This window comes from Chelonia mydas, chromosome 10 (assembly GCF_015237465.2).
Source record: "Chelonia mydas isolate rCheMyd1 chromosome 10, rCheMyd1.pri.v2, whole genome shotgun sequence".
NCBI classification, from domain to species: Eukaryota; Metazoa; Chordata; order Testudines; family Cheloniidae; genus Chelonia; species Chelonia mydas.
This window is the reverse complement of record NC_051250.2, coordinates 44,880,404-44,952,492: the sequence shown is the minus strand read 5'-3', so window position 1 is coordinate 44,952,492 and position 72,089 is coordinate 44,880,404. Positions and strand designations below refer to the sequence as shown.

Sequence of the window (72,089 nt, the reverse complement as noted above, 5' to 3'; positions counted from 1 at the left end):
CGGTATAGGGTAGTGTTTATGTGACCATCGTTTATTAGCACTGTAGTGTCCAGGAATCTCTTGTGTGATCTCTTGGATCTCTTGTGTGGACTGGACCAGGCTGAGGTTGATGGTGGGATGGAAATTGTTGAAATCATGGTGGAATTCCTCAAGGGCTTCTTTTCCATGGGTCCAGATGATGAAGATGTCATCAATATAGCGCAAGTAGAGTAGGGGTGTTAGGGGACGAGAGCTGAGGAAGCGTTGTTCTAAGTCAGCCATAAAAATGTTGGCATACTGTGGGGCCATGCAGGTACCCATAGCAGTGCCGCTGATCTGAAGGTATACATTGTCCCCAAATGTAAAATAGTTATGGGTAAGGACAAAGTCACAAAGTTCAGCCACCAGGTTAGCCGTGACATTATCGGGGATAGTGTTCTTGATGGCTTGTAGTCCATCTTTGTGTGGAATGTTGGTGTAGAGGGCTTCTACATCCATAGTGGCCAGGATGGTGTTACCAGGAAGATCACCGATGGATTGTAGTTTCCTCAGGAAGTCAGTGGTGTCTCGAAGGTAGCTGGGAGTGCTGGTAGCGTAGGGTCTGAGGAGGGAGTCTACATAGCCAGACAATCCTGCTGTCAGGGTGCCAATGTCTGAGATGATGGGGCGCCCAGGGTTTCCAGGTTTATGGATCTTGGGTAGTAGATAGAATATCCCAGGTCGGAGTTCCAGGGGTGTGTCTGTGCAGATTTGATCTTGTGCTTTTTCAGGGAGTTTCTTGAGCAAATGCTGTAGTTTCTTTTGGTAACTCTCAGTGGGATCAGAGGGTAATGGATTTGCATTAGGAAGGGCAAATTTACTGGAGATTCAACACTTGCTCCTGATATCCAGGCATCCCAATGTTTCACAATGTGGTAGGCATGTCGGGTAAATGACACGTCTGGTTTCCACCTTAGGGCTCTGAACCTCCAACGAGAATGCTCGGGTGTTATCCCCATTCTGACTCTTGCCTTGGATTTAAACAGTTCATACTTCTTCATGTGTTCTTTAGGCATTTCAGCCGCCACCTCAGCTAAGGGTCCACTGAGCTGCGGCCTCAGCTCTACCATGTATTGGTTGGTAGAGATGCTGTACCCAAGGCAGGCCCTTTCGAAGTTTTCTAAGCCCTGGTCTACACTAGGACTTTAGGTCGAATTTAGCAGCGTTAAATCGATGTAAACCTGCACCCGTCCACACGATGAAGCCCTTTATTTCGACTTAAAGGGCTCTTAAATTCGATTTCCTTACTCCACCCGACAAGTGGATTAGCGCTTAAATCGGCCTTGCCAGATCGAATTTGGGGTACTGTGGACACAATTCGACGGTATTGGCCTCCGGGAGCTATACCAGAGTGCTCCATTGTGACCGCTCTGGACAGCACTCTCAATTCAGATGCACTGGCCAGGTAGACAGGAAAAGAACTGCGAACTTTTGAATCTCATTTCCTGTTTGGCCAGCGTGGCAAGCTGCAGGTGACCATGCAGAGCTCATCAGCAGAGGTGACCATGATGGAGTCCCAGAATCGCAAAAGAACTCCAGCATGGACTGAATGGGAGGTATGGGATCTGATCGCTGTATGGGGAGAGGAATCCGTGCCATCAGAACTCCGTTCCAGTTTTCGAAATGCCAAAATCTTTGTCAAAATTTCCCAGGGCATGAAGGACAGAGGCCATAACAGGGACCCGAAGCAGTGCCGCGTGAAACTTAAGGAGCTGAGGCAAGCCTACCAGAAAACCAGAGAGGCAAACGGCCGCTCTGGGTCAGAGCCCCAAACATGCCACTTCTATGATGAGCTGCATGCCATTTTAGGGGGTTCAGCCACCACTACCCCAGCCGTGTTGTTTGACTCCTTCAATGGAGATGGAGGCAACATGGAAGCAGGTTTTGGGGACGAAGAAGATGATGATGATGATGAGGTTGTAGATAGCTCATAGCAAGCAAGCGGAGAAACCGGTTTTCCTGACAGCCAGGAACTGTTTCTCACCCTGGACCTGGAACCAGTACCCCCCGAACCCACCCAAGGCTGCCTCCTGGACCCGGCAGGCGGAGAAGGGACCTCCGCTGAGTGTACCTTTTAAAATACTATACATGGTTTAAAAGCAAGCATGTGAAAGGATTAATTTGCCCTGGCATTTGCGGCTCTCCTGGATGTACTCCCAAAGCCTTTGCAAAAGGTTTCTGGGGAGGGCAGCCTTATTGCGTCCTCCATGGTAGGACACTTTACAACTCCAGGCCAGTAATACGTACTTGGGAATCATTGTACAACAAAGCATTGCAGTGTATGTTTGCTGGCGTTCAAACAACATCCGTTCTTTATCTCTCTGTGTTATCCTCAGGAGAGTGAGATATCATTCATGGTCACCTGGTTGAAATAGGGTGCTTTTCTTCAGGGGACACTCAGAGGTGCCCGTTCCTGCTGGGCTGTTTGCCTGTGGCTGAACAGAAATGTTCCCCACTGTTAGCCACGGGGAGGGGGGAGGGGGTAGCCACGCAGTGGGGGGAGGCAAAATGCGACCTTGTAACGAAAGCATATGTGCTATGTATGTAATGTTAACAGCAAGGTTTACCCTGAAAGAGTGTAGCCATTGTTTATAAAATGTGTCTTTTTAAATACTGCTGTCCCTTTTTTTTTCTCCACCAGCTGCATGTGTTTCAATCATCACAGGCTCTTCTCCTTCCCAGAGGCTAGTGAAGATTAGAAAGAAAAAAAAAAGCACTCGTGATGAAATGTTCTCTGAGCTCATGCTGTCCTCCCACACTGACAGAGCACAGACAAATGAGTGGAGGCAAATAACGTCAGAGTGCAGGAAAGCACAAAATGACCGGGAGGAGAGGTGGCGGGCTGAAGAGAGTAAGTGGCGGGCTGAAGAGAGGGCTGAAGCTCAAATGTGGTGGCAGCGTGATGAGAGGAGGCAGGATTCAATGCTGAGGCTGCTGGAGGATCAAACCAGAATGCTCCAGTGTATGGTTGAGCTGCAGCAAAGGCAGCTGGAGCACAGACTGCCACTACAGCCCCTGTGTAACCAACCGCCCTCCTCCCCAAGTTCCATAGCCTCCACACCTAGACACCCAAGAATGCGGTGGGGGGGCCTCCGGCCAACCAGCCACTCCACCACAGAGGATTGCCCAAAAAACAGAAGGCTGGCATTCAATAAATTTTAAAGTTGTAAACTTTTAAAGTGCTGTGTGGCATTTTCCTTCCCTCCTCCACCACCCCTCCTGGGCTACCTTGGTAGTCATCCCCCTATTTGTGTGATGAATGAATAAAGAATGATGAATGTGAAGCAACAATGACTTTATTGCCTCTGCAAGCGGTGATCGAAGGGAGGAGGGGAGCATGGTTAGCTTACAGGGAAGTAGAGTGAACCAAGGGGTGGGGGGTTTCATCAAGGAGAAACAAACAGAACTTTCACACCATAGCCTGGCCAGTCATGATACTGGTTTTCAAAGCTTCTCTGATGCGTACCGCGCTCTCCTGTGCTCTTCTAACCGCTCTGGTGTCTGGCTGCGCGTAACCAGCAGCCAGGCGATTTGCCTCAACCTCCCACCCCGCCATAAACGTCTCCCCCTTACTCTCACAGATATTGTGGAGCGCACAGCAAGCAGTAATAACAGTGGGAATATTGGTTTCGCTGAGGTCTAAGCGAGTCAGTAAACTGCGCCAGCGCGCCTTTAAACGTCCAAATGCACATTCTACCACCATTCTGCACTTGCTCAGCCTGTAGTTGAACAGCTCCTGACTACTGTCCAGGCTGCCTGTGTACAGCTTCATGAGCCATGGCATTAAGGGGTAGGCTGGGTCCCCAAGGATAACTATAGGCATTTCAACATCCCCAACAGTTATTTTCTGGTCTGGGAATAAAGTCCCTTCCTGCAGCTTTTGAAACAGACCAGAGTTCCTGAAGATGCAAGCGTCATGTACCTTTCCCGGCCATCCCACGTTGATGTTGGTGAAACGTCCCTTGTGATCCACCAGAGCTTGCAGCACTATTGAAAAGCACCCCTTGCGGTTTATGTACTCGCCGGCTTGGTGCTCCGGTGCCAAGATAGGGATATGGGTTCCATCTATGGCCCCACCACAGTTAGGGAATCCCATTGCAGCAAAGCCATCCACTATTACCTGCACATTTCCCAGGGTCACTACCCTTGATATCAGCAGATCTTTGATTGCGTGGGCTACTTGCATCACAGCAGCCCCCACAGTAGATTTGCCCACTCTAAATTGATTCTCAACTGACCAGTAGCTGTCTGGCGTTGCAAGCTCCCACAGGGCTATCACCACTCGCTTCTCAACTGTGAGGGCTGCTCTCATCTTGGTATTCATGCGCTTCAGGGCAGGGGAAAGCAAGTCACAAAGTTCCATGAAAGTGCCCTTACGCATGCGAAACTTTCGCAGCCACTGGGAATCGTCCCAGACCTGCAACACTATGCGGTCCCACCAGTCTGTGCTTGTTTCCCGAGCCCAGAATTGGCATTCCACAGCATGAACCTGCCCCATTAGCACCATGATGCATGCATTGGCAGGGCCCATGCTTTGAGAGAAATCTGTGTCCATGTCCTGATCACTCACGTGACCGCGCTGATGTCACCTCCTCGCCCAGGATCACTCTGCCAGGTTCTGGTGCTGCATATACTGCTGGATAATGCGTGTGGTGTTTAATGTGCTCCTAATTGCCAAAGTGAGCTGAGTAGCCTCCATGCTTGCCTTGCTATGGCGTCCGCACAGAAAAAAGGCGCGGAACGATTGTCTGCCATTGCTCTGACGGAGGGAGGGGCGACTGACGACATGGCTTACAGGGTTGGCTTACAGGGAATTAAAATCAACAAAGGGAGTGGCTTTACATCAAGGAGTATTTCAGGCAGGACTTCACGGGGGGTTCCAATAAGAAATGGTGCACCTAAGTTATTGTTCTTATTGGAACAAGCAGGTTGGTCTGGCCTCTGATCGATACATGGCTAGATTTACCTCGCTGCACCTTCTCTGTGAGTGACTGCAGTGTGACCTAGAGGAAGGAGTCCCCTAGATGGGAGGGGGGGAAGCAAATGAGTACAAAACAAAGCTGGTCTATTTCTTGTTTTGATCCACTCCATCTATCTTTTACATCTTTGGCTGGCAGCAGACGGTGCAGAAGGACTGCAAGCCATCCACATCTCATGGCTGCTCAGCAGAAGATGGTACAATAGGACTCCTAGCCATCCTCATCTCTTGCCTGCCAGGCAGAAGATGGTACAGAAGGACTGCTAGCAATCCGTATCGCCTGCCTGCTCACCTTAAGATGGTTCAATAGGACTGACTGCAGGACTAAAGAGAATGACCTGGTCAAGTCACTTCTAATGTAGTCCCTGCACCCATGTCTGCCCAGGCGCTCCTGGCCGACGTGGCCAGGAGCACCTCGGACACGATGATGACGGCTACCAGTCCTATTGTACCGTCTGCTGCCACAAGGCAATGGGTTGCTGCTGCTGTGTAGCAATGCAGTACCACATCTGCCAGCACCCAGGAGACATACGGTGACAGTTACCTGAGCGGGCTCCATGCTTGCCGTGGTATGGCGTCTGCACAGGTAACTCAAGAAAAAAGGCACGAAACGATTGTCTGCTGCTGCTTTCACGGAGGGAGGGAGGGAACGGGGGCCTGATGATATGTACCCAGAACCACCCGCGACAATGTTTTAGCCCCATCAGGCATTGGGATCTCAACCCAGAATTCCAATGGGCAGCGGAGACTGCGGGAACTGTGGGATAGCTACCCACAGTGCAACACTCCGGAAGTCGACGCTTGCCTCGGTACTGTGGAAGCACTCCGCCGAGTTAATGCACTTAATGCACTTAGAGCATTTTCTGTGGGAACACACACTCGAATATATAAAACCGATTTCTAAAAAACTGACTTCTATAAATTCGACCTAATTTCGTAGTGTAGACATACCCTAAGAAGGCCTCAGTATCATCGCCTGCCTTGTAGGTGGGGAACTTTCTGGGATGGGAAGTGGTACCTGGAGAAGGATTGCTAGGGTTTGTTGGTATATTCTGCTGAGCCTTTACCTTCTCCATCTTCTCCACATGCTTCCTCTCTTTTTCCTTCTCCTCCATTTCTTTGTCCCTTGCTTCCATAGCTCTCCTGTGAGCAGCCGCTTGGTGTTGTTCTGCCTCTTTCGCTGCCTCCCTTTCTTTGTCCTTTGCCTCCATCTCTTTGTCCCTTGCCTCCATCTCCCTCCTGTGGGCAGCCTCCTGTACCTCCTTCTCCATCCGCAGGAGTTCTATCTGTCTTTCATGTTCCTTTTGTTTTTCAGCAGCCTCAAATCTGGCTAATTCCAGCTTTTGTTGAGTCATGGAGTCTGTCATCCTAACCTCTCTGTTTTTAACTAACTTTACACCAAAGGTTTAGAAATAAAACAAACAAAACTTGGCCTGTAAAATTTTGCTGTGCTGGAATAGGATACCTATTCTCTGATAGTGATTGTCAGCCTACAGAAAAATCCAAAAAAAAAACCAAAAAAAAAAAAAACACCCTAACACACCCCTATTTACTTTTAGGGGGAAAAAAAACCTCAGGTTTGTGAAGACTGTGAATTTCCCTGCAGGAGGTTAACTACTCTGCCTCCAGGCAAAGAAAACCTGCAATTCACAAAGATAATCCCCTTTTGTCTCTGCTCTGGCCCCAAAGCAGAGAAAAAACTAGCTGCTTTCAGTTGGACCTCCTTTCCAGCAGCCCCAAAGGAAAAAAAAATATTTCTTTTAAAATCTGTATTTCTGGTTCAAAAAATCTCAAATTGATCTCAAAATGATTTCAGGTTAATCCCACCATGTCAAGGTTCCTTCCCCACTCTGAACTCTAGGGTACAGATGTGGGGACCTGCATGAAAACCTCCTAAGCTTACTTTGACCAGCTTAGGTTAAAATTTCCCCAAGGTACAAATTAATTTTACCCTTTGCCCTTGGATTTCCACTGCCACCACCAAACTTTAGCTGGGTTCCTGAAAAAATGGAGTTTGGACACGTCTTTCCCCCCAAAATCCTCCCAACCCTTGCACCCCCCTTCCTGGGGAAGGTTTGGTAAAAATCCTCACCAATTTGCATAGGTGACCACAGACCCAAACCCTTGGATCTTAGAACAATGAAAAAGCATTCAGTTTCCTTACAAGAAGACTTTTAATAGAAGTAAAAAGAAAAGAATCACCTCTGTAAAATCAGGACAAAAAAGACACACAGACAGGAATATTCATTCTATTCAGCACAGCTATTTTCTCAGCCATTTAAAGAAATCATAATCTAACACATACCTAGCTAGATTACTTACTAAGCTCTAAGACTCCATTCCTGTTCTGTCTCCGGCAAAAGCATCACACAGACAGACACAGACCGTTTGTTTTTCTTCCTCCTCCCAGCTTTTGAAAGTATCTTGTCTCCTCATTGGTCATTTTGGTCAGGTGCCAGCGAGGTTACCTTTAGCTTTGTAACCCTTTACAGGTGAGAGGATTTTTTCTCTGGCCAGGAGGGATTTTAAAGGGGTTTACCCTTCCCTTTATATTTATGACAGCCCCATGGAAGCATGGCGCGGGGAAGTCAGTCTCCAGAGCAAGGGGCCAGCCAGGGGCAATGGGGCATGGCATAGCAGGGGCAGCCCTACTCCACCCAGTCCAGTGTGAGGGCACTATTTACAAACCAGCGGTTGCCAGACACATAGTGGCCCGCCTGGCCCTGTGCTGGCAGCATGCCACTTCCCCTCAGGAGGCGGGCCCATGTTGCACCACACCCCCCAGCCCAACACCCTCTGACTCCCTATGGCCAGAGCCCCCCTGGACCCACTATGCCCAGCACCCACCTCAGACCCCTCCACAAATGCCCAGCGCCCTGCACAACACCACCCCTGCCCAGTGCCCTCCTGCCAACAGCCTCACCACAACTGCCCAGAACCCCCAGTCCCTAGTGCCCCAACACACACATCTTCCCCACCCCCCCTCACAGCCCAGCACCCCCCCAGACCCCTAAGAGACCCACTCCCCCACGCCCTGCCTCTGGCCACACTCACCAGCCCTGCTGGGAGGCGACTGTCTGCCAGGCTGAGCTGGCAGTGCAGCCAGGGCTGTTCCCGGGGTGTGGAATCACTCCGTCCCCTTGGGAGTGGCGCGATCAGCCAGGCCAGGGCCTGCCCTGGATGGGCTCTCTGAGGACCTGCTTGCCTGGAGAGGCCCAGCCAAGCCCCCTGCTTCCCCCCACTGTCATCACCCCCCCCCCCCCCCAACTGAGATCTGAGACTGGCCAGGCTTCTGCATCGGCCCCAGGCGGCTCAGCGCCGGAGAGACAGGTGTGGGGAAGCAGAGACTTCCCGGAGCTGGAGGTGCACTGGGGTCCGGCCGGGGGCAAAAAGAAGCAGGGGGATGGGGACGTGGATGGAGAGGAGCCCTCAGCCAACTGGCAGGCAGGCTGGGAGCAGCAAGTGGTCAGCAGGGGAGTCAGCAGGGTGTGGGGGTGCAGTGCAAGCGGAGAAGGCCAGCTCCATAGTGCCACTGGTGCCATTGTAAACCTGGCACTGGTCATGTCTGCAACGAATAACAGAGTGAACAAAACGATCTAGCTGGTGAAGCTGGCCTGCTATCCTCCAAGTTCAAAGAAATGTAACTTTCCTCAGGGCAGGGTGGAGCAGCTCAGGGCCACCTGCGGGGCACAAGAGGTAGTTTGTCCAGACCGCCCCATTTGAGAAGAACCCCAAATGGAGTAGCTTTGCAATCTGGCAGTTGGGGTCACAGCAGCATACAGGTATGGCCTGGCTGCCCTTCCATCTATGGAAGGGTGGACAGGCCAAACTTGAGTGGCATGGCATCCCGCTTTAGCCACTTGAAACGTCGTGGCTATCTGCAGGGGATCCAGCAGCCTTGCAGGGCCTGTGAGTTCAGCCAGGCTTTTCACTGGTGTCTGTCTCCGGTGTGGGATGGGTTGCACGGAAGTTGTAGGCCAGGGGAAGGATGAGGTTTTTCACTCATTGTGAGTACTTGCCGTCCCACTATACTTAACAAATGAATCATTGTCACCATACACAGCACTAATTAAGGATGGACCTCATTTTAACCCAGAGATGGCTCCAACTCGACCACAAGCTATTGGGCTGCATGCAGAACTCTGTGGGTGGGATGATGTACCCTGGTTATGCAGGAGGCCGGACTAGATCATAACAGCCCTTCTGGCTTTAACATCTATGAATCACTGAAACGCTGTCATGAATTAAATCAAATTCTAGCAGGAAATTTAGAATTAAGATTCCATCAGCCTCTTAATTTTATCTCTTCTGCCTGCCTGTCGGCCACCTCTGGGCCAGCAACATATTACTCAGACCCAACCTTCACGGGTTACAGAGACCACTGTCCCCTCTTTGATCTACATGCTAATCACACTCCCCAGCCACAAAACCAGGTGTATCAATATCTCATGCCTTGCACTCCACATAGCGCTGGAGTCCTGATTCCTCCCCACCGTCCATGCTGCTATGACTAGAGATCACATTTCACATTATGCCCTCCACATAGGCTCCAGAGGGAACACTCTCCTCCTTGCCACCCCAGAGGTAGCTGCACTTCAGTTGTGAGTGACATACTTTGAGCAGCACTCTGCACTCCTCTGGACAATGGGGCTAAAGAGAGGTGAGCTGCAGTTGAAGTGCAGAAGCAGAGTGGAGTGTTTTTACTGGAAGGGTTTTCTGATTATTTAACTAATAAGATTTCGTGGATGCAGGCCCAGTGGGGCTTGGGCCAGAGCTACAGTTGTTGACTGATTTTTCACATGCATTCCAAGGAATTGAGGCTGGCTGATAGAGGGTATCAACCGGACATGGTGAAGATAACACCTGCCTTCTCCAGTCAGGGTTTTTTCCCACCTTCAGTGAAGCAAGTTCATTACCTCAAGCTGTTTGAGACCTTTGACTACTCCTCTTCCTCTTCCCCTGCAGGAGCCACTTCCAGGGCTGGGTCAGACCCACCTCCGGGAACCTTCCCTGGCTGCAGGAGGCTCTGTGGCTGCTGGCTGGGAGCCCAGCTCTGAAGGCAGCAGCAGCAGAGAAGTGGGGGTGGTAATACCTTGATACCCCCCCCACACACACACACAATAGCCTTGCAACCCTCCTCTGGCCCCATTTTTGGCTGGGATCCCCCCAGTTACAACACTGTGCAGTTTCAGATTTAAATATCTAAAATCATGAAATTTACGATTTTTAAAATCCCATGGCGATGAAATTGACCAAAGTGGACCCTGAATTTGGTAGGACCTACACTTAGGATATGGTTGCCTGTTCCTGCTAATCTGCAGCAACCATTTCAATGGCTTCTCTCGCAGGATCTCACAGCATGCTGGACCTTCTACCGCTGGTACTATGTGGTATCTCACTGATGAGCAGCATTGTCCCTCGGTAAAATTTATTAGGAATGGAAACCATGTTCAGAAATATGGTAACAGAACTCCCTGCTACTCTCTGGCTGCAGCCTGTGACTGCCCTGTGTTGGGCTCCTTTGTCTCTGCTCCCTAGCTGGCAGCAGGTCCCAGGAACCAAAGACTGCCTGCAGTGTGTGCAGAAGGTGTGGCATCTCTAAAGCATCCCTCCACCACAATTGATTTCCTAGGGATGGCTAACCTCCCTATCATCTGGCCAACACAAGGACAAAGGCAAAGCAGCTCTTACCTCCTCTATGCTGGAGAATGGGCAGGGCTGAGAGAAGCACCAGTCAGCAAGCAGGGCTGCCTGCTGACTTCTTCCCTGAAGTTACCAGAAATTCACTCCATGTTGCAGTACAAAAGGGCCATAAGGCCCCATCTGGGAATTCTCTTGGTACAAGAGACTCTCTATGGGAGCCACAGGCTCAATTCTGCCTACTCTGCCCTGCACTCTCTTCCTGGCAGCCAGCCCTGGGAGATGTTCCAGGATGGGCACAGGATTGGACAGGCCAAGTCCAGGATTGCCTCAGGACTTCTGTGCTGTTGTTATGGGCCATCGCAGCAAGGGCACAAGACACTGCACTCCTCAAAGCTGCTGTAGCAGGCTCCGGGGGCCCCCACCTGCTCCAGCACAGAGGAGGTAAGAGCTGCTTTGCCTTTGTCAAAGAACATCCCACAGAGATGAAATGCCAAGACTTCATTCCATGTTTGTAAAGCCCTGAGAGACAGACAGAGTATTCAAGTATTAGTATTCCACAACTGTGCTTTGCAGGGGATTGTACACAGGTCTGACAGCACCGAACACCCCAACACCGCCTTAGAACAAATCTTGGCCCAGGAGAGTACTGTCCCAGTCTTGAATAGAGGCCCAGACATGCTATTCTGCACAATTTTCATTGCCATTAACAGGAGTCAAGTGTGTGAAACTCTTATTCAGTGCTTCAGCATGTTCAAATCCAGGCTGTGACATAGGTGGTTCTTCAATACAAGTGGGCAGGGTGAAGCCCTCTATCTGATAAGCAACTTAGAGAGATCTACGGTTTTCAGAATGTATAGTCTATTAGTGAAGAGGTGAATACTAACAGGTCCTCTCCAGGAGAAAAGTTCTCCTCTCAGATCCTCAGTGAGCTGCGTTCATAGGGGAAGAAGACTGAGCCAAGATCTCATGTACAGATCTGAGGGGAGGATTTTGGCCCAAATTTGGTTCCCAAATAGTGGTTCCCCATTTAAGCAGCTATAAGGCTGTAAATGTCCTTAACCCATAATCTCTTCTCCTTCAATGCACTGTCTGCACAACAGGTGACCATAACTTTATTCCCCAAACACTACGTACTACTTATAAACTTATAATTACAGTTTCCATCTTGCTATAGAGCCCATTCTTCGTCTTTAAGACAGGCAGTATAATGGGGGAGGAGTGCAGTGCCATTCTTCAGGGATTCTGGTCACTGGGGTCACACTTCAGCATAACTTTCACCCCCAAGCCCTTCTTGGTTGTCTCAAAGGCCTCCAGCGCTTTTTCCAAAGGGAAGCGGTGTGTAACCAAAGGCTTGATGTCCACTCTCTTGGATGCAAGCATAGAAATCGCCATGGGCCACCTGGAAGGGAGCACAAACAGCGAAAGAAAAGGGTAGTCCTCTAGGTCTGGGGAATTTGTATATTGACCAGCAGATCTGCGTAATTGCACATGAACTGTCCAGATATGAGACAGCATTCTTACAATGTTCAGAAACAGGAAATGACAGGTCTGAAGGGGCCTTCCTCAGTTATTGCTAAACAGGCGAGAAGCGATTTCTTTAGAACCCAGTCCCGCATGTCATTCCCATAAAGTCATGTCATTCCCATAAAGGAGCCTCAACTGACCCCTCTGCGTGCAGCTCATTTACGTCCTAGGATTCTCTGCTTGCTATAAAACACCACCATAGTCTTTGTCCGTTTGGAAGCACTGAGCTTGCATTGGCCAAGAGTTTATGAGGTTTTGTGTATAAAGCAATGACTCTGAAGTGAGTATAGTAATACTGAGCCAATGGTTATGCATGCTGTTCGCATGGGACAGCTAGCTGTGGTCTGCTCCAGCAAAATAAGTGACAAGCATTGGGAGTTACTGTGTATTCAAGTTTCAGAGTAGCAGCCGTGTTAGTCTGTATTCGCAAAAAGAAAGACACCTTAGAGACTAACCAATTTATTTGAGCATAAGCTTTCGTGAGCTACAGCTCACTTCATCGGATGCATTCAGTGGAAAATACAGTGAGGAGATTTATATACACACAGAACATGAAAAAATGGGTGTTATCATACACACTGTAAGGAGAGTGATCACTTAAGATGAGCTATTACCAGACAGAGCCAGAAGAGTACCCAGAAGTCACCTACTACAGGACAGACCCAACAAAGATAATAACAGAAAGCCACTAGCCATCACCTTCAGCCCCCAACTAAAACCTCTCCAATGCATCATCAAGGATCTACAACCTATCCTGAAGGACGACCCATCACTCTCACAAACCTTGGGAGACAGGCCAGTCCTTGCCTACAGACAGCCCCCCAACCTGAAGCAAATACTCACCAGCAACCACACACCACACAACAGAACCACTAACCCAGGAACCTATCCTTGCAACAAAGCCCGTTGCCAACTGTGCCCACATATCTATTCAGGGGACACTACCATAGGGCCTAATCACATCAGCCACACTATCAGAGGCTCGTTCACCTGCACATCTACCAATGTGATATATGCCATCATATGCCAGCAATGCCCCTCTGCCATGTACATTGGCCAAATTGGACAGTCTCTACGTAAAAGAATAAATGGACACAAATCAGATGTCAAGAATTATAACATTCATAAACCAGTCGGAGAACACTTCAATCTCTCTGGTCACTCGATTACAGACCTAAAGGTGGCAATATTACAACAAAAAGACTTCAAAAACAGACTCCAACAAGAGACTGCTGAATTGGAATTAATTTGCAAACTGGATACAATTAACTTAGGCTTGAATAGAGACTGGGAGTGGATGGGTCATTACACAAAGTGAAACTATTTCCCCATGTTTATTCCCCCCCACCCCCCACTGTTCCTCAGACGTTCCTGTTAACTGCTGGCAATGGCCCACCTTGATTATCACTACAAAAGGTTTTCTCCCCGCGGCTCTCCTGCTGATAATAGCTCATCTTAAGTGATCACTCTCCTTACAATATGTATGATAACATCCATTTTTTCATGTTCTGTGTGTATATAAATCTCCTCACTGTATTTTCCACTGAATGCATCCAATGAAGTGAGCTGTAGCTCACGAAAGCTTATGCTCAAATAAATTGGTTAGTCTTTAAGGTGCCACTAGTACTCCTTTTCTTTTTACTGTGTATTCAAATCACAGCAAAATGAAGTCTGAAAAAAAAAAATCTGTGCTGCTCGCTGGTCCTTTATCGCTCTGCCTCCTTGGTTATGCATGTTGGTTACTAGGTAAAATCGAGACCTCTGGCATCTCTACTGTGTTTTTAGCTCAAATGGTTCACTTAGAGTTCAATGCACTTAAGGAGCCAGCGGTGCGTATCCACAGATAGCTGCTTGTGCGGGCCACTACTGACCCCTTTGGTGGTAAGAGGAGTACGGAAATTCACAGAGTAGCTTCCACAGGTTGTATTGCACTTGTATTGGCTTACAGCTCAAACTCCGCCTGGGCAAAAGCTAGAATTTGACAGAGATATGAAGGGATCTAACAAAACCAACACAGAAACAAACCTTCTCATTAAACAGATCCCCAGGCTTACCAGGGAAGCCTGGCTGTAGCTAAGAATAAAGAATAGGAAACCATCTCTGGAAATCAGTCCCTACTAAAGAAAAGGATGGACTTGGAGACCAAAGATCTACACAAACCTAAATCTAAATTAAACCCAGCTCTGCCACACCAGCAAGACCAAGGTTTTCGCCTGCTCCAGGGACAGGGTAAAGCACAGCTCAGTCCCATCTACACTGCGAGACTGACCTACATCCATCAACATGGCTGTTTCTACAGCATAGACAGCACCTAAAACTGCATAGATGAGGTCTAAATCTGTGTCTTCTTTATTCAGCCATTCTTTCAGAATTAAATTGCCATAAATCACATGACAATTCCATGAACAAACCCTCAGAGATCAGAGCTGGGAAACTATAGCCTAGACTAAGGGAAAAAACACCAAACTAGCAAGACTGGATCAAGCTTATTATAGGTAAGGGCCTACCAAATTCACAGCCATGAAAAATGCGTCATGGACCATGAAATCTGATCTCCCCCGTGAAATCTGGCTATTGTGGGGGAGATCAGATTTCACACAGTTGGGTGGCCAGAGAGCAGCAGCTGCTGACCGGGAGCTGAGCTCTGAAGGCAGTGTCACCACCAGCAGCAGCACAGAAGTGAGGGTAGCATGTTAGGGAGGTCATCAATTTTTGGTGGGGTCAGGACTGGCTTTATAGGTGGTCGAGTGGACAACCACCCAAGGCCTCGTGGTCAAAGGGGGTGCCGTGATCCACCCCCCCTCCCTTCCACACACGGTGTCAGCCCAAGGCCCCTTTAACTCCCAAGTGCTGGGTGTGGAGCCAGGAAGGGACAAGGCTGAGGGCACCCCAGCTGGGGGCTCCTACTGTGCACTGGGCTCCAGCGGCTAGTCCTGGACAGGCTGGTGATGGACAGGACTTCCTTTTCCTCTGCACGGTCCACTCCTGAGACCATGTCAGACTCATCTGTGGGAACGTCCCCTGGCTGCAGGAAGCTCCACGTCTGCTGTCTGGTAGTCCAGCTCTGAAGGCTGCACTGCTGCCAGCAGCAGTGCAGAAGTGAAGGTGGCATGTTTGATATTGCCACCCTTACTTCTGCATTGCTGCTGGCGGTGGTGCTGTCTTCAGAGCTGGGCACCTGGCCAGCAGCTGCCTCCAGCTGCCCAGCTCTGAAGGCAGTAGCACAGAAGTAAAGGTGGTAATACCATGATCTCCTGGCAGTAGCCTTGCAACCCCCCTTCCCACCACCCCTTGTTGGGTTAGGACCCCCAGGATTATAATACCGTGAAATTTCCGATTTAAATATCTGAAACCATGAAATTTATTATTTTTAAAATCCTATGACTGTGAAATTGACCAAAATGGACCATGAATTTGGTAGGGCCCTAGTTATAGGACAAAAACAACTAGGATCTTATTTTTACCCTCTGGATCTGCAGGATTGGTTGTTAAATCCAGGTTCATATCCCACTGCCACAAGAGATCAAAACACACACGACAGGATTTTCAGAGGGTTCGATAATTTTGTAGCCAATAATGAGACTTGTGTCTATCTGCGTTAAGGCAGAGCTCTCAAACTTCTTCCCAACACAGACCATATCTTATTATAGAGATTGCCTCATGGACACCTGCCACCAATCCTCCATTGCCCATCCCCCATTTCCTCACCACCACACCATCTCCCCATCTATTCACCCAACTTCTGGCCCTCATCTACCTACCCCAACATGCCCATTCATCCCCTATCTCCCAGTGCCCAGCTCCCCACCCATCCCTGTCTATCCCACATTGCCCACCTCCCCACCGATCCCTTGGCCACCACCTCCTCACTGATTCTCTATCGCCCAGCTCCCACTGCTCATGCACTGGCCACTTCCCCATACATCTCCCAACCCCGATCTCTCCACACAACCCCCTCCTCACCCATCCCTCACTGATTCCCTATCATCCAGCTCCCACCTCATCCCCCATCTGCTGGCCCCCACCTAGCCTCCAGCCCCACCTCCCTACCCATCCTCCAACTCCTTACCCACCTCCTGGCCCCCATCTTCCCATCCAACCCCCATTGCCTATTCCCCCACCTCTCCATTGCCTGGCTCCCACCTCCTCACCCATCCCCACCATTCCTGTGTTGAAGTGGGAGCAGGTTTGCATTGCACACATTTGCCAGTTTTCCTAAAATGTTGCAGCGTCACTTGGAAAGCCAGCCAGTCTCCACGATGCATGATGCAGGAGGAGTGCGGCTGATGGTCTGACAGGGACCCCGCTCTGCAACAGGGACATTTACATTGTCCTGAGGCGGAGTGATTAGAGGGGGGACATTACAGGGTCTTCCATTTCTTCCTTCCTTGTGGAGGAATTAATTCCTTCATGGACAATGGAGTAGTCTGTTGGCATGCCAGTGCACCCTGATCAATACTCACGTATTGCAATAGCGAAATATCCCCTTGATATCCACCTCCCGCACAGCAGCATTCACGATGGGGACGTGGACCATCTCTGGCCCCAGCCCCACCAGAACTAGGGTCCCGCCTGAGCGAGTGGCCTGAGGAGGAATAACAGAAACAAAATAAATGCAAATGCTGCCTGCCTGTGGAAGGTGACAAGTTCCTGTGTATATAGCAAAAATGGTCACTGCTGCCAGTCTTCTCAGCAGGCTATAAAAGGAGCTGATACCCTAAAGCAGTGGTTCTCAAACTTTTTTGATCGGGTTCCCCCTTCTGTGTGTCTGTAGTCATTTACGCCACCCCGCTCCCCCCAGTGCATATACCCAGGCAGAGTGGAGAGCAGCGGTTGCTTGCTGGGTGTCCAGCTCTGAAGCCACCGCCATGCTAGCAGCAGCACAGAAGTAAAGGTGGCAATGTGAAAAGTGGTATTTGTCAATATCCTTTTCACAGCAGACTTAGTGCCCCATTACCACCCTTACTTCTGTACTGCTTCTGCCACCCTGGGGTTGACATGCAGAACCCTGCTGCCTCCAAGTGAGGGATTGGGGAAGTGGGGGGAAGGAGAACCTGAGACTGGGCTGCCTCCCGGTGAGGGTTGGGCCAGGTGAGGAGAACCTAAACCTAAGTGGTGGGACTCTGACTGTCCCCTTTCTCCCCGCTTCCCTGGTGTGCACAGCCTTTCTGCATGAGCCCACCCACCAGGGATGACAGCCAGAGCTCTTAAAAAAAAAAGCAAACAGTTCGCACCTCCCTTGACATATTCCCGCACCTCCCTTGGAAGGCCTACCCCACAGTTTGAGAACCGCTGCCCTAAAGCATTTACAGTCTTGTCCTTGGGGCAGCTGGCCCATCCTGCAGCTCACACTGCCACAGCTACATTCTATCTTTAGCACACTAGCTTGATGATAGCTCGCACGAGTATGCCTCCTTCAGATGGGAAGCACACTCCCAGCTCCAAGTGTAGACATACCCATAGGTGCTTTTGATGTTTCAGCCAGTTTCCAGTAAAACCACCCAGATCCTCTTCCCCATCATCCTGTGCATGGAGGTGTCCCATTCTAAGTTCCTACCCTTAAGTCCCAAGGGGGAACTCCACAGCTCTCTGTCCACACACAAGAAGGGGGCAGAGAGTGGGCAGGACAGAGGGAGCAGTGAGTGGGCTGTGGAGGAGCACACTGCTCCCCCTCAAGCCCTGCAGAGCTTACCAGGAAAAGACAATACACTGTGTGGAGCTGAATTGTTTTTTCTGCTGAGCTCCATGTAGGGGTCCTGAGGACCCCTGGCAGGGGAATCTCTGCTAGTTCAGCTCTCCTGGAGCCTAACTGCCAAGGGACAGGGAGAAAGGCACTGGGGCAGAGCCTAAGGGTAAGGTGAACTGGTGCAACCTGCACTGTACTGATATAATCACCTCTACACTGGGGCTAAGCACTGGGCTGCTCCACTAGTGGCTGAAACCCTGTGTAGACAAGGCCTAAGAAACAAACAAACTGTCCCAATTACTCTTATTATTTGTGTAACAGTAGCATCTAGAGGCCCCAAGCAAGATCGGGGCTTCATTGCAAGAGGCAGTCCCTGAGTCCCTGCCCCAGAAATTACAATCAAAACAGACAAGCTGGACAGAAAGGGGAATAGGCAGGGTTCAAGGCCACATAGCACTGCAGTGTCAGGAGTGGGATTAGAACTCAGCCCTTCTGAGTCACAGTCCACACAGTCCTGCCCTGCCACAACACTATGCTGTCAAAACATTAAGGTTGATAATAAAATAATGCCACGGCAGGAGTGCTCAGAATGTCTAATAATACCTGCACATCTACTGATGTATTTATTATGCCTGAAACTGTGCTGTGTACCATCGCATTGTTTTGGATCTCTAAATAACACTGTCCGTTGCTCCAGAGCACATACAACTTACTGATGTTCTCAATGGGACTTCAATAACCCACCTGGGATATATTCCTGGCTCTTGGCACCTGACCCAAGAAGGATTGTTTCTCTGTCAAGCCTGGGATTAAGAAGTTTTCTGAAGAAAACACTACTTGGTCACAAGTGCTGTAATTTGCATAGGTGTACGTGACTGCTGACAGGTTCCACTGTGCTCCAAACTACAGTGAGTAGGAGCTGCGGAGCACAGAGATAGGTTTGTGCATGCTTATCCCAGGGACTGGCTCGTACCAGGGACCCTGCCTCACCGTAACTAAGGACATCCCAGCTCTTTGATACTGCTCTGGCGGCCAGAGATCTACAGACACCTAGAGAAAGGGCCCTAGCTCCAGGATTCTGATGATGCTGAAAATCCAGACCATAATTTTCCAATGTCTGAAGTCTTCTTAGGCCATGAGTTCAATACAGTCACAATGATGTTATAGCAATTGTATGAGAGCTGGAATGAATGGGACTAGGTCTGCACAAGGAGGAACCAATGTGAGATCTCTACCCACCTGGCAGATGATCATCCACCTCCGTGGAATCACTATGCTCCAACAACTCCCCAAAAAAGCGCTACTTGGGGCCATGAAGGAGACAGACCTGAGCCGGGAGGAGGAGGCAGAAAAGTGACATTGTTCCCAGTGGAGATTCCCAGGAAAAGATGATGTTGCCAAAGCAGAGTGGGAATCAGTGTCTAATCTCAGACATGAGACTAGGTCACACTCCCCCATGACACAAAGTGCAAGAGACGCCAAAATCCCACTGCTTGCAGATGTGGCTCAGTTGTTACTAGGCTGCAGAGTTGGAGATACTGGGGCTCTGCCAAATGACCCCTGTCATCTGCTATTCTCACAAGGCCACTGAACAGTGATGGGGAATGGGTCAAGGAGCCTGCTCCCCCTTTACAGCCCATACAAACACCAGACCGCTGCAGTGCCTGACACGACAAGCCCCCAGGGCAGGACTGGCACAGCAGCAGCTGCAGCAGGGTAATTCTGCCTCCCTGAGCTGTGGCTGGGGCACAGCTGCTCTGCAGTGCCCCAACACTGAGCTATACTACATGACACAGTTCAGCCCTGAGGTTGTTAATGATGCTGCATAGGACAGGCCTCAATATCTCCCTCACTGTGAAATTCCCCACAAGGCCACTGTGCGTCTGTTGTTTCCTGGGGGCTGGCGTTTCAGTCATGCCAGCAGAGGTTTGGCTGGGTTCTCTTGCAGCGCTCCCGATACAGGAGCTATCTGTAGTGCAGCTCGTTTCAGAATCCCAGTGCTTCTGGGCACTACCTCCTCTAAGCGTCACTCACCTCGGTTAGTCACAGAAAACATGTGCAAATAGGTCTTTATTTATCTTAGCAATTGTCGTGATCCTGATTGCAAAATCAGTAGGGTCAGTGTAAACATTGTTAATGTTTTCCGCAGTAAATATAGACTCATAGTACATTAATATTACATCAGAGGGAGAGCTCATGAGATAATCTAGTCCAGGACAGCATGGGGCAAACTTTGATTCTCACCTACAAGAAAAAAAATATTTGCAGGAGGTTTCTGTGAACCCTGAAGGCTCTCAGATAGCACAGTCCTAATGGGTTAGTTACAGGGCATGCTGTGGGTGTTGAATTGGACTTGCTCCCCTTTATCACAGCATAGACTAACATTTGATTTTCAGATGTGGCTGGGGTTTGTCTGCCCATGATGAAAGGCTCCAACACTGCACTTAGACAGCTCTGCAAGGAAGGGAAAGTGGCTGTTCTCAATCCCTTACTAGCACATTTACTTCCCATGGCACCCATTCAGCACCTCAGAAAGGGAGTTATTTTTGTGTCACGCTTGTCACCCAGCTAAACAGCGAACATTACACCCTCTGCTTCTTCTATGGACGAACACCCCTACCCCCAGTGAGAAGTGATAGCTGACACCTTTCACCTCCCTCTGCAGATTGGGTCAGAGGAAGCGGCATGGTCACAAATCATTGAATGACAGAAATGTAGGGTTGGAAGGGACCTCAAGAGGTCATCCAGTCTAGCCCCCTGCACTCAGGCAAGACCAAGTAAACCTAGACTATTCCTGACAGGTGGCTGTCCTACTGGTTCTTAAAAACTTCCAATGATGGGGATTCCACAAACTCCCTTGGAAGCCTGTTCCAGAGCTTAACTACCCTTAGAGTTAGAAAGTTTTTCCTAATATCTAACCTAAATCTCCCTTGCTGTAGACTAAGCTGATTACTTCTTGTCCTGCCCTCAACGGACATGGAGAGCAATTGATCACAGTCCTCTTTATAACAGCCCTTAACATATCTGAAGACCATTATCGGGTCCCTCCTCAGTCTTTTCTCAAGACTAAACATGTCCAGTTTTTATAAATTTTCCTCATACATTAGGCTTTCTAAATGTTTTATCATGTTTGTTGTTCTCTGGACTCTCTCCAGTTTGTCCACATCTTTCCTAAAGTGCAGCACCCAGAATTGGATACAACATTTCAGCTGAGGCCTCACCAGAGCCGAGTAGAGCAGAACAATTCCGTCCCATGTGTTACCTATGACACTCCTGTTAATACACACCAGAATGATAACCTTTTTTGCAACTTCATCACATTGCTGGCTCATGATTTATGATTCACTCCAACCCCCATCTCCTTTTCATCAGTGCTACCACCTAACCAATTATTCCCCATGTTGTAATGGTGCGTTTGATTTTTCCTTTCTAAGTTTAGTACTTTGCACTTGCCTTTACTGAATTTCATCTCGTTGATTTCAGACCAATTCTCCTATTTGTCAAGGTTGTTTTGAATTCTAAGCCTGTCCTTCAAATTACTTGCAACCCATCCCAGCTTGGAGTCATCCACAAATTTTATAAGCATGCTCTCTGCTCCATTATTCAAGTTATTAATGAAAATATTGACGAGTACCAAACCCAGGGCAAACCTCTGCAGAACCACTCTATACAGGCCTCCCAGTCTGACAGCAAACCATTGTTAACTACTTTTTGAGCACAGTCTTTCAACCATTTGTGCACCCATCTTTATAGTCATTTCATCTAGACCATATTTCTGTAGTTTGGCTCTGAGAATGTGAAGTGGGACTGTGTCTAAAGTAGGGCCGTCAAGCGATTAAAAAAATTAATTGTGATTAATTGCGCAATTAAAAACATCATCATTATTAATCGCACAATGAAAAACATCATTATTAATCGCAAGATTAAACAATAATAGAATACCATTTATTTAAATATTTTTGAATGTTTTCTACATTTTCAAAAATATTCATTTCAATTACAACACAGAATACAAAGTGTACAGTGCTCACTTTATATTTATTTTTGATTACAAGTATTTGCACTGTAAAAAAACAAAAGAAATAGTATTTTTCAATTCACCCGATACAAGTACTGTAGGGCAATCTCTTTATCATGAACGTTGAACTTGCAAATGTAGAATTAGGTACAAAAAAACCTGCATTCAAAAATAAAACAATGTAAAATTTTAGAGCCTGCAAATCCACTCAGTCCTACTTCTTGTTCAGCCAATCGCTCAGACAAACACGTTTGTTTACATTTGCAGGAGATAATGCTGCCCGGTTCTTGTTTACGTCACCCAAAAGTGAGAACAGGTGTTCTCATGGCACTGCTGTAGCTGGCGTCACAAGATATTTCCTTGCTAGATGTGCTAAAGACTCATATGTACCTTCATGCTTCAACCACCATTCCCGGAGACATGCGTCCATGCTGATGACGGGTTCCGCTCGTTAACAATCCAAAGCAGTGCAGATTGACGCATGTTCATTTTCATTATCTGAGTCAGATGCCCCCAGCAGAAGATTTTGGTGGTTCAGGTTCTGTAGTTTCTGCATCAGAGTGTTGCTCTTTTAAGACTTCTAAAAGCATGCTCCACACCTTGTCCCTCTCAGATTTTGGAAGGCACTTCAGATTCTTAAACCTTGGGTCGCGTGCAGTACCTATTTTTAGAAATCTCACTTCGGTACCTTCTTTGCGTTTTGTCAGATCTGCAAATCAACTACTACATGACCCCAGGAGGAGGGACCAAAGCTTGAGCCCACCCAAGCCCCACCACCCCAGGTGGGGGGCCAAAGCCAAAGCCTCCAGCCCCAGGCAGGGGGCCTGTAATCTGAGCCCCAGCACTCAGGGCTGAAGTCCTCGGGCTTCGGATTCAGCCCCGGGCTTCGGATTCAGCCCCGGGCCTCAGAAAGTCTAAGCCAACCCTGGTGACCCCAGTAAAATGGGGTTGCAACGCACTTTGGAGTCCCAACCAACAGTTTGAGAACCGCTGCGCTACTGCACTTGTATGTATGTGTGTATGAGGCGAATCGAAAAATACTATTTCTTTTATCGTTTTTACAGGGCAAATATTCGTAATAAAAAATAATATACACTTTGATTTCAATTACAACACAGAATACAATAGATATGAAAACGTAGAAAAACAACCAAAATATTTAGTAAATTTCAATTGATATTCTATTGTTTAACAGTGCGATTAAAAATGTGATTAATCTCAATTAATTTTTTTTAGTTAATTGCGTGAGTTAACTGCAATTAATTGACAAAACTAGTCAAAAGCATTACTAAAATCAAGATATATCAGATCTACTGCTTCCCCGTAGCATTAGGCGAGTAACCCTGTCAAAGAAGGAAATTAGGTTGGTTTGGCTTGATTAGTTCTTGTCAAATGCATGCTGACTATTCCTTATAACCAGAAGACATCTGGTCAATGATCAGTCCCATAATCATAGACACAAATACTAGCCTTGCTATGGCAATCTCATGGATAGCAATGAGAATTCTGCACAAAAACTGAGGGGAAGATGGGACCAGTGATTGAGAAGCTAGAGATGGAAAAGGCCCATCAAGTCAGAGCTGTTCCCTAGAATAAATTACCCTGTGGTCTGTCTGAACCATTCTACATCCTAGCAGAATGCACAGTAGGGGATATGGCCCTGTGATTCAGCCTGCATTTTCACTTACTTGGCTTCATTTCAGTGCTCCTAGTTCTTCCAACAGCACAGCTAGAGTACAAATCACGAAGCAAGTTGCTCAGAAAAGCTCACAAGGCAAACAATGCATACATACACAAGCCAAGGGACAGTGTACACACTGGATAGCAGGACAGTCCTGGGAAAGGTGGGTCTGAGGGTGAGATCTGGGGTAAGAGAGAAGTTGCTCAGTGGACAAAATCTGGGAGACAGTTCCAGGCCTGGGAGAAGTGGGGGCAAGTCATGAGTGGGAGGAAACACAGGAAGCAGTGAGGAGAGTATATGAAAGATGAAGAGGGGACACATGACAAATTGGGGGATGCTAACAGATAAGGGAGTGGGGAGATGAAGAGCCATTGAAGAAAATACTGTAGAAGTCAGCAAGGCAGGAGGAGGATGGGAAAACACAACATCATGCAGTTCTGCCAATCACCATTACCCACAGGAGACCACGGCCAATTAGGAGCCAACACAACACATTCCCTTGGGCTTACACAACCCTCTCTCTCTTACACGCTGTATGCTGCTGCCTCATTGCTTGCCTTCTCCAAAGGTGAGACTGCAAGGGAAGGGGAGCTGCTTGCCTCAATCAATGGCCAACATTGACATCTACAAACAGGAGAGGTGAAGGAGCAAGGAGAGGACACAATGCATAAAGAACTCAGCAGCCTCTCTACGCCACGCCTCAGAGCAGAGTACTGCACAGTAAGCCAGAGACCATCCCTGGAAATACAACTCAGGTCCTATGTAGTCAGAGAAAGTATAGTCTAGGGAAAGTATAGTTCTAAAAGGACCCAATTTGCAGAAATTATTGAGCACCTGCCCTGTGAAATTCAGGCTTCTTTAAAGTTAGGCACTCAAAAATCATAGCGGGTTTGGAATATTTAGGCCAATCTCCCCTGCACAGAGGAGAAGAACATTCCCAGTCCCTGATAGCATGGGGAGGGCATGGCTACCCCATAGCATAGAACTCATTTCTCCTGCAGGGGAGCAGAGCAATGTTATTATTTCTGCATATGCACATTCAACTAAGTTCTGCCCTGAGATACACATACACACAAGTCCCACTGAAGTTAGAGAAAAGTAAATGCACATATGCTATCTACCACTAACTCTGCTTAAGGTGGCAAAGAGGACTGACAGCTCCTTGGCAAGCCTTGGCTCTGACACAGATCCACCACAAGGTAAATTTATCCATGTGACCTCAGGGAGACTATGGTGGGTGCAGCCCGCTGTCAGCCTGAACAAGCGGCTGTGTGGCAGCAAAAGACTGAAATCTCCATTGTCATCCATTGACTCTGCCCTGCTGGTAAAGGAGTCTGGCCAGTAAAGTGGGTCTCTCACACAGTTTCACCTCTCATTTTATTTTTAGTCACTCCAATGATCAACCTGAAAGGAGAGAAGCAAATAATGGCATTGATCTTGGCAGGGTGGATTTGATTTAAATCACATCAGGAAGACTCGATTTAATCATGGATTTCTACATAAAAGTGCATTCTTGTTGGTTGTTATAACCTTAATACATATTCTTCACAACTCAGAGATAGATGCAGGTTTTGTTTTTAGAAGGTACACACTATACATTTTTAAAGTGATTTATTTTGAAAACTTTTCAGATTCGTTTTACAGCTATATCATAAGATGAATGATTGTTTGGTTATTTCATTTACCAAAGGTAATTGAAGCAGATATTTATGAAGTCATTGGGAGGTGAACTATCTCCAATTCAACAGGTTAATCATTAATATTTGGAGGATTTTCTTGCCACGCTGTATTAGGAGGAGAACGTCACCAGACAGACATTTAAATTGTTTTATTTAACTAAAACAACAACGTTGTATATTCTGGATTTTTTTCTTCAACAGCAAACATATAATATTTTAACAAAACAAGCATATGAATTTTTGAATGTAGTTAAACATTAAGTTTTTTAAAATCAGGTTCGTTTTTGTTAACTAAAATAGTTAAATGAAATATATTTTTTAAAAAAAACCCAAAATTAAATCGACTACATCAGCCAGGTCAACATGAGAAACTTAAAATATTGGCTTCTGCAGCTAACTCTGTCCTCTTCACCTTAGTTTTCCTGTTTGTTCATAATCTGGAAAAGAAAAACAAACTTTCCTGCTTTTTCAGGTCCCAAATGATTTCTCAATTTGGAATAAATTAGTCCAAAGGAAGAAAATATTCTTTCTACGCCAGCAGAAGAAGCTACTGCTGTTAAAAGTGGGATTATCACTTCAACAGTCCCTGAATCCAAGTGCTTAAGTGACTTCCACCAGTTCACTGGTGTGACTTTCTTTAAAACATCATCAGCAAACTTTCTTGAATGGTTCACCCTTAGCTCTGAAGTTTATTATAGTTGGTATTATGGAGGGATGATTGCTGGATGTCCGTGTCATAGCCAACTCCTCCTCTTCAGCAGTTAAGGTTTGACCCTGGTACTGAGTATTGAGAATATTTGCAGAAAATGAGCTGGAGACAGTGCTTGTCCGATTTGTTTTTTTAATGCTTGTAATTTAACTCTGTCATCTTTTTAAGATCTCTCTCAGTTCCATTTCAAATTTCAGCAGCATCAGCAACAAAACAGCTGTTTCCCTGCATTTTGTTCAAGGCTACAGAAATAGGCTTCAGGGTACTCAGCATGTGTTCAACATTTCTCTTAAGCCCAACGTTGAGCACTTTGGCTGTGACAGTGCCATCTATTTTTTCATGATTTTGTTCACAAACTGTCATCAGTTTAGGCCAGTTCTTGATAGAGTGCTCAAAACAGTCCACTCCTGAGTTCCATCGCACATCTTGGGGGAGAGTTAGCTTGGTTCCTCCCACTTTTTTCAGAGCAGCTGCTGGAATGTGGTTGTTACGGAAGTATTTTGCAATTTCAACAACATTAGCCTTTATTTCTGGAACAGTGAAGTCTTTGGCTAGGTGGTGCATCAAATGAGCACTGCAAACATATGTTATTAGCTTGGGACTCTCTTCACTCTCTTCTAACTAATTTCTTCTCATCTTGGATACATTTACAGCATTGTCTGTGACCAAGCTGCGTACTAGACACTTGAATTTTTTTTCACAGTTTGTTATAGCTTTTACTGCTACTTCTTGTAAGTATTCTGCTGTGTGTGCATTTCCTGATGTATTAATTGTTTCTGTAAGGAAGACATTCCCTTCTTCTGTTGTCACACAAGCACATACAACAGGATCATTGTGGACATTGCTCCACCCATCAAGACTCAGGTTAACAATTTTACCCTCTAGACCTTTTGCACACTGCTCAATTTCTCTTTCATACATTTTATCCAGCAATTTGCCTGCGGCATCTGCTCTGTTGGGTGGACTGTATCCTGGTCTTAATGAATGAACCATGTTACTGAAGTGTGGGTTCTCAATCGTACAGAAAGAAGAGTTTGTTGCATAAACAAACGGGGCAATTTTTTCATCAATTACCTCTTTTTGTAACATGCTGGTTCTTATTAGAAACTTATCTCTAGCTGTTTCTGGATGATGGAGATCTTTTTTTTTCCTTTTTTGCTACAGGTGATATACTGTGGCTATGTGACATACATGATGTGACTGAAACAAGGAACGCGGGGGACTGGATGGGGCAGGAGTCCCGGGGAGCGGGGGTGGGCAACAACCCCCTCGTGGGATGAGGAGGGAACCGTTTGTTAAGATTTTGGCAGCTCATCACTGGATATGGTAGATCTCAAATCAATGAAGGTTACACTCAAAGACCTCAAGACTTCTGGAATATGCTGCTCAAAGTGTTTCACTTTTGTTTCTACTCCCTGTCCCTCCCTTCTCACATTTATCTCCAGACTTCTTCTCCTTGTCCAGATCTATTCCACCCCCAACAATCTTCTATTCATTTAACTTTTTGAAACTTTGCACTTTTAGAGAGAGGTAAGGGATTGACTCCGTGTACACAAATTTGCAGAGCGACAACAGGGTTGAGATCTGTTATTTCACACCTCTATATATTATTTATTTATTTAAAAACATTTTTGCTGTTAACAAGCATGTTATCTCTAGAGACACAAATCCACAGTTTGAGAACTGCAAAACTAAGCATCTCTGATGGTATCTTCTAGACTGAGCACTGAGTCCTATTGAGTAGATAGAAAGATTAACCTAAATAATCTATACAGAAGCCCCTGGAGCCCCATAAGATTGGGTCTCTAATCGGTGAACTATTGGAACTCATTTACAAAAGTTTTATTAAACATTACATGAATATATTGTCTCATGTTATAGAATTAGAATTTATAATCCCTCTACCATGATGAGATATCTTTGAGCTATAATGTATCTTAATTAAAACTATCTTTAGAGAGGATTTTCCTCAAAAAGCATTTTATAAAAAAAATCCAATTTAAATTTAAAAAATCCGATTTTTTTTATTTTATTTTTTTTTAAATCATTGATTTTTATCCATCCTGGATCTTAGATAGGGGAAGGAGGAACTCACGTAAATGCCAGTTTGGATGCTGGCCTCTGCCCCGGAGCACTCCACGGTTATGTCAGGCATGCAGTTAAGCAAATCTTGCACCATGCAGGCCATGTCCTTTGGGGTCTCTTTCTTTATCTGAATGGTGAAATCTGCCCCAATCTCTTTGGCTTTTTCCAGGCGGGAGGCAGATAAATCTGGGGAAGGAAGAAATAAATCACAGAACTGCAGCTGGCTGACAAACGTCATGCAAGAAAAGATGTCACACAGAGAGGCCCTGCAGCAAGCATGCCCAGTGGGGCATGGACACATTGCACGCACGCAATGCAGGCACATTGGGTGGAAAAGTCTGGTTCAGAACTCCCCCAGCCTGATGGCGCACGGATCGGGTAGGAGATCAGCTCTCCTCTCTGGGCTGGTGGGGAAAGACGTGTGACAAGCAACTTAAAGGCACAAGAGATGCCAACGGGACTCTGACCACAGATAAAGTTGCCTCTTTCAAAGATGCTGAGGTCTTAATACTCTAAAGCCCACAGACAAGTCATTCTGACCAGGGCATGTAGCAAACGTGCAGCTGCAGGCACCTGACAACAATGGGGTTCTCTACAGATGTAACATTATCCCCATGGTTATTCGTGATTTGTACCAAATTAGCAAACTGCCTAGAAGCCCTGGCCCCTCTGTGCTGGGTGCTGTACAACTATGGATAAAAGAGGGGGTCCTTGCCCCAAAGAGCTTAAAATCAACCTATGAGACAAGAGACAGTTGGTGGAGAGGGTAAGCAGATGGGAGAGAATGTAAGAACATAAGAAAGGCCATACTGGGTAAGATCAAAGGTCCATCTAGCCCAGTATCCTGTCCTCTGACAGTGGCCAATGCCAGGTGCCCCAGAGGGAATGAACAGAACAGGTAATCATCAAGTGATCCATTCCCTGTCACCCATTCTCAGCTTCTGGCAAACAGAGGCTAGGGATACCATCTCTGCTCATCCTGGCTAATAGCCATCGATGGACCTATCCTCCATGAATTTATCTAGATTTTTTTTTAACCCCTTTATAGTCTTGGGCTTCACAACATCCTCCAGCAAGGAGTTCCACAGATTGACTGGGCGTTGTGTCATGAAATACTTCCTTTTGTTTGTTTTAAACTGGCTGCCTATTAATTTCATTTGATGACTCCTAGTTCGTGTGTTATGAGAAGGAGTAAATAACACTTCCTTATTTACATAAGGAGCACAAAGTAACAGCGAGAAAATTATGAAGAAGCGTAATACGCAGTGATCACAGTCTACCAGCTGCCTAACCATAACTTGACTTGCTAGTGAATTCAATACCATCACTTTGGCAGCAAATGCATGGAGACCAGAGCATTGCTAGGAGCCTGGCATTAAGGCATATTGGAATTCTTCTTAACCTGAGGGGGTCTATCCCTTTGAGGCCACCACACTGTAACATGGTTGAGAAACAGGTGGTGGGGAGGGAAGTCCACAGAACTGTTAGGAAAGTTTCCAAATCTCTTCTAAGGGTTTCCTTTAGCTTCAAGTTCTCTGGGTCTTTGGGGAAGAAATCCACTCTGAAAAGGTGGACAGTATCCATGCATGGCTGCCAGATGCAGGACAGTGGTGAAACCTTTTGGTTCCCGTGCACAATAAATCACTGCGGGCTATTTGCTAAGGTGCAGATGATCGTGGACATCCTCTCTGCACATGAAGTCAGGCAGCCAAGCCTGGGGGGAGGAAAGGAGGGAAATCCCTCTTCCTGATTTTGCTGTGACACCAGTTTCATGGTTGGATTCCAAAGATCCATCTACATGAGGATGTGGAAAGGAAATCGGGGAGAGGCCACCTGTATCCCCTAGATTGCCTCCTCCTCTTTTTTAGCATTATTTTTATTGGGCTATTGCACAGTTGCTGAAGGATAAGTTTGCTCTTTTCAGCCCTTCAGGGACAAAGACAGCCCTTTGAAAGGGGAGGTGTACCTCCCCATCAAGGAGAGGACAGGCCTGGGGGATATCCCCATCAAAATCCTTGGCCTCATCCGAAGAGCAGGAGAGCTGGGGAAAGGCTCTGAAGCAGAGGGACAATGACCCATTTAATAACCAGGGCAGGATCTGGCAGCACTTAGAGGTCCATTCCTTATTGATGGGGAGCAGCTAGGAGACTTGCCTCCATAGTAAGCCTGGGTGTCTGGCTCCCTCCACCTGCAAGTACCAGTCATAAGAATGGCCATACTGGGTCAGACCTATGACCCATTTACTCCAGTATCCTGTCTTCCAATAGTGGTCAGTGCCAGATGCTTAAGAGGGAATGAACAGAACAGGGCAATTATTGATTGATCCATCCCCAGTCATCCAGCTGCAGCTTCTGGCAGTCTGCTAGGGACACCCAAGCTAGGGACACCCAGAGTGTAGGGTTGAATTCCTGACCAAACTGGCTAACAGACACTGATGGACCTATCCTCCATGAACTTATCTAATTATTTTTTGGACCCAGCAATGTTTTTGGCATTCACAACAACCCCTGGCAATGAGTTCAACAGGTTGACTGTGCATTGTTTCAAGAAGCACTTCCTTTTGTTTGTTTTAAACCTGCTATTCATCTCATTGTGTGAGCCTTGATTCTTGTGTTATGTGAAGGGGTAAATAACAATTCCTTAGTCACTTTCTCCGCACCAGTCATGATTGTATAGACCTCTGTCATACTCCCCCTTAGCCGTCTCTTTTCCAAGCCAAACAGTCCCAGTCTTTTTCATCTCCCCTCATACAGAAGCCGTTCCATATTCCTAGTCATTTTTGTTACCTTCTCTGTACTTTTTCCAATTCTTATACATCTTTTTTGAGATGGGGCAAGCAGAACTGCATTGCGTGGGTCTGCGTCATTTATTCTACCTCTCAGCTATTTATGTCCTGCTATAGACGCAATAGGCAAATATCTCCACAGACAGATCAATTTGAAATGTGCTGTGCAGATAAAGAGTTTTATAGGCAAATATTTTACAAGTATAAGTAAAATAAAATATTTCTCTGGGAAGTGCAGTAAAACATGTCTAGGCAAATAATGGGTTGGAGAGGCGTTCCTCTTAACGCCAACATGGAAAATATTTTCCTGAAGGCAGCCAGCCTCCTAAAGTTCAAAGAAGGGTAATCTCGCTCCTTGCCACATATAATACGGGAAACATTTGAACAAGACTGCCCCATAGTGGGCATTTCTGAGCCTCTTGCTGTCTGAGTAACAGCATCTGTGACGCAGGTGGCTTGGGGAGGACCAAATGTCACGGACAATTACAGAGGCCTCGGCAATAGCTTCACAATCTGAAGGAACTCAGTGGATGACTAATCAAAATTTGTCACACTATGCACAGATTTTATTTCTATAGCACCTCAAGGGTGCCAAAGCACTCTGTAAATTATATAGAGAGCAAACAGCGCATCCCCCAAACACAGTCACCTCTGGAGGGCAGGGGAATGCAGCAGCTGATCAGCAGAGCACAGCAAAATAATATAATAATTCAGATCAGAAAGAATACTATACCAAATGAAATGCAGGAGGATTTAGAGAGGAGAATGCAATTACCTGGCTTGGAATTTGGCACAAACTCCAAGGTTAGCACCACTACTCTTGAAGAATGTGTCTTTAATGAGCAGGTGGAACATCAGTTTTATGCCTCAGTCTGAAGACTGAAACAATAATTGCAATGCTGATGAACATCCATACTCCTAGTTGTGAAGGGTGCAGTTGTATCCTCCTAGTAGTTTCCAGTTGGGGGCTCTGGCCTGGGGAACATTTCAGTAAACCTGTGCTAATTAAGCACAGTCCTATTTATATCTCCCTTTACCGGTCATTAAGATGCAGAAAGAAAAACTGGACAAAGAACAGGTCTGCTAAAGACACCTACATACATACACCAGGTGATGATCTTCACATAGGTACCTAGCATAGCTTTGTCTTACCACCAGGCACTTCTGCTGCTAATTTGTACAGTGACCTGCCACACAGAAAGAGCAGCCTTTTTTGGATATGTGAGAATGAGGCAGCATTTTAAGGGTTAAAAGAAGATCTTACCAGTGATTACTACCTGGGCGGCACCCATCATCTTGGCAACGAGCAAGCAAACTAGCCCAATGGGTCCTTGAGCAATAGGGAAGGAAAATAAGATGTCAGAATACAGGAAAATCATGATCACTGTGAAGTGAGTGTAAAGCTCACTGCGTTGGGGGTATAGCAGTGCTCCACGGAGGACTGGTACTGGGATTACGGCAGATGTCATGATCCGCTGCAGTGCATTGAGAATGGCAGCGGGCATGACTGTTATTGTTCCAGGTTTGGAGCTGGCAGTGAGGAGAATACTGCCAGATTCCTAGGTATCTTGCTACCACCCAAACTGCCTGTTTAGCCACAACACGCACTTCAAATCCATTTTGGAGCAGGGCTGGCCAAAATGTGGCCAAGGAGTGCACTGCTGCCCCAGGCCACCCTCAGCCTCAATACAGAGATGCGGGCCATGGAGACAGAGTTGTCAGCACACAGTGCTCCATCCTGAACCTAGAAACCAGGCTGGTCACTCTATTGCGTTTCTCTGTGACAGAGCACTCACGACAGGTGGGAAGCACAAGGCGGGTTATTCCATACCAGCCCCACAGATTAAGACTTTGGATCCCAGAGTGACTCCGCCTCTTCGGCAGGCATGGATTCCCACAGAAAGAGGTTCAATGAGGGCCCCTTCTTCAAAGGTGACGTTATCTGGAAGCCTGCAAGAACCAGAGACACAAGCAACCGCCACAATAGGGGATTTTAATGGTGGTGGGGTGAAGCTAACCACTTCTGCAAAGGTTAGTGTCTAAACTGTGCTGGCAAAATGCCCTTATAATTGGAATAAAACACACACCTGTGCACTGCATAAGAGGCTACTATGCAGCGAAGTACCCATCAGCCTCTACAATCTCTCTTTCGGCAGGCACAATTTAGGCACCCACCCTAGAAAACATGATGCTTGGTGTTTGCTGCAATGAGTCGTGAGGATGTTCAGCAATGTGCTGTGGAGATGAGGTCTGCCCTGCCTTTGTGGATGGGTATGGGGAAGAAGGCTTCTGCACCTTCAACTTCTATCATTGTTCTTTTCCTGGAGGAGAGGGGGAATGTGCTGCAGATCATCCACTCTTCAGGTTAATAAGGGAAGTGTTCCCTAAGTGACTCCTGTCAGACCCATGAAATGCTATAGCTTGCAGAGCTGGCCACTTCATCTCACAAAGCAAAGCAAAGGGACATATGATCAGACATCCCCTTATTCACTACCCCATCATACCCTATTGCTGGCCACTGACATGTGGGAAGTGTTTCAACCAGTGGGTTGGCTTGAGATTCATAAAAATATTTGGTATATACAAAGAGTTTAACATTTGGTAACTAGGTCCTAGCACTCACTCTCCCAAGAAGAATCGAAGGCACTGACTCTCCATAGTCAGCGGAGTAACTAACACCTGGTCCAAAGAGGGAGTCAAATGCCCCCAAACCACAGTGGTAGTGTCTTATATGCAGTTGGAACAGGAGTAAATGATGACAAAAGGCACATGGCCTGAGGGAGACAAACCCAATGATTCTGCTATAAGACAGATACTTCTGAGCTGCTGCAAGAGAGATGAGCCTCAGCCCCCTGCTGCTCAATGCAGCCATCCAGAAAATCAGTAGGCAAACCGAACCTCTCACAAAACAGGCACTGGAAACTGTATTTGAAAGGAAAGTGTTCCATAAAATGGGGTAGTGGAGGACAGAGACAGCTGACAAGGCCTCTCCTTTGAGACAGCAGAGGAGCAGCCTGAAGTCAGAGGGCCAGATTCTGATCTCAACTGGGTCAGCGTAAAGCCAGAGAAACTGCTGACTCCCACAGCAGCTCTGTAAATCAGGGCACTTTTACTTAGGAGACCTAAATATAGATTCTGAGGGGTAATTCTGGGCACCTAAGCTTGAAAGTTTTAGCCAAAGTATCTTTCATTCAGGTACGAATGGAAGTTCCCTTCCCCTGCAAGAGGAGAGCTGCCCCATGAATCAAAACAGTGACTTTCCAGGAAACACTGACATCAAATAAAAGGAAATTCTCCTAAAAGAGCAGAAATACTGTCACAATCAGCTACACTCGTCTGACAGTGAAGAATAGGCCCCAAACAGCACGGTCTAGTCCTAGCCACCACGGTGTCTCCAAAAGCTGTTTAGGACCCCAGTTTGAAGAAGCCCTCCTCTGCCAGACAGCAGCAGTGCACTCTAGTGGACAGAGTCAGGAGGAGGGACAAACCTTTTCAGATTAATTGTATTTCATATTCCAATGCTGACATTTCATTAGGTACCAAATACAAACCCAGATGAGAAATGGCCTGTTTGTTTGTAAACAGGAAAATGTCTAGTTTATTGCAGGAGAGATTTCTGAAGAAAATCAATAAACCTGTGTGTGATGTTATTGACAGGAACTGTGACTGTATAGATCATTGTTGCAACCAAGGTCCTATAGTTGCACCAAATCTTGTACAAAGGAGGCCAAGTAAGGTGCCTATGGAAAGGTTGTAATTTGCTGGTCATGATTATGCTGTCTGCATCTGTGTATCATTTTTGTATTTGAAGTTATGAATATTGGCTATGTACTTGTATCTCAATGTGTTTTATTCTAAGTAACCTCAGTGAAGCATTTGGTCAGCTTCTTTGGAAAGGACTATTCTCAGTAAGTGCCCAATCAAGAAATACTTAACTGATAATGGACTTTGGGAGACAACAATCCACATCTAAGCTTTCCTGGGAACATTCAAACTAACATGTAAACAATGGCATTGGCCTGCAAAAAGCTGAATCATTCATGGACATGTGACTTGCCCAGATGGCTACAAACTCCATCTTGTTGCTGTGATTTTGTACAGAAGAACAAAGGAGTTTCCGCCCACAAGAGAGAGAATATAAAAGGCCCTGGAAGCCTCTCCATTTTGTCTTCAGCTGGCTCAAGAGATGGCCTCTCCTCCCCAAAGAGCTGCCTGAAAGAAACTGGGACAAAGGACTGTAACTACGGGGGTGTGAGCGATTGCTGGAGCCAGGCCATAAACCACAACATTGGTCTGAAAAGGATTGGGTCTAGACTAGGAAGGAGTCTAGTCTGTGAAAGAAGCTTATTGGGACATCTCTGAGGGTGAGATTTACCTGTATTCAGTTTCATACTGTATTAGGCTTAGACTTGCATGTTTTGTTTTATTTTGCTTGGTAACTTACTTTGTTCTGTCTGTTATTACTTGGAACCACTTAAATCCTACTTTTTATACTTAGTAAAATACCGTTTTGCTTATTAATTAACCCAGAGTAAGTAAGTAATACCTGGGGGAGCAAACAGCTGTGCATATCTCTCTATCAGTGTTATAGAGGGCAGACAACTTACGAGTTTATCCTGTACAAGCTTTATACAGAGTAAAACGGATTTATTTGGGGTTTGGATCCCACTGGGAGCTGGGTGTCTGGGTGCTGGGACAGGAGCACTTGCTAAGCCATTTTCAGTTAAGTCTGCAGCTTTGGGGGTGTGGGTCTGTGTTGCAGCAGATTAGCATAACTGGCTCAACAAGGCAGAGTTCTGAAGTCCCAACCTGGCAGGGAAGACGGGCTCAGAGGTAGCCTCAGCACGTAAGGTGACAGTCCCAACGGGGGTCTCTGTGACCGAATCCATCACACTGTGCTAAAGCAGACTACACTCTATTGCTTTATGGACCTAATCCTGCAGGATCCTTGAGCAACTGATTTTTGGGGGAATTTTGCCTGAGTAAGGATTTGGGTCTCTGATAAAACTACCCCAGGGCTTTATCAGTGCAATCACTGGTGCTATGCTGCATACTGAAGCGATACTTTGTGGGCCGGGTTTCAGAACAGAAGCAGGCCAGGACTGTGCACAAGGGTGTACATGTCAGTAATTTGTCTGAGCAGTTACTAGTGGGGGAGGGAATTCACTAATCTATCTTTTTAAGGATTCTATATTGCTGCTCATTACCAGGGTATTTAATCAACTCCCAGGAAAATGTGATTGATGAAACAAGGTCCCTAGTGGCCTTCCTGGAGTCTTCAGCCCTTTCCAGGGGGAGCTGTGCTTAGGGTATGGAGTGATGATAGTGACACATGAAGAACTACCTAGTTATTATACCTCTGTGGAGAATTAGCACCACATGGGTATCTGTGTGCCTGCTGCCAGGGTGACAACCAGTTACATGTGTACACACACAATCAGTCCATCATCCAGTCTCACATTTTGAAAACCAAGCCCATAACTTCCTAGGTGAATGATTCCGGCTCACCTGCCATGAGCCATGTAGTTACATTAATAAATGCTTTCAAAGTGCCTGGATATACTCACATGGAAAGTGCTAATGAAAGGCAAAGTGTGATTTTTATTATAACCTGAAAAAAGGAACCAAGCCAGATACTATTCCCCTCCCTGCGCAGAGCAGGGTACTGAGAGTCTGTTGGGGCTCTGTCGCTGGTCCACAGGGTGAATGTGTGCTTCAATTAATCCATCATACTTAGCTACCTTGCAAAGAAGCTTCATTCATTAATGTTTGCAAAATGCTCCAAGGCCCTCTAGTAAGAGCACAAAGTCCTGTCACTATGAGACAATGATCCCAATGCAGAAGGTCCATTTTTGACAACCCAGCAAACATCAGGGATGCTACTTCTAGAGCATGCACAGGCACAAATGGAAGAAGAATGTTAGTCCCTAGCGTTAGTGAATTTCTGGATTTACAGATTTGTTCTTTCTTCAGTGTACATGGAACTCCGTGTTCCACACAAGCCTCCAAACGGGAGCAAACTCCATAGATTAAATATCTACATGGCACTGCCAACAGCGTATTTCGATGGGGTGGATATGCTGGACCCAGTTCATCCCTGGCATGACTCTACTGAAGTCAGAGCAGTTATGCAGGGATGAATTTGGACTGCTAGGTTTTCTAATGCTCCAATTCAGCAAAGTACTTCAGCACATTCTTAACATTAAGCTTGTGCTTAAGTCCCAGTGCAATCAAGCAATATGGATGCTCATATGCTTAAATGTTTTGCTGAATCGGAGCCCAAATGAGCTTCTCTGACAACCAGGATGTGACCTTTGGCACCAGTGGGGTCAAAATTGTCTTCAGTGTTGCACGAAGGCTGGATTAGCGGGGGTACTGGCAGCCTGGGACAATCAGAACCAGTCTAGGTCTTCTCAGTTAATAACTGAGCAAATCATATTGCAGGTTTAGCAGTTCTTGCAGTGCTTTCTACAGGGCAGCAAGGGGCTGGCTCTCCTTGACGAATGAGGGAAAGCCCTTCCTGGAGTTTCCAACAGCAGAACCCAAAAAAACACCAGGCCTTACCTTGCCTTGTAGAAATGAGAGCAAAAAGAGAGAGGGTTTAAGAAAAGGACACCCTTTGTGGTTAAAGCAGTGATAAAGTCATAGGAAATCTGCAGGAGAGAAAGGTCTAACTAGTTCCTGTCATAAAGTTCTCAGATACCACGGTCAAGAGTGGAGATAAAAACAAAGACAAACAAACAAATAAATAAATAATCCCTAGCTCTTCTACAGTACTTAGCATCTGTAGCTCTCAAAGTGCATTACACAGAAGGTCAGTACAAAGGAGATCAGATTAAGGTCTAGATCACATTCCCAAACACTTCGCAACCAGGCCTCTGAACCCTACCTATGCCAGGGGCATCTAGGGAAATAACAAAAAGCGCTTCATGTAACTAGATTACTATCCCCATTGTGCAGATGGCTGAGGGAGAGAGGGAGGAACAATATGGCTAACCCCACACAGGGAGTAGTTATTTGTAAGCAGGGGGCGTGTGTGACTGACTTGTAGCAAAAGCTGGCATTGTGTGCATAATATCGGCACAGGTTTCCATCATCGGGAGGCGTCGCACAGAAGAAGATAGTCGGAGACAGGTTGTAGCGTCCGATTTTGCAGAATTCATCGATGTCTCGCGGAGCACCAGGCTCAATGGCCACTCGATTGCCTGAGTGAGTGAAAGGAGGGTGGGGTGAGACAAGGAGTGTGTGGGCACAGCACCATGTGGAGATCTGAATGATCAAGAGGGATGCCAAGGAAGGGAGAGATCTACCCTGTTCTGTAAACACCCACTGAAAGACAAAGACTTCCTTTGATACACTTCAATCTCTTTCCCTAATGCCATGCTACGGAGGACTCATCACCCAGCCCCAGGGACCCAGCCATACACAGTGTTCAGCATTACAGAAGAAAATATAATATGCAAGAGGCAGACAAACACTAAGAGGATGCAGGCTCAGTCACATGCAGAGCTACCTACATCTTCCCCTCCGTCTAATCACTGTAAATTGGCTGATTTCCTATTCCCATCAAAAAGCCAGCATTTGCCACGGAGTACCACTGAGTGGTATCTGAGATCTCCTGCAATTAGGAACTAAACGGAAACACCATGCAGGATCTGTTGGCAAACATTGGATTTTAATGGCAATCACTGTACTTGCTCTCCAGACTGACAGTTATCATGGGGAGGGAGGCTGGGCTTCTGGTAAAGACCTGGAAGTGCATGTAGGAGTCAGGAGATCAGACTCCAAAATCCAAAGAGCACAAAATCCCCTTTCCCCCATGTGGGAGAGCTCCACATTGCCTGATCAATCCTTGGACAGCTCAGAGTGGACAAAGGGCGGTTGTTCACCTGCTCCAAAGTCAGGTTTTCTGGAGCTCCACAAGGGAGTATAAGAGACTCATAAAACATCCAAAATGCTTCCAGCCCTTTTCACTCAGCACCAGAAATCTAATCTCTGGGCAAATCCCTCAGTGAGGCGGTGGTCATCTCTCTAGCTCAGGGGTCCCGCTCAGGATGTCCAGGCAGATGGTCATTACTATTGTTTATTAATTGCAGAGCATTCAGCACTGCACAGAACACAGAGAAAGATTTAGTCTCTGCCCCACAGATCTAACTCTGGGGCCAAACTCTGCTCTGAGTTACACCTATTTAAATCTGGAGTCACTCTACTGAAGCCAACAGTCACCCCAGATTTATCATGATGTAAATGAGAAATAATGTACCACGTTTCTTACTAGGCCAGCACCTAAACATCAATGCCAGGTGTCCCCAACTTCTGGAGCACGTACACACAGCAAAAGGAAGTTACAATATTGAGTTAGCTGGCTTAATAAAAGGGCTCACTAGCAGCAAGAGTGACTCACATGCATGGTCTACAAAGGCTTTATGTTCTTGCTTGGATTGCAAGTTCAATACGCGTCCATTAAATACACAACAGGATATATGCAATATTCAGATCATATCAGCACTCTTCAAAAGGTCAAAGCAAGTGATTCCTAAGAAGTGCCATGAAGTCAGCTGTCCAAAGCGAGTGATGGATGGCAGTGAGCCTTGTCATTTGTGAGGAGACAGTGTTGGCCAAATCACAACAGATCTCAATCTGTCCAATGTACTGTGCAGTAAAGCAGGGACAGGAGACAAAACCCAAGAGGAGCTCCTTTTATTGTAACATCTTACTCTAGGTTTGATTTTAAATAAAAGAGAGCCAGACTTGGCTTGAAAGGGCTGGTGGTTAGTTAGGAGGATTTGTGCAAGGGGTGAGGAGGGCAGTGAACAAACAGGTAAGGACAACAGCTGTATTTTAGGTAGATATAGGTGCAAACCATAACACTGGGACCCAGCTCTGGCTCCTGAACCCCGAGTCCGGTGGTACTGGGATCTGAACACCAGTTTTAACCCAATATAAAGGCAGAGTCATTTATGACATTCAAATCCAAGTTAAGATTTTCATCTAAAGCCCTTATCTGGCCCCCATTATCATAGTACACCAGCATCTCACAATCTTTAACGTACTAACCTTCCCAACACCCCTGTGAGATAGGTGGGTGCTATTATCCCCACTTTATAAAAGGGGAACGGAGGCAGAAGGAGATTAAGTGACTTGCCCAAGGTTGCCCAAGAAGCCTAGCATAGCAGGGGACTGAGCCCAGGAGTGCTGAGTTCCAGACTAGCACTCACACCACTGGACCATCTTCCTCCTCTTTTTATCACTTCCAAACTGAAGGCTTTGGCTCAGCCTTCTCTGGTTTGCAGGATTCCTAATGTTTCATCAATGCACACTTAATATTTCCTAGCAGGCCAGCCTCTCAACCTCATCACAACAGAGAAAGTACATATCAGGCAACCGTCCACAAGATTCAAGGAAACTGCTCACCTGGCTTCAGATGGGTTACTGATGACCCCACTTTGATGATGGTTCCCGATGCCTCATGCCCTAGCACCATGGGCTTCTTTAAAATAAAGTCCCCAATTCTACCGTTCTGCCAGTAGTGGACATCAGATCCACAGATCCCGACTGAATGCATCCTCAGCAGCACCTCTGGCAAAGAAAGAAAGAGTCATAAACCAGAGACCAACTGCATGAAAGACCTCTGAGGCAAGGTGAGGCATCTGCTTGGCAAAGGCTTTAAAGACTGACAAGGAACTTTCCTACAGAGAGGAGAAAAAGAGTACTTGTGGCACCTTAGAGACTAACCAATTTATTTGAGCGTAAGCTTTCGTGAGCTACAGCTCACTTCATCGCATGCATACTGTGGAAAATACAAAAGATGTTTTTATGCACACAGTATGCATCCGATGAAATGAGCTGTAGCTTATGAAAGCTTAAGCTCAAATAAATTGGTTAGTCTCTAAGGTGCCACAAGTACTCCTTTTCTTTTTGCGAATACAGACTAACACAGCTGTTACTTTGTTTCCTACAGAGGAACACTAAAGGGGGCCTATATCCTTTTTTGCCTCTTTATATGTACAGGAGGCCTGGAAAGGAGCTCAGTTCTTTCAATAAAATGTTTTTTCCCCCTACTTATTTTTCATTAGAAAGCTGCAACATGTTAAGTCTTTGATTCCCTTTTATGTTGGAGGACTCCAGGGCTGACTCAGGATATGGACTGAGTGCTTTGCTTGCAAGGGTTTGAATTAAAGCTGTGTTAGGAAAAATCAGAATTTAAACAATCTGAATAAAAATTCCTTCCCCTATCAATTAATCAAATTTCATTTCCCTGGCATTTGTGATATCGCAGGAATTGCCAAACCAAATCAGACCCATGATCTATCAAGTGTATCTCTAATATGCAGCCAACCCCTTGACGCTTAAGAGGAAGGTGTCAGAAAACCTGCAGCAGGAAGTAATGTGATAATCTGTTTTTAGGGAAACCTTAACAGTGAGAGGTTGGCTTTAGCCCTGAAGCAGGGCTTCCAAAACTCATTTATTTTTATACTCCATAATTCTATTAGCTCTCTAGTTACCCACAGAATCTTCCAGCGCACACACACATGCTGAACTTCTAATGTAAAAAATAAACAGAACCCCCTTGCCACAGAACCTTCAAGGAAAATAAACCACAACAACTTTCAGACTTTCTTTATATACCATTAAAAAGGCATAAAACAGCACAAGCCTGATTTCTTTTAAATCTTAGCAGGTCACCCTTAAGAACTGTGCTGCTAAACCTTTCCTTTGCCTCTCTTACAATTCTGCAGTCCCTCAATGTCACTCCAAGTAACACTTTCAGTCACAATTCTGCTCTCTCTTGGGAGTCACTGTTGCTCAGGGTTACGTGGTGATTTGTAGAGCTTAATTTAGAATAATCATGACAAGGAAACATTTTCTTCAATAATTTGTAGAAAAAAGTTAAATATTTTGGCAGTGTTTTTATTAAACAGAGGGAAAAAAACTACTAGGGTAGGATTGTGAAAAGCACTCAGCATTGGCTTAACTCTCCTCCCAGTGCAGTAAACAGCATCTTTACCACTGATTTCAATGAGAACAGAATTAGGCCAATGCTGAGACGCTTTTGAAAATCTCATTCTAATGTTTATAACTAGAAAAGACACTAGGGAACAATCCTGCACTAGCCCAGGGGTGGACTAGACAGGTTTCAATAGGTTTTCCATCTTCTTCCTCCCTCTATTTCTTTACCTTCCTAATCCGTTCACATCATTTACTAACGTTTCATAAAAGTTACACATTTGCAATTACATCCTATAGGACAGTCGACATTTATGAGATACTTACTGAAATCTGAACATTCTAGATAAGGACCTAAAACTTCCAAGAGCTTAAAATAAAAGACATCTCTTGTAAATGAAGGTAAATGTAATCTAAGAGGAGAGCTCTAGTCTGGGTGCCAAATGAGACCTTTGATTAAATATGATTCACAGGACTTCGATCTACTTGACTAATATTCAGATAGAATGGGGTACTATGCATTTGAACGCAGCAATAAAGCACATATACTTCAGGGTTAGGGTAACAGACAAATAATCAGATTATCAAAAGGAAACTATGTTTAGTGTTTCTGATCACGACAAGTAGCCTGAGTCATCAATGTAATTTCCATTTTACAAGGTTGTTATCTTAATGAGGCCAGAATGGAGTTTCTAGCTATTTTTTCCTTCTCTAGTTTCTATGGGCCCAATCCTGAGAAGTGCAGATCGTTTCCAACTCCCATCAAAGTCAATGCTCAGCACCCCTTTTTGATATCGTTCTCTTTCAGAGGAAGGTAATACGAAGCACACAAACACTGCTGGTTATTCAGATGTTATTAAAATGACCTAGTCTCTCGCCCAACTTTATTTACACCTTCTTCCTTCCCAGTGCAAGTCCCATCCACTTACACTTCAGCAGAGTAGATTCAGGTAGGTCTAAAGGAAGAAAACTAATTTTCCAAATCTTATGCATCATTTCTCAATAGGACCCTCAGGACTGTGTCTTTCATAAATTGTTATTGTTCCCAGATCTTGTTAACCGAAAACATGGGGAGAGGGATTTAGCTAACTCCACATACATTTCAGATTTCACCACCATCCCCTCTCAGATGGATGCAAGATTTGACCTGCTCCACCTACATGCTCCTTTTCTGGACAATGTTATATGTTATCATAGACGCTATAGTTGGTTTACAGGGGGAGATCAGTGAAGGGCAAATAGAAAATTTAGGAAGAAATTACACTCAAAGAAAACCACAAGGTAGAAGGCAGGCAGTCACTCTAGAGACCTACCATTGGGACCTGGTTCTGGGACCGGGCGATTTTCCTATAGGGAAACAAACAAAAAGCATTCAGTTTGCATTAAAATTTGGGGCTGCTTTCTGAGAAATCCCTAGAATTTTCTCCAGTATATAAGTAATTACAGTAATAGGATCATGTCTTATATACCAAACTTCCCTAGAATGGAACAGGACTTGTGGTTTCAGTTGAGCAACTTACCCCATGATCCAAAAAACTCATCTTCTGAAACCAGAGTGGCTTTTGAACCAGATATTCACAGTAAACCAACAACTTTTAAAGACCGTCAGGATTAAATGTCCCTTTCTAAATGCCTATTCTCACGCCCTTCTTTTGTAATGCGATTATTGCTGAAATAGCTGTCCCTTGAGATTGTTATATGAATGAGGCATTATAAAACTTGAATCATTGACCAATCATGGGGAAACACAACAAAAATTCCATGTGGCTGAGGACTAAAACACCATCTTTTCCCCCACAAGTGGAACTAATGGGAGCACGAAAGAAGCAGGATACAGTGGCTATTTAACAGTGTGGAGCCTGAGGATCCCAGGAAAATGAGCATTACACAGCTACTTTGTCATATATAGAAGGGCTCAGCTACAACCCTGGGTCACTTTTCACACCAATAAAAGGTAACCTATATGTTTGCAGGACTTTTACCTCTTCTCTCTATATTTACATACTTACCTGGTTCCCAAATGTTGTGGTATCTGAGCTCCTCCCAAGTATTCAAAGAAAAAAGAATAAGTCCTTAAGATTTCACTACACAAGGAGGTTAAACAAAATGCCCAAGTACAAAAATAAACACGGTGCTTTCAAACCCCTATAACTGACTCTGTTCACAGGATTGGGAAGCTAGTGTATAATGGGGAGGAAAAGTGGATTTCTGAGTTCTCGGTAGATTTGCTGCAAAGTTTCTTCTTAACTTTAAAAATGAAAGTGGGGTGGTTGCCATTGTATTTTCAAGTTGACTGGAACCAGCCCAACTCCCAGATGAAAGACTCCCATTGACTGCAATGGAAACTGAATTGGTCCTTCACTGGGACTAGCATAAGAGCTGTATAATCTGTTTGCTTAGAAGTTATTTCATTATCAAAGGCATACATTGTGTCCTACACCCAGTTACTCCCGGGCATTGGACCTTTGAACGCAGATATTCTTTCCTAAAAGAATTTCCAATTTAAAAACTCCATAAACACTAAACTCAATATTTGACATCACTATCACAGTAGGAAAGCAAAGTTTAAGTGAAGAGAATTGTGTTGTGTTTGGTTTGATTTCACCTCACTATGTTTATTTTTTGCTGTACCTTTCTCCAAAGATGATTTAAATGTTTAGTCGATAAGCAAATATTACTTTGGATTGAAGAAATGGATGGTCTTGTTATGATTGTCCACAAAGCATCAGCTCCAACAGTCATGTACAGATTACCACAACAGGGCACCAGAAACACCAGACTTACCACCCGTTTTAGGGAAATATTGTAGTATCTCTGATATCTCTGTGAGGCAAATGCTGACTTTTTAGTGGAGCCACTGCACTACACTTCAATATAGATTCTCAATCCCAGCAGTGCTTTTGAACCCACCCTGCTGTCTTTGCTTTCCTTGACTCTTTAGTAGTGTAGGGCATAAAGCTTGGGGAAGCATGAGATTTGATTAGTGTGATTTAATGACTGTAAAGTCAAATAAACATGGTGGGCCTGATGCTCATTTACACCGAGATCCCTTAACACAGTCAGAGTGATTTAAAAGTGAATAAGTGTAAATGTGAATCAGTTCCAGTGTGCGAGGGGACAGAGAAGTGGGTGGGGCGGAGTTATGGTTGGTATTGCACCTGTCCAATACAAAATCATTGACTCCATAAACATTTCCAAACTCACAGTGAAGAAGCTACTGTCTCATACTTGCACAAAGCATGAGTAACCACACATTGCAGGAAAAACACTACAGCATGCAAAGAATTGCTCGAAGAATTTCATTGTCACATGGCGTAATGAAACTTCTGCCTCTCACTTTTCAGTGGTTTCTTTGTAATTCCCAAGACTTCTGCAAATTCTGTTTCTGTGCCTGCTGCTGGGGAACAGAATCACCGTATATCCCTCAGAGATGTGTTCCTATCTCCCAGACCATTAAAAGCTGCCACACTTCCAGGTTTTCACACCCTTTCAGGATGGAAAACAAAATTTTCTTTCTGGAAGGCATTTGATTCAGCCTCCGAAGACTCTCTCCTTGGACTGAAGGTGCTTGGAATGGCTGAGACAGTCATTGATGAGATCATAAATGCCCTGGAGGCATTCATATGTCAAGTTTACTATTTGAGATCAACATTACAACACTTGCAGAGCTACATTGGTGGCTGTTTTCCAAGAATCAGACAAATGGAGAAAAATTGCCACGAAGGGGTGCATTTTTTACCTGCTATCGAGAACATAAACTCATCAAGCAAAGGAATGGCTCCAGTATTACTGAGCACATCCCAAACTACCCTCTCCTTTCAAGCATGAATGGGTTTTTCCAGTTACGCATGAAATACAATGCATTCTTAAATCAATCCTAATCAAATGGTCATGTGCAAAAGCCAGACGCTCACCACCATGCAAATGGTTGGCCAGCAGCCTGCCTTGTATGGTGATGTGTGAGTGTGGTGCAGGGGAGGATCAGTATGACAATGTGTCTAGCAGAGTGGTGCCCTAGACAGAGAAGACACTGATGATGACTTTAATGAATAATTTTTTTCAATCCTATATGTCAAGACTAACTTCCATAGGATTACCAAAAATCTGTGTCTTTTTTTATGCAAGCAATGCATCCTTGTGTTACAGTGTAATTTTAAAAAAATTGATTTTTAAACATTTTTTTGAATATATATCTTCATAAGTGTTCTAGGTTTGTCATGTTTGGTACCATTGTGTTTGGGGGGAAAAGGGCTTTCAAATGAAACCCAACTGAATCCTTTTCCGACAACCCTGCATTATCAAAATTTCCACCAACCAGAGGACCTGAAGCTGGGAGCCAGGGGACGGGGCAGTGAATCCTCCCTGCTACACTGCACAACGTGACAACATTGAAATTATGATTCTGTCAGATTTTTATGAATTAAATGATGCCTCACTTACCTTTCTATCACTAACTTGCCCATGGAATTGGATTTTACTACATCAGTGTTCCCAGACTAAAATGCTTGCCTGCCTGTGCATATCTCACAAGCATTGCACTGGCATTCATTGTTAAAATAAGCAGTAAATGATCAACACTGCATATGGACAGTATGTGGCCAAATTCTGCCTGTTGATATTAATGAAGCTCAATGGGGTATGCATCTGGGCACAACCTGCTCTGTGTAATTTTTAGTGCCCAGAACTTTATTTCTGACCCAGATTTCTTCAGTCCAAGGCACTTTGTCCCACTCAGGACACAGCCAAAGTGAATCAGAAGTTCTTAAAGAAAGCCTTTTTTGAGTTATTCACATGCACAGAAAGCATCTAACAAACGTGTGAACTGGTGAAACAATTTTTACAACCTCAGCTATTTTTTTTTAAAAAGTTGTGTGTGAAAATAGGAGTTTGCAATATGTATAAAAGATAATGAAGCTCATAATACTGAAAGTGGAGTATCTAAGAGCATCCTAAAAAAACATGCACCCATTTGTTCACTAGGGAGTGCAAAGAAGAACGAAGAGAATGGCCATGGGCCTGGAAAAACTCTCATATGGAGAAAGACTGAAGAGATTGGGACTGTTACCTCAGAGAGAAGACAAATAAGAGGGGACATGATAATGATCGTGATAGAGGGGATTTTCAATTAAATTAAAAACCGGCAAATGTAAAATTGGTAAAAACATGTAAATACTATACAAATACAACATATAAATATTATTTATTTGTATTACCATAGCAACTAGGAGCCCCAGTTGTGGATCAGGACCCCATTGTGCAAGAGATTGTACAAAGAAAGAAAAAATAGACTCTGGAACTCACTGCCACATGAAGTCATTAAAGTCAAGAATGTATTGAGATTCAAAAAGCAATAGAACATTTATATGAATAATAAGAATATCCACTTATTACAGTTAATGCTAACAAATATTTAGAAAGGAATATTAAACCCCATGTTTCAGGGCTTAAGCCAATCTCTGATTATTAGAAATCATGAGGTGATCCAAAGTGGGCACCTCCTCTGCCTTTGTCAGAGTCAGGATACTGGACTAGATGGACCTTGGGTGTAATCTAGTACTGCAATTCCTATGTTTCTATTTAGAAAACTGTACATTATATGTGTATGAGATGCACATTATTATAAGTGTTGCTTTTTAATACTGTTTTGGCAGATGTTACCGCTATCTCAAATATGGCTGTGAGCCACACATTGTATATAACACTGCTCACTTTGTTTGAGCTGCACAGGAGCAATAAAAATAAACTGAGCCACAACCGGTGACCAAAGTCTGTATTTAATATCAAACACCTGCCAGATCAAAACTATTTTCTGTGACTAAGCTCACAATGAGCTTATCAAAGTTCATTAAGACACAGGCCTTGATTTTCAGAAGTGGCCTCTTTATTTGACATCTTCCAAATTTGCAAATGCAAATAACTGTACACATAACAGATGTCTATTTACCTGACTGCAGCCAGAAAGTTCGATTCCAAATTGAAGCACTTATGAAAATCAGGCCCATAGTGTGCAAGTTTAACACAATGCAATTCCTCATTGGGTCATTTTTGGCACTCTGTCATTCCAACCTGTTAGCTATGTTCAATGTACACCATGAAATGTTGTTTATCTTTTCTCTTGTGTCCCAGCAGCACCTTCTGGTGCAGGAATATGTACTGAACTGTATGGCTTCCAAAGCCCTCCCCACCACACACCATCAAATGCAATACAAACAGGATGTTAGCAATGTTCTTCTTTCCCAGAACCTGTATGACAGGGATGCCCACACTTTGCCAGCGGAGGCTCATGCTAGCAATTTGCTGGATCATGAGGACTGTGCAGAATCTGGGTAAAACAGAGAAGACTGCAGGGTTAGTTTGTCACTCTGCAGTCTAGTGTGGTGAAACTTCTCCAGCGTCATTTCCCTGCCATCTCTTCTCCGATCTCTTGCCCTCCTTTGGGAGTGCCCCTATCCTGCCAAACAGAGCTTCAGCGGTGCCAACCCCTGTCTCCCCAGCTAACCCACTGAGCCCTACGATCCTCACTCCCTGCCAAACTCGGGGGCAAAAGGAGCTTCCATTCCACTCCTGGCCTGGGAGGGCCCTGAGTCCTCTGACTTCTGAGGAGGTACGAAACAGCCTTGCCAAGGACCAGAAAGATTTCAAACCTTCCTCCATTTAATTCTAGTAGGTCATTTGATATTGTGTCACGTGAATTCACTGCGTATATTAATGCCAACTGGCCTGGACAGGAATAGTCATGTGCATTGAAAACAGGTTGAAGGACAGTAACAACGGGCAATAATTAATAGCAATGGACATAGCTGGAGTAGATCTGGGTTAGGCTGAATCTTATTAAACAGCATCATCAATGAGCTGACACCTCATTAGGTGAAATATGCAGAAACCCTGAAGAAAGCAATATAAACAATCGGGGAGCTGGAGGAAAAATAAAAAGAGTTAACTGCTTAGCTAAGCAATGACTGGGAAGAGGGGTAAGGGAGACATGCTAAGAGTATGCTGACATTTGAGGGAAAGGAATTATTTAGTGTGCCACAGGGGGGTCTAAGTAGGAAGAATGGGACAAAATTAACTAAAGATGAATTTAAGCCAAATACCAGAAGCTTCTTGCCAGAAAGATGTATTAGATGTGAAAACATTTCCATAGGTAAGAGTTGGGAGCCTCACCACGTGGAACATAGAAATCCAGACTGGCAAAAACCCAGACATGCCCTGTAGGGAATAACCCTGCCCTGGCCCTGAGAGGATGGACTGGGGATATCCAATTTTAGGTTTTACACCTGAAACGTCTATGATCCAGGCAGTGCCCTGGGCTGCCTGAACCGGGGGCTGCAAACTCACACAAACTCCCTGAACCCCAGAGCTGTGATCCCCCCACAAATCCCCTGAACCCCAAAGGCTCCCCTGAACCCCAAGGGGTGGAATATCCCCAAGAACTGTAACCCCCCGCACAATGCCCTGAACCCCAAGAGCTGTGACCCCCCCCCCCCACAATCCCTTGACCCCTGAAGGCTGTGATCCCCCCAAAATCTCCTCAGGGCTGTGACCTCGCCCGAGGGCTGGGACCCCCTCCCCCAGCCGCCTCTCGCGGCGCAGGGCGCGGCGGGGCGGCCGTACCAGGCGCAGGTCCCCGGCGCGATGCACCACCACCGACAGGTTCTCGGCGCCTTGCTCCGCCATCCTCCCTGAGCCAGCCGGGCCGGGGCCGCTCGCCGCGCTTCCGCCCTCACCAACGGCCGCTCCCCGCGCGCAGGTGCACGAGCCGCCCGGCGGCCCAGGGTCCGGGGAGTGAGCGACAGTCGGCGCCTGGGCCGCTATGCGCTGCAGCCGCGGCACGAGGGACTTTAGCTGGGTCCAAGGGCCGGCAGCTGGCAGGACCCCGTGGGGGGTGGGGAGCGGCCGGGTCTCATAGTCCAAACCGCAGGCAGCCTGGCGGGAGTCAGCACTGCCGGGGGCGGGGGGGCACGAGAGAGGACCCCTGCCCCGCCCCCAGGGAGCCGCGCAAGGCCAGAGGGTGACTGAGCCGTTGAAGGGGGGCGGGGCAGGCCTGGGGGTGGCTGGGACCCAGCGCAGGGCCTTGAATGGCGGGCAGGCCTGGGGCCTCTTGGGGAGAGGGCAGCTAGTCAAGCTTCTCTTCCTTGTACCACAGTGTGACATACCCCGGCCACATTGTGGAGGAATCAGAGTCGCAGCTGTGTTAGTCTGTATCCGCAAAAGGAACAGGAGGGCTTGTGGCACCTTAGAGTCTAACACATTTAGAATACATAGAATCATAGGGTTGGAAGGGACCTCAGGAGGTCATCTAGTCCAACCCCCCGCTCAAAGCAGGCCCAATCCCCAATTTTTGCCCCAGACCCCAAATGGTCCCCTCAAGGATTGAACTCACAACCCTGGGTTTAGCAGGCCAATGCTCAAAACCACTGAGCTTTATTTGAGCATAAGCTTTCGTGAGCTACAGCTCACTTCAAGTGAGCTATAGCTCACGAAAATTTATGCTCTAATAAATTTGTTAGTCTCTAAGGTGCCACAAGTACTCCTGTTCTTATTGTGGAGGAAGAATCTGAGTGCCCCTGGCACGTGGATGGGAATACATTTTAATAACCAAAACTGGGTGAAAACGAGTAGCACCAGGTGGAGGGCAGTAGCCTGGTAAGGAGGCCACCAGGTAACAGCACGCTGTCATACGTTCCCCCCACCCCGAACCACTGAACACCAGGAAGGCTCCGGAACCACCATCCTTTCCGAAGTTGCACAGATGATGGAAAGTATACGTGTAATGCAAATAGGTGAGAGCTACACAAGGCTACTGAAAAACCTGGCCGAACTGCGCTGTAACAGCCTCTTCCAGGGTAGTGCGTCGGTCTATATAATATAAAGCCGTGTCAGAAAAATGTAATAGTTGTAAAAACATAATCCAAACTAACTTTTAATACTGTTCCACCTGTGCAGTAAAATGTTATGTATTATTATTAGCCTATTGTTGTTGTTATTATTGTAGTAGGAGTATATATAGTATTTCCATATAGTCTAAAAAAAAATGGGACTAAAAATGTCTGTCTTGTGTCATGGTAGAGAGATGAAATATTTTAGTGCGGGAAACAGTTCAAATCGGTTTTTGTTTTGTTTTGATAGGGAACCTTATTTCATAGGTTCTGTGTTGCAATCTAATTTTTTAAAAATCAGAATGGATTTTTAACATCATTTCCCCTTTTCTTTACCAAGAAACATATAGCAAGGCCCTATTTCTACTTGTTACAAAAGGAAGTGATAAAGGAGCTTCATCACCACACGTACATCTTTATTGCACAGGCCTGGAATTGCTGGTTGCCTGTTAAGATCAAACAGTTGCTGTTTTTTAAACACCGTATCATTAACACAAATGTAGAGCTACAAAAGTTGAACAACATTTTTGTTGGCACATGCTTACTTCCTCGTTTAGTTTAATAACAGATTTTTTCCCTTGCAATCCCAAAAATTGCTGTCCAGAACTAGCAATGAACCAGCTGAAATGGTAAATGGCTATAAAGAACTATTGAAATCTCAATGGCTTAACAAAGAACCATGAAGAACCTCATGCATGCTATCAAGAACTATTTTTTCTTAGATAATTTAGATAACTGGTGTCAGCAGCTGCCAGTGGAAAGCTGGATATTGGGTTGCATGTCTGAAAAGAGTATGTTTTCAAGTTGAAATGGGTTAAGTAAATAGGTCTGCATGTGGAACAAACACATAAGATCATTCATGGTGAGTTTCTTACAGCGTTTATGTTGACATCTGTTAAACCATCTGTGATAAATGAAGGTAGGGCAGGGGGAGGGGTAGCCACCTTTTATGGACACCTAGCCAGGCAGTTAACTATAAAATCCCTGTTAGTAGCTGTTCTCTACTTGCTTTATCTGTAAAGGATTACAAAGTCGTTAGATAAAAACGAGGGGAGTGGGCACCTGACCAAAAGAGCCAATGGGAAGGCCAGAACTTTTTAAAATTGGGGGGAAAAAAAACTTCCCCTTTATCTGTCTGTTGTTGTTCTCCAGAGAGGGGGAACAGAGCAGCTATGCTGTAAAAAGCTTTGTGCCAGTTATGAAAAATCATCAAATCATACTTAGAATCTACTCATTTGAAACCCCAGATATGTAAGTAGATCAGGAAATGTCTAGGAAGACACAATTAGGTTTATCTCTTTTATTTCTTTATGGCTTGTGGACTCCTCTGTGCTAACCCCAGGTGCTTTTGTTTTGCTTGTAACCTTTAAGCTGGATCTCAGGAGAGCTATCTTGATGCTTAATCCTTGTAATTTTTTTTTAAATCGAGCAAAAAGCCTAAATTCCAAATGTATTTTCTTTCTTTTTTGTTTTTAATAAAATTTACCTTTTTTTAAGAACAGAATTAGATTTTTGTGTCCTAAGAGGTTTGTGCACATGATGTTTAATTAGCTGGTGGCGACAGCTGATTTTCTTTGTTTTCTTTCTCAGCTCTTCCCTGGAAAGGGTGGGGGCGGAGGAGGGGGGAGTGAAAGGGCTTAAGGGTACTCCACAGGAAGGAATTCCCAAGTGCGCCTTCCTAGGTTCCAAAAGGGGGTTTTGCACTTGGGTGGTGGCAGCATCTACCCATCCAAGGTCAGAGAGAAGCTGTAACCTTGGGAGTTTAATACAAGCCTGGAGTGGTCAGTATTAACTTTTAGAATCCTTGCAGGCCCCCACCTCCTGCACTCAAAGTGCCAGAGTGAGGAATCGGCCTTGACACCATCAGTGGGCAAAAACCTGAACCAGTAACTCTGATAATAAGACACATCTAAAGCGCACCTGTATATTACGTTTTTTAAATGTATTTAATATATTCAGATATTTACACATTTCTGAAACAAATAAAATACAATAAAAGTGCAAAGGTAAGCAAAACAGTAAATATTCTGCTATGAAAATTCATTTGCACAGTGAATCATGCCAAACTGGAACATCAAGCAGTACATGAATGATCCACACAGATCAGTCGATCTTAGAAGCCATCTGTGGTTCTATAATTGTTTGTAGCATGTGAATGTAGTTGGTGGAGAGGCCTTGATTGGAATCTAGGTACAGAATAATTTCCCATTTCAGAAAAACAAGTACTAAGATGCAGTGAAAACTGTATACATTTGTGGGATCCTTCACCATAATGTCTGGTTTTATGCCAAACTTGTGCACATTTAAAGTGTATCCAGGTAACAACTGAGTGAATGATAAATGGGCTGAAAACTGTTAACATCAGTTTCAGTAACATTCTCTAGGGAAACTAGTAAGCAGGAAGCCCTCGATTATAGTATCAGCTAGCTAGTTGTTCAAGAGATACTTCATGTCTTCAACATTACTGTAAATGTTCTGTACATGAACACTCTTCATAGATGGATAACCTGTTGAGGATTTTCACAGAAGTTATATAGCTTTTTTGTTCTTTCGGGAGACCGTGAAGACGGTGATGCTCCAGAATTAAACTTGTCCAGTGCAAAGGAAGACACACCTTTTCCCCTTGGGAACAGGTTTACCTCAACTTGTCCCCTTTTCATGTTTTCCCCCTGCTTTGATGTTTTTCTTTGCAGCATCAATTCTGATTTCACTCATCAGAGGAGAATCCAATGCTGCCAGTGTGTGGAGTTCATCCTTTTGTCATGTTTTTTTCCTTCCAGGTTTGCTTTTTCTTGCATTCATCGTGAGTTTTTTCAGAGCATACTCTGCCTTTTTTGCGTTTAGACTTGTACCTCTGGACTTTTGTGCTGCCGATATGTGGCAACATGTTCGAGAAGTGTTGCAGGAACATGTTTCAACTGGGAATAATTTCACCACATACTCCTTTGTGCATAATCCTCTGATTCAGAAGCAGCTGGACTGTGATTGTAGAAATACACAGTTTTGCTTCGCTATCAGGTCAGGTAGACCAGAGGTTCTCAAACTGGTCTGTGGACCACCAGTGATCCACGAGCTCCATTCAGGTGGTCCACGGATAGTTCCCTCTTAGGTGTGCACCTAGGTGGCTGCACACAAGAGAATGAAGGGCCACCCACCTAATTAGTAGAGCCACGCAGGCATGGCTCCAATTAGGTGACTGGACCCTGGAGAAGACACATATGTAAGGTGAGTTGGTGGCCTTGGGGGGAATAGCGGGGAGGAAGCAGTGGGGTGAGTAGAGGTGGTGGGGGGAATTTGGGAAGTGCAGAGCTGCAGTGGCCAGGGAAAGACAGCCCTCCTTCCCAGCCCCAGCTCAGGGGCTGCTGCGGTGGGGGGGAGAGGGCACATCCATCGCATTAGAAAGGTAAGACTACTGATATTAAAATGAGTTGTGTGCTTTTATTTATAGAACAAAAAAAGTTAATTCAGTTTTTTTTATATAGCACTTTTATCCAAAGCACTTTACAATAGTGAGCTAATGGTACTAACAACATTTGGAAAGATCATTAAGTGGTCTGCCAAGACGCTCAGCAATTTTCAAGTGGTCTGTGGGGCAAAAAAAGTTTGAGACCCACTGAGCTAGACCTTCCATGGTCTTTGATTTGTGATCATCTCTTTTGAGCCAAACACACGTTCTGTTACACTACCCCTTTATAAAGGACGCAGTCTTGTCTATGGGCATGTAATCAACTGAGAATTCAATATAATCTGGATTTAACTGTTTGCATGCTTGGGTAAGATGATAATTTCCCATGCCACACCATCCTCTTAAAACTTTGTAGATAGAATGTTTGCAGGAGGTAGAAAGCCAACACCATTTTGTCTGTGTTCGCTTCCTTCCGCTTAGTTAGCCTATTCAGCAGAATTCAGACTTTGTTTTTTGTAATTCCACTGGTTTACATGTCTCTTTCTTCCAATAGCCATCTGCCAGTCTTTGACACAATGACCTTTCTGAGTTTCTGATCAAAATGATCGAGAGAGGATGCACGCCATTTTACCTTTAGTTTTCCCAACATCTCCCCAAGTTCCTCTTCATTCTCATAGTTTAATAGCTGAAGAACACTGTTGTCATAAACTTTCCTGTCAACTTTCCCTCCTTTCTGAGCTAAACCCAGAATTTCACATTTTTGATTATATGATTGCAGTAAATCGTGTGTGTATAACTCCACACAGCATTCCCTAGAGCTTATACAGTAGCTGCTTCTCTGTCTCTTACCATTACCTGTTGCTGACATGGGATATGCATTTTGCTAGAAATGAAAAGAACTTCTCATGCACATGTGTTGTCAGCTTGTCATGAATCAGTGCAGTCATAGGAATTGCTGGATGTTCTTCAAAAAAGGCATGTTGAAATGTTGAGGGGGAGACATAAAAGTCCCTTATCTGAAATTTTGTCTCATGTGAAAGAAGCGTAGTTGGCTTCAGCCTCCTCAAAAAGCCCAATAATTCCTGGACGAGCCAAAATTATAGAGATTGCAGGGACCAGTAAGTACTGACACACACATCCTTCCTGGCTATCATGAAGCTCAAGTCTCATACACACCATGTAAATCATTTGGGACTGATTTTTGTTGTGTATTTTGGGGCAGCATCACTGTCATATGGGCAGATGAAGCATCAGCTTGTGTTATTTGTCACCGGTAAATTAGACAGGCATGTTTCTACTCTAGCTTTCAACAGTACAGAGGCATTGTACAAGCATAATATCACAAGGAATATTTTCTCATATACCCATGGGGCATGCATACTTTGTGTTTTCGTACTTCCATCAAGAATTTCATATCGGTATTGGTGAAACATAACTTCATCTGTATTGATCAGTCTTCAAAAATATGTCTTCTTTACCAGAGGATCCCCACACTTGGCAAAAGATATTTCCCTTTGTGGATCCATTTGTATTAATTGCACCTCCAGTCATCTTTTTTATTCTTTGTCTTCATCAATATCTATGAACAGCTGTACATTTTTTGGTTTAGAAGCTGGGAGAGTTGATATTTTTTCTTTTATAGGATTTCTTAAAATATCCAGTGCTTCTTATGGTGAAAGTGGTCCCAATTTATTCACATAAATAAGCCTGTAGTTCTCAACCTTTCCAGACTACTGTACCCCTTTCAGTGTATAGTATATAGAACAGATTAAAAAAGTCATTGTATGAAATTTTACTTTGTACTGACGTTGCTAGTGCTTTTTATGTAGCCTGTTGTAAAACTAGGCAAATATCTAGATGAGTTGAAAGACCTCTGTGTACTCCAGGGTACCACTGGTTGAGCACCACTGTAAACTAAACTACACTTAGTGGAGAAAATAAAAGACTGAACAATCTATTATATTCTTGAAGGTTTTATTAAACCTTCCTCAAACTTTGCACAAATCATGCTTTACAGTTTTCAAGAGGCATGTGACCAGAGTAGGAAGACTGAAGTAGAATAATTTCTTGCATTTAAGCAACACTCAGTTCCAGCTCAACAACTGGCAACAATAGCTAGAAATTTAGGGGCCTATTCTCAACCTACTTACACAATAGGGAGGAGTATAAAAATATTGCTCAAGCATGCAGGGGTGTAATCAGGAAGGCCAAAACACAACTGGAGTTGCAGCTAGCAAGGGATGTGAAGGGTAACAAGAAGGGTTTCTACAGGTATGTTAGCAACAAGAAAAAGGTCAGGGGAAGTGTGGGACCCTTAATGAATGGGGGAGGCAACCTAGTGACAGATGATGTGGAAAAAGCTGAAGTACTCAATGCTTTTTTTGCCTCAGTCTTCACAGACAAGGGCAGCTCCCACACTCCTGTCCTGGGCAACACAGTATGGAGAGGAGGTGAGCAGCCCTCAGTGGTGAAAGAACAGGTTAAGGACTGTTTAGAAAAGTTGGACATGCACAATTCCATGGGTCCACATCTAATGCATCCAAGGGTGCAGAGGAAATTGGCTCATGTGATTGCAGAGCTATTGGCCATTAGCTTTGAAAACTCTTGGCAATCAGGGGAGGTCCCGGATGATTGGAAGAAGGCAAATATAGTGCCTATCTTTAAAAATGGGAAGGAGAACTCGTGGAACTACAGACAGGTCAGCTTCACCTCAGTCCCTGGAAAAATCATGGAGCAGGTCCTCAAGGAAATCATTTTGAAGCACTTGGAGGAGAGGAAGGTGATCAGAAACAGTCAACATGGATTCAAAAAGTGGAAATCATGCCTGACCAACCTGATTGCCTTCTATGATGAGATAACTGGCTCTGTGGATATGGGGAAAGCAGTGGATATGATATATCTTGATTTTAGCAAAGCTTTTGATACGGTCTCCCACAGTATTTTGGGAGCAAGTTAAAAAAGTATGGATTGGATGAATGGACTATAAGGTGGATAGAAAGCTGGCTAGTTTGTCAGACTCAACAGGTAGTGATCAATGGCTCGATGTCTAATTAGCAGCCAGTATCAAGCAGAGTGCCCCAGGGGTTTTGTTCAAAATCTTTATTAATGATCTGGATGATGGGATGGATTGCACCCCCAGCAAGTTCACGAATGACACTAAGCTGGAGGGAGAGGTAAATATGCTGGAGGCTAAGGATAGGGTCCAGAGTGACCTAGCTAAATTGGAGGATTGGGCCAAAAGAAATCTGATGAGGTTCAACAAGGACAAGTGCAGAGTCCTGCACTTAGGATGGAAGAATCCCATGCACCCCTACAGCCTGTGGACCGACTAGCTAAGCAACAGTTCTGCAGAAAAGGACCTGACGATTACAGTGGATGAGAAACTGGATAAGAGTCAGCAGTGTGCCCTTGTTGCCAAGAAGGCTAATGTCATATTGGGCTGCATTAGTAGGAGCATTGCCAGCAGATTGAGGAAAGTGATTATCCCCTCTGCTTGGCACTGGTGAGGCCACATCTGGACTATTGTGTCAGTTTTGGGCCCCCTCATTACAGAAAGGATGTGGACAAATTGGAAAAAGTCCAGCAGAGGGCAACAACAATGATCAGGGGGCTGGGGCACATGACTTACGAGGAGAGGCTGAGGGAACTGGACTTGTTTAGTCTGCAGAAGAGAAGAGTGAGGGGGGATTTGATAGCAGCCTTCAACTACCTGAAGGGGAGTTCCAAAGAGGCTGGCGCTTGGCTGTTCTCAGTGGTGGCAGATGACAGAACAAGAAGCAATGGTCAGGGCCACCCCTAGTTATTCTGGGGCCCTACACAATGCCCCCCACCCCCCCCCCGGGAGACCCAGGCCTCTGTGGGAGGGGGGGGCTGACCCCAAGCCTCTGTTGGGGGGGATGGCTTGGGGGGCAGGGGGGAACCACCCCCCAGCACTCACTGGCGGCGCGGAGCAGGCTGGGGCCAGGTCACTGCACTTCCCTCTGTCGGTGAGTGCAGCCCTGGCCCTACTGCAGAGCTATGGGGAGTGGCAGCAGGGCTGGGGCAGAGCAGGGATGGGGGCCCTGGGGAAGAGCCAGAGCAGGGCCTGTGCAGGGCACCAGGAAATTTGGTGCCCCAAATTTCCTGGTGCCCTACATAGCTGCGTACTTTGCATATGGGTAAGGACGGCCCTGGCAACGGTCTCAAGTTGCAGTGTGGGAGGTCTATGTTGGATAGTAGGAAAAACTATTTCACTACGAGGGTGGTGAAGCACTGGAATGGCATACCTAGGGAGGTGGTGGAATCTCTATCCTTAGAGGTTTTTAAGGCCCGGCTTGACAAAGCCCTGGCTGGAATGATTTAGTTGGTGTTGGTCCTGCTTTGAGCAGGGGCTTGGACTCGATGACCTCCTGAGGTCTCTTCCAACCCTAATCTTCTATGATTCTGTAATATATAATTGTATGCACAGGAAATTTCCACACCTTGTAAGCAGCTCCACTCCTTCTCAACATCAGTTGAGAGCTGTGTGCAGGGGGGAATGTCAGGGTTCTGCACTGAGGGGAACTGAGGTGAAAAGATTTAGTTTAGCAAGAAAGCAAGTATTCATCCCATGGAACGCTCACTATCCCTCTCACTGCTGGGGGAGCAGAAGGGTGAGGGTCCCTGAGGGAGCGGGGCCATGGTTAGCACTGATTGAGTGGAGGGGAGCTGAGAGTCATTGAGGGAGAGCCGTGGGGGAGCAGCAGTAACCCCTATATATAGGTTGCCTAACACTTTTCTTTGTAAACATACTTCAGGCCTTTATCTGAAGATCTCTAGCACCTCCATGATCTGAAGCAGGATTGTGTCATTTGCTAGGGTGGGCTAGTACTTAGATCAGAGAGGTGTGTGGTTTACAGGTCCCATGTAAATTCCTGTAGATTTGGCTGAATTATGAACCACATCATTTCTCATTTGCATTGTGCTCACCACAGTTTGCTTGCTCCCTGAGCAAACATTTATTAGCCTTGTGCAGGCACCTCTTGTTAGTATGCAACACAGAGACGAAATAGATCTTCCATCTCAGAAGATCATACATTCAAGTTTCACTCCTACAATTGGTCTTAATATCACCTTTATCATTGAGTAAGTGTTCATAACCCATAAAGCAATTACACAAGATCCAGAGCCTTGGCTTCTAATATGGCAACCCAAGCTCTCAGCCACCTAGCCCTACTGTCTGTCAGCCAAATCTAAGTACATGGCTATGCTGTCTGTAAAACAGGGTGTCACTGGGGTGATGCTCTGGAACTACTCCCTCTGAAGCCAGTCAGGACTCTGGTGGAGCATGTCTCCTCTCTCTGAGCATATTGTTTCCAGGGCAAGAAGTTTACACAGCTTCGACTTTCCTGGGTCTGACTTTGGAGCATTCAGCATCCCCTTCCACGCAGTGTGCTCCCCGCAGCGATTTCGCCCGGGTGAGGCTCCTGGGGAAGCCAGAGGGCCCTGCACCCCAACTCTGCAGTCAGATGTGACTCTCAGCCAGACAGTAAAACAGAAGGTTTATTAGTCGATAGGAACATAGTGTAGGATAGAACTTGTTAGCACAGAAATCAGTGACTTTCAGCCAAGTACATCTTGGGGGAAGGGGAGCCCAGAGCAGGGATTTCCCTAAACCTCCCCCCCCATAAATTTCCCCAACACCCCCCCACACACACACTCACATAGTTACATGCAGTGTTGACAGTTTAGTCATTGGTTGGAAATTTGAATTGAAATTGAAACATTAATACACACTTTAAAAGCATATACAGTATATGAGAAAATGAAATATAATGGGTTTGAAAAGTATGAACAAAGACTAGCCTCCTCACACAGCTGTTATTTATGACAATGTCAGCACATTTGTTTTGGCTATATTGGCCTACCTAATAATTTCAAATTGTTATATATAAGCAAGATCTGAATGAGCTCTCCCCTGACAGCTAGTGAAAGACTTCAAGACCAGACTGTATTTACATGAACTCACCTACTCGGCCTAAGTATCCAGCAGACAGAACTGTGCCGCCCAAGTGAACAATTTTGGCCGGTGTTGGGTTACAAATCACTTAAGTATTAAATGTGGGGGGGTCATGAAATGTTGTTCTCCATATTGTATGAGGAAAGGGCAGCAGAACTGTACTTAGCCTGGCTGAATGAGGGGGTCTCCCTCCGTGCTTAATTTGTGCTAAGGCTTGGCAGAGCTGAGCCCCAGCACCTCTAGGCTTGACATTTTGCAGCCCTGGGACCTCTGGGCTTCTCACATTAGTTATGAAAGTAACAAACTTGCTTAAGCCCCAGCACCTCTTTCATTACAAATTAAGCACTGGTTACACTCAACTGAACTGCACTCCCTAAGCAGGAGGTTTGGATGCCATACCCCAGTGAAGAGAGAGAGGGTGGGGCACAGGGGTTTTGCTTGGTGGTGTGGGCTCTGCCTAAGAGTCACAGGCACTAGTTGACCTGCCCCTCTCTCCTGTTTAGAGAGAGAGTTGATTAGGCTTCATAAGTGACCACTAGAGCTGAAATCACTGATAATCAGGTTTAAGTGCTTAGACCTGCTGCAGGACAGTGTTTCTGTGGAAGAGACAGCCCAGCCTGCACTAGCAGCAAGGTTTCCCCACTGAGAGCTGGGTGGACCTTTGAGACACCGACTCACAGAGGTCACAGTGGCAGGTGGTAGCAGAAGGTGACAGCACAGGGCAATTAGGAGTAGAGTGAACGTTGGCACAACAAACAAAGTGGCCAGAGCATTGGACTATGTTTTAGGGACTTTGCTCCAGAATGCTAGATTTGTGATTGGGAAACTTATATAAATATACATTTCCTAGTAGGCCAAGATTTTAAAAATGCATTATTTGTCAAGGTCATTCTCCCATATCATCGCTATCTCAAGAGGTCACTATCTTGGGGAGTTTCTGTACTAACCTTTTTTATTATTATAATTATTTTTTATGTAAGAATGGCCATATTGGGTCAGACCAATGGTCCATCTAGCCCAGTATCCTGTCTTCCAACCATAACTATTACAGGTGTTTCAGAGGGAATGAACAGAACAAGGAATCATTGCGTGATCCATCCCCTGTCGTCCACTCCCAGCTTCTGGCAAACAGAGGCTAGGGACACTCAGCATGGTGTTGCATCCCTGCCCAACCTAACTAATAGTCATTGATGGACCTAACCTCCGTGTTATAATTTTGGCCTTCACAACATCCCTGGCAAAAAGTTCCATGGGTGACAGTACGTTGTGTGAAGAAGTACTTCCTTTTGTTTGTTTTAAACTTCCTGCCTATTAATTTCATTGGGTGACCCCTGGTTCTTGTGTTAAGTGGAGAAGGTAAATAACACTTCCTTATTTATTTTTTCCACACCAGTCAAGATTTTATAGGCCTCTATCATATCTCCTCTTAGTCGTCTCTTTTCCAAGCTGAAAAGTCCCAGTCTTTTAAATCTGACAAGAGATTAAAAATACCCCTAATCATTTTTATTGCCCTTCTCTGTACCTTTTCCAATTCCAATATATCTTTTTTGAGATGGGGCGACCAGAACTGCACGCAGTATTCAAGATGTGGGCATATCATGGATTTATATAGTAAAAGTGGAGGAGCTTGGTTTGCCAGACTGATCAGCTAAGCCCACACTGACAACCTATACGAAAAGACTGCAAAACACCATGCCTCTGGACTGCATCAACAAGCAGAAAGCCTTATAAGCCCGTAACTGTCAACGCCAATGTTAGAAGAACTTAATGAGGCTGTTAAGAATGCTGGAGACACAACTCAGCTTATGGGACCCAGCATGGCTGTGGCATCATACTTCCTATTTAAGCACGAGATACCACACACCACAGACGCCAACTTTTTCCTGCGCTGGTGGGTGTTCGTGCCCCCCTCGTCCCCCCCCGCCCCTACTCCACCCCTGCCCCAAAGTCCCTGCCCTAACGCCGCCCCTCCCTGCCCCTATTGGACACCTCCCCAAATCCCTACCCCAGCCCCTCCTCCTCCCCCAAGTGCGTGGCATTCCCCCTCCTCCCCCCTCCCTCCCTGGCTTGCTGCATGAAACAGCTGTTTCACGGTGCAAGCGCTGGGAGTGAGGGGGAAGAAGCAGGATGCAGCGGCGCACTCAGGGGCAGAGGCGGAGGTGAGCTAGGGCGGGGGGGGTGGGGCGGGGCAGGGAGCCACCAGTAGGTGCAGAGCACCCACCAATTTTTCCCCGTGGGTGCTCCAGCCCTGGAGCACCCACAGAGTCGGCACCTATGTCACACACTACAAACTGGAGGCCAATGTTAAGTGCATTGTCATTTGTTCATCCTGAAGTTGGACACTGGTTTCAAACAAGACTGGCAAATGCTCACTATCTTTCTGAAAAAACTCAGCTGACTCTCTAGAAGCATGCAGTGCAACCGTGAAAGACTCAACAGTTGAAAAAGTGAAGAACTCTCTCACCACATTCAAAATATGTGCATACATGGCTAATGAATGCACCAATGCAAATAGGCATTAAGTATTAAGTCATTGTATATGTTATCTTGATGTCTGTGGTAGACCAGTAGATGCATTCTAGATGTTCAGGTTATAGAAGACACATGAGCTGCATCTGTGACATCTTATAAGAGTTAAATGCTTGTAAAATGAACCCTAAAAAGATGGCTGCTTGTGCATTTGGTGCAGATGCAAACTTCTCTGGAAGACATAGTGGATACAAGCTTTGCTCAGAGAAAAGTATAACCCTAATTTCTCCTATACACACTGCAGAGGCCATCTACTCCAGCTAGCGCTAGTACAAGCTGCAGAATCTTCAAAAGTCATTAAAAAGCCATAAATTTAATGGCTTTTTTATACTCTCTTTTTCAGCAAGAGTCCAAAAGGACTGAACGTCTTGGAAACAAACAGAAGATACACTGGGATTGAAGTTCAGATTAGACCAACCTGGGAAAACCTGCTGGCTTTCTCATGAACGATTCTTGGCTGTTGTCTTAAAATTACTACAGCCGTTATTACTGGCTTTGGAAAGTATCCACCAAGATAGGACAGATCTAAGTAGTGAGGCTGGTGGACTACTTTTGTTACTAGGTTCAGAGAAGACTATAGCCATTCTCTCTCTTGTAAGTCTACTGTTGAAACTCATTAAACAATGTCATCCAGGTGTCTGCTAAAACAGTAGTAGATCTTTGTCCAGCAGTAGAAGCTACCCTTGGATCAATCAGAGAGTTATCCATTGAAAATGTACTGGAAGAAGCAAAGACTTCAGTCCAGAAGTTGACTAATGAAGGTACCTTTTTTGACTCCTTAAGTGAAGAGGACAAGAAGTGCTTGTTAAACCAGCTGAAAAAGTACACAGACTTGATTCTTACAAATCTACAATAGCGATTTCTGGATTCTACTCAACCTCTACGTAGCTTTTACAGATGCCTGTCTTATAAAACACCTACAGTTGAGTGGAGTGAGGCACTACCAGCAATGGGGCTGCCATGTGCTCAGGACAGAATAGAGAATTTTGACCACAGAGTGGAATATCAGATGACAAGCAAATGACGATTTAACTTCAACTTCTTTATCGTCGCTAGTGGTTTGACCCAACCTTTGTGCTATGTTTCCTGGGATGAAAGAAGTAGAAATTCATCTCTTGCTACTCCCAGTCACAACAGCTACAGTTGAGCATTCTTTTTCTCATTGAATAGAATTGTGTGTTCTGAAAGAAGTCACCTTCGGCCTGATCATGAGCATATCATGAAGGACTGGAAGTAACGGACACACAAGAAGACACCAAAGAGTGCAAAATTACAACAAGAAACCAAGAAGACTGTAGATGTCATGCTTCATAGTAGGCTTGAGTAGCCAACTTTAATTTTTGTGATGATTTTAAAACATGAGTTAAGTCTAATAAAATGGTCATGAAACATTTTTCAGTTTTCACAATGGTGCCATACAGCCCACCTTTGCCCTCACGGTCTCCACCCTCATCAGCCCTCCCTGCCACCCCCCGAAATATTCCAACACCCCCTCAAATTTCAATTCCTGGGGAAAACACTGGCACAGAGCCAGGGCTTTGGCCCTCCCTCTGCACCTCAAGCCAGCCGAGACTAACTCGCTTCCAGCTGCCTGGTCCCCACCCTGCCCATTGCTACTCCTCCGGCCTTTGTCTCGCATCCTGGGTCAAGAGTCACCTGGTCGCATCCCCCTGCTGGGTCTCAGATTACGAAGGGGTGGCCCTAGCATCAGTGCAGGCAGCTGGTGCAGCCTCTGCAAAAGTCACACACGCTTATTCCCACCACCTAGACATTGGTGCAATACACAGGGAAACTGAGGCACACACAGCATTCGTGCAAAACAGTAAGGTTCACATAGGCTCACATACAACATAACAAGGGAGAATCCCCATTTCATCACATCTCTCCCCCCCTTCAAGACCAAACTGAGCAGGATCACTTTAGCCAGTGGCCTGTGGAAGTTCAGAACTCCCTCTCCAGGACAAAGCATCAGCTCTAACATTTGCACTCCCCTTAACGTGGACCACCTCCATCGCATAATCCTGGAAGGACAGACTCCACCTCAGAAACTTGGCATTGGCCCCTCTCATCATGGTGCAGCCATGGCAGGGTGCGTAGTCTGGGTACACAGTGAAGTGCCGCCCAAATAGATCCGGCTGCAGCCTTTTAAAAGCCCACTCCATGGCCAGGAACTCCTTCTCTATGGCTGCATAGCCCTGTTCCCATGAAAGCCACTCAGGTACATCATGTGGTGTTTCTTCCCCTCTGCATTAGCTTGCCTTGGCACCATGCCCAGCCCTGTGTGGGGGGCATTGGTGAACACCATAAAGGTCTTGTCAAAGTCTGGGTTTCCTAGCACTGGGCACCAGATTCTCCTTCAGCAGGCAGAAAGCCCTCTGGCACTGCCTGGTCCAGAACAGCTTGTCTGGCTTACCCTTCTTGCATAGCTCAATGATGGGAACTGACACAGAGCTAAAGTGGGACACAAACCTCCAGTAGTGCTCCGCCATCCCAGTAAAGGCCTGAGCCTCTTTCTTGGTCTGGGCAGCAGGCCAGTCTCTGATCACCCCCACCTTGGCTGGCTCTGGCTTTAGGCAACCGCTCCCCACCTTGTGACCCAGGTGCGACACCTCTGCCATCCCCACCTTGCATGTCCCAGCTTTTACAGTTAGCCTTGCATCCTGGGGGCGACTCAACCCCTTCTTCACCTGGGACACATTGTCCTCCCAGGTCTGGCTAATGGCACAAGTATCATCAATGTACCACTGACTATGAGCCAACAATGTAAGGCAGTTGTGAAAAAGGCTAATATCATTCTGGGGTGATGTGAACAAATTGGAAAGAGTCCAGAGGAGAGCAACAAAAATAATAAAACGTTTAAAAACCTGATCTATGAGGAAAGGTTAAAAAAATGGACATGTTTAGCCTTGAGAAAAGAAGACTGAGGGAGGTCCTGATTATGGTCTTCAAATATGCTAAGGGCTGCTATAAAGCAGACAGTGATGAATTGTTCTCCATCTCCATCAAAGGTAGGACAAACATAACTGGCTTAATCGACAAAGGGAGATTTAATTAGATATTAGGAAGAACTTTCTAACTATAAGGATAGTTAGGCTCTGGAACAGGTTACCGAGGGAGAATATGGAATCCGCATTGCTGACAGTTTTTAAGAACAAGTTGGGGAAACACCTGTCAGGGATGATCTAGGTTTACTTGGTCCTGCAACAGCACAATGGGCTGGACTAGAAGACCTCTTGAGTCTCCTTCCAATCCTACATTTCTGTGGTTATTAGCATACAAAGGGGAGATGAAACCAATACTGCACTACCAGGGAAAGCAACTGCAGCTAGATATAAACCAAACTTGTTTGCAAGGCCAGGCAGTCTCCCTCCCTACTTTGGCAGATACCCAGACTATCAGAGCTGGTGTCTCGCACCTCGTGTTTGCTTTGCAGATGGACCATCTCCTTCCCAACAAGGGGAGGTAGTTTCATCTCTTCCTCATCTGCTCATGTAATTCATCATTTTCAGAATCATGCCAGCCCAAAAACCATGTCATAATGAAGTTGTCAGTCCTGAAGTAAGATTCACACAAGCACAGGGGGCTGCCCGCATAGATCTCATCAGAGGAAAAGGACTTAAAGCTGTAATTTGCTTTTCATTGTAAAATCAGTTTTTGCACACACATAAAGGAAATCCCTTTCCATGTGTAAATTGGCATGTGTGGCCTCTAGCTCAAGATTAATTTTATTAGAAACTTTCAGGTTAATCAAACAAGGGATTAGTAAACTTTGTGGCTTTTGAAAATGAGTCATCTCATTTTTAAAGCCTTCCCCCCCGCCCCCAATCTATAGCTGAGGTACTGCTATCCCTTTTGACCCAAGCAGTTTACCAGTACTTGGGTTGTTTCCGTTAGCAGGAAAAATTAGTGAAGGGGTAAGGTATTTCTTTGATACAATCCTGTTTGCTTACAAAGAATGTACAGAAAATCCTGAATCAAACAGGAGATCATTTCCTTGCTCAATATTCCAAGCCACTTTTTACAGCCAGCACTCTACCAAAAAGCTCCCTCTTTCTCTCAGGGTTACACTATGAGTACTTCTCTGGCTGTTCTCGGTTTTCTGTTTTCTCTGCTTGTCTCTATGTTGATTTGGCTGCATCTGCCCATCCCCTATCCTCACAGCCCCAGCCCTCTGCAATTGTATTCAACTCCTGTGAAATCCCTCCAAACACACAGCTCAGTATCTAACTGGCCTTGGGTGGTGGTTCCTATTGTTTCTGCTATTTTACTCCAAATGAAGCTTGTCAACATTCCTTCCCCACTCGGAACTCTAGGGTACAGATGTGGGGACCTGCATGAAAGACCCCCTAAGCTTATTCTTACCAGCTTAGGGTAAATGCTGCCACCACCAAAGTGTTACACAAAGAACAGGGGAAGTGCCCACTTGGAAAGATCTCCCCCCCAAAATATCCCCCCAAGCCCTACACCCCCTTTCCTGGCGAAGGCTTGATAAAAATCCTCACCAATTTGCATAGGTGAACACAGACCCAAACCTTTGGATCTTAAGAACAATGAAAAAGCAATCAGGTTCTTAAAAGAAGAATTTTAATTAAAGAAAAAGTAAAAGAATCACTTCTGTAAAATCAAGATGGTGAATACCTTACAGGGTAATCAGATTCAAAACATAGACAATCCCTCTAGGCAAAACCTTAAGTTACAAAAAGACACAAAAACAGGAATATACATCCCATTCAGCACAACTTATTTTGTCAGCCATTTAAACAAAACAGAATCTAACGCATATCTAACTAGATTGCTTACTAACTCTTTATAGGAGTTCTGACCTGCATTCTTGCTCTGGTCCCGGCAAAAGCATCACACAGACAGAGAGAACCTTTGTTTCTCCCCCTCCCCAGCTTTGAAAGTAGCTTGTCTCCCCATTGGTCATTTTGGTCAGGTGCCAGCGAGGTTATCTTAGCTTCTTAACCCTTTACAGGTGAAAGGGTTTTTCCTCTGGCCAGGAGGGATTTAAAGGTTTTTACCCTTCCCTTTATATTTATGACACGCTCCCCAAATCACAGATAGGGTGAAACGCTGGCTGTGATTTCTTCCTGGAGCTCTAGGAGAAAACAGAGTTAATAAGACCTCTAAATATACTACCAAGTATATAAAGACTAACAGAGTTAATGCACCTCTAAATATACTACCAGGTATATAAAGACTAACAATATTTAACTCCACCGAATAAGTTTTTTGTTATTTCCCATGGTGGTATGAAGCCACTGTAGCCCAGCATGGTCGGTTTGCAGGTGGAAACGCCGTCCCCAAACATATGGGCGTAGCTTTTCCAGAGCATAGACAATGGTGTAACATTCTTTTTCACTGACTGACCAGTTGCTTTCCTTCTCAGACAGCTTCTTGCTGAGAAACACTACAGGGTGGAATTCTTGATCTGGTCCTTCTTGATCCGGTCCTTCCTGCATTAAAACTGCTCCCACACCACACTTCAATGCATCTGTGGTTACTAGGAATGGTTTGTCAAAGTCTGGGGCCCTTAGCAGAGGGTCAGACATGAGTGTCACTTTAAGCTGGTTAAAGGCCTTCGGACACTCTTCGGTCCACTGGCTGTTTCTTTTTGGTTAGGTCTGTCAGTGGGGTGGCGATTTGGCTGTATTGTGGTACGAATCGCCTGTAATATTCGGCCAAGCCTAAGAAGGATTGGACCTGTTTCTTTGACTTTGGGACAGGCCACTTTTGGATAGCATCCACTTTGGCCTGTAGGGGGTTGATAGTTCAGGTGTGCAAGGTAAATCACTCTGTTTAGGCCTTTATGACACTTCTTAGCCTTAACAGTTAGTCCTGCCTCCCTTATGCGCTCCAAGACTTTTTGTAGATGTTCCAGGTGTTCTGCCCAGGAATCCAAAAATATGGCCACATCGTCAAGGTAGGCGACTGCATATTCTCCTAATCCCGCTAGGAGACCATCTACAAGTCTTTGGAAGGTGGCAGGTGCATTCCTCAGCCCAAAAGGGAGTACACTAAATTCATACAGCCCGACCTGTATGGTGAAGGCTGACCTTTCCTTGGTGGATTCATCTAGCAGTACCTGCCAGTACCCCTTGGTTAAGTCCAAGGTAGAGATGAACTGAGACCGTCCCAGTTTCTCTAATAGTTCATCTGTGCGTGGCATTGGATAGTGTCTGGGCGAGTTACAGCATTTAGCTTATGGTAGTCCATGCAAAAACGTATCTCCCCATCTGGTTTGGGAACTAGAACCACTGGAGATGCCCATGCATTGCCAGAGGGGCAGATTACACCCATCTGTAGCATACCCTGGTTCTCCCATTCTATAGCAGTTTTAGCTTGAGGAGACACCCGGTAAGGCTGGACTTTAATTGGGTGAGCATTACCTGTGTCAATGGAGTGGTATGCCCGTTCAGTCAGTCCTGGGGTGCCTGAGAACGTCGGTGTGTAGCTAGTGCACAGCTCCTTGATCTGCTGTCGCTGCATACGCCCAAGGGTCATAGAGAGTTCACCCCTTCCACGCCACCAGGTACTTTTCCCTTCGTAGTAGACACCTACAGGCCACTCAGCGTCATCTCCTCCCTGGCCTGTGTACTGACAAACCTTTAATTCTCTGGATTGATTAGAAGAGCTGAGAGGTAGTAGGTTGCTCCGTGCCACCGTCCAAGCTCTCTGGAGGCTTTCATCTGCTTCCTGTTCGGTCTGGAACTGTTCCCTTGATGCTGGAGACATCAGTTCCTCATTGGATTGTGGACCTAGGCTTGGTCCCTCTAGAAGCGATGTAGGGGATGGGGCTGTTTCCGTTGACTGTGAACCGCTCTCCGCTGGTGCACTATGTTGGGGTTCAGGCTCCGGCTGAGCCTCTTGTATAGGGTTATCGGCTGCTGCCGGTTCAGGTTCGGTGGGGCCCTCTGGTGTTGCGGTTGCAAGTACTGGATTCAGTGCTGGCAATGGGTCTGGTGCAGGTTGTTCCGCCGGTTCCGGTTCTGGGACTGGCTCTGTCTGGGTCTCTGAGACTGGATCCACTACTGCTGTTGCAGACATTGGCATGGGGTCCAGTTCCATCACCTCGACCGGGTCCTGGTAGAAGTTTCCGGAACAGAGCTATGTGTGATGGCTTGCTTAGCCTGGCTGCGGGTGACCATTCCCACCCTCTTGGCTGGCTTCACATGATTGGCCAAGTCTTCCTCCAACAGCATGGGGATGGGATAATCATCATAGACTGCAAAAGTCCATGCTCCTGACCAGCCCTTGTACTGGACAGGCAACTTGGTTGTAGGCAAATTGAAAGAGTTGGACTTGAAGGGTTGAATTGTTACTTGGATCTCTGGGTCGATTGAATTGGGGTCCACTAAGGAAGCATGGATAGCTGACACTTGTGCTCCGGTGTCTCTCCACGCGGTGACCTTCTTCCCGCCCACACTTACAGTTTCCCTCCGCTCCGAGGGTATCTGGGAAGTATCTGGGCCTGAGGACCTCTGGTGTGATTCCGGTGCAATGAACTGTAATCTGTTGGGGCAGTTGGCCTTTATATGCCCCGGCTCGTTACATTTAAAACATTGTCCAGCTGATGGGTCACTGGGGCAAGGTGAGTTGCTGGAGAATGGTGTGGCAGGATGATAAGGTGTCTGGAGTATTCCTTGGTGTGTAGTTGAGGCCTTGGGCTGCCCCCGGTAATAGGGTGTGGTCTGAGGGTGTCCCTTCTGGTATCCGCTCCAACTGCGACCAGGATTGTTCCTCTCTCCTCCCTCCACCTGTTTTGTTCCGGCTTGCCCAGCCTCTCTGGCAGTCTGGGACTGCTCGTATCGATCGGCATAAGAAGCAAGACTTTCTGCTGAGTCCAGTTCCTTATCCCATAAACACTGTTTTATTTCCTCCTTGGACATAGTCAGGAATTGCTCCTGAGCTATCAAATCACACATTCCATCAAAGCTAGTGAAACCCCTTCCTTGAACCCATTTATCTAAAAGATCCTTCATCTGGTTTAGATAAGCCACATTACTTAGTCCAGGCCCCCTCTTAAGGGTTCGAAATTTAACTCTGTATGTTTCAGATGTAATTTGAAATTGCTTTAAAACCAAATCCTTGAACTTATTATAATCAGAAGCCTCATAAATAGGCATCTTATTGAATATGTCCAGAGCTCTTCCAGTCAATTTTGTGACCAATGTGGTCATCTTGTGAGCTTCAGGAATTTTATGGAGCTTGCACAGTCTCTAAAAGGTGAGAAAATATTCAGTAATATCACTGGATTCATCATACTGTGGACATAGTCGCTCCCATTTGTGGATTGTTGGGGAAGGATGGTTAGGGTTATCCAGTAGATTCTGCTCAGCCTTTGCCTTCTCCATCTCCAGGGCATGCTTCCTCTCTTTTTCCTTCTCCGCCTCAGCATGCTTCCTCTCTTTTTCCCTTTCCTCCATTTCTTTTTCCCTTGCCTCCATAGCTCTCCTGTGGGCAGCCTCTTGGTTTTTTTTCTGCCTCTTTCGCTGCCTCCAGTTCTCTCCTGTGGGCAGCCTCTTTGGCTGTTTCTGCCTTAGGCTCTGTCATCTTTTCCTCTCTGTTTTTAACTAACTTTACACCCTAGAGTTAGAAATAAAACAAACAAACAAACAAAAATTTTTAGCTTGTCAAAAAGAATAGGTTGTGCTGTAACCGGATACCTATGTTCTCTGATCGTGATTGTCAGCCTACAGAAAAATCCTTTAAAAAAAACCTAACACCTTTGCCTCCAAATAGGCAAATAGAAAGAAAACCCCTCTAGTTGATCTTAGCTAAAAAAACAAACAAACCTATTCAGGTCTGTGAAAAACTTGTGAATTTCCTTTCAGGAGGTTAACTATCCTGTCTTTAGGTAGAGAAACTCCAGCTCATAAAAGCAAGCTCCCTTTTGTCTCTGCTCTGGCCCCCAGGCAGAGACAAAAAAACTCTAACTGCTTTCAGCTTAAAACCTGCTTTCAAGCAGCCCAAAGGGGAAAAAATGTCCTTTTGTTATGCTTGTTGCTTTGTCCCCTTTTACAAAACCCTTTAAAATCTTTTTAAATCCTTCTGTGCTTCTGGTTCAAAAAAAAATCTCAAAATGATTTCAAATTAATCCCACCTCTACCACCATGTCAAGGTTCCTTCCCCACTCTGAACTCTAGGGTACAGATGTGGGGACTTGCATGAAAGACCCTCTAAGCTTATTCTTACCAGCTTAGGGTAAACGCTGCCACCACCAAAGTGTTACACAAAGAACAGAGGAAGTGCCTACTTGGAAACATCTCCCCCCAAAATATCCCCCCAAGCACTACACCTCCTTTCCTGGGGAAGGCTTGATAAAAATCCTCACCAATTTGCATAGGTGAACACAGACCCAAACCCTTGGATCTTAAGAACAATGAAAAAGCAATCAGGTTCTTAAAAGAAGAATTTTAATAGAAGAGAAAGTAAAAGAATCACCTCTGTAAAATCAGGATGGTAAATACCTTACAGGGTAATCAGATTCAAAACATAGACAATCCCTCTAGGCAAAACCTTAAGTTACAAAAAGATACAAAAAC

At 45.6% G+C, this 72,089-nt stretch overlaps 1 protein-coding gene across 3 annotated transcripts; it reads right to left on the bottom strand.

The window, feature by feature from the left end:
* Nucleotides 1-11,729: 11,729 nt before the first annotated feature.
* On the bottom strand, nt 11,730-49,873 carry SORD (sorbitol dehydrogenase). Of its 3 annotated transcripts, none has more exons than XM_037910910.2 (9): nt 49,368-49,873; nt 43,067-43,100; nt 40,221-40,385; nt 37,852-38,011; nt 32,638-32,756; nt 32,071-32,136; nt 28,032-28,207; nt 16,627-16,748; nt 11,730-12,038 (listed from the first exon to the last, which is right to left on the bottom strand). In XM_037910910.2, the coding sequence occupies exons 1-9, from the start codon at nt 49,428-49,430 to the stop codon at nt 11,873-11,875; spliced, it is 1,071 nt and encodes a 356-aa protein (XP_037766838.1). In that variant the 5' UTR covers nt 49,431-49,873; the 3' UTR covers nt 11,730-11,872. The 3 variants fall into 3 exon arrangements, with proteins under 3 accessions (XP_037766838.1, XP_043379711.1, XP_037766840.1); XM_043523776.1 differs by having other exon boundaries at nt 37,852-38,008; nt 40,218-40,385; nt 49,368-49,728; XM_037910912.2 differs by lacking the exon at nt 43,067-43,100 and having other exon boundaries at nt 49,368-49,721.
* Between the last annotated feature and the right edge of the window lie 22,216 nt (nt 49,874-72,089).

Excerpts from the sequence above, each read along its gene's own strand:
- SORD (XM_037910910.2), bottom strand. The coding sequence starts at position 49,430 with ATGGCGGAGCAAGGCGCCGAGAACCTGTCGGTGGTGGTGCATCGCGCC. Across the intron at positions 38,012-40,220 it reads AGTAACCCATCTGAAGCCAG|GCAATCGAGTGGCCATTGAG; the intron begins GTGAGCAGTTTC and ends TCACTCACTCAG. Across the intron at positions 12,039-16,626 it reads ATATTTCGCTATTGCAATAC|GTGGCCCATGGCGATTTCTA; the intron begins GTGAGTATTGAT and ends GCTCCCTTCCAG.